The 61,409-nt window shown below is 34.9% G+C and overlaps 1 protein-coding gene and 5 non-coding genes across 7 annotated transcripts; 1 reads left to right on the top strand and 5 right to left on the bottom strand.

The window, feature by feature from the left end:
• The first annotated feature begins 9,913 nt into the window (after positions 1–9,913).
• LOC147532457 (growth-regulating factor 6-like) lies at positions 9,914–13,238 on the top strand. Of its 2 annotated transcripts, none has more exons than XM_086647908.1 (4): positions 9,914–10,581; positions 11,207–11,380; positions 11,677–12,037; positions 12,123–13,238. In XM_086647908.1, exons 1-4 carry the CDS (start codon positions 10,245–10,247, stop codon positions 12,943–12,945), a joined length of 1,695 nt encoding a protein of 564 aa, XP_086504034.1. In that variant the 5' UTR covers positions 9,914–10,244; the 3' UTR covers positions 12,946–13,238. The 2 variants fall into 2 exon arrangements, with proteins under 2 accessions (XP_086504034.1, XP_086504033.1); XM_086647907.1 differs by having other exon boundaries at positions 9,928–10,581; positions 11,674–12,037.
• Positions 13,239–31,415: 18,177 nt separating this feature from the next.
• Positions 31,416–31,511, bottom strand: LOC147532458 (small nucleolar RNA Z157/R69/R10). The gene has a single exon (XR_015228493.1). It is a non-coding gene; the product is annotated as a small nucleolar RNA Z157/R69/R10 (small nucleolar RNA).
• Positions 31,512–31,621: 110 nt separating this feature from the next.
• On the bottom strand, positions 31,622–31,705 carry LOC147532459 (small nucleolar RNA snoR8a). The gene has a single exon (XR_015228507.1). It is a non-coding gene; the product is annotated as a small nucleolar RNA snoR8a (small nucleolar RNA).
• Positions 31,706–32,222: 517 nt separating this feature from the next.
• Positions 32,223–32,320, bottom strand: LOC147532460 (small nucleolar RNA Z157/R69/R10). The gene has a single exon (XR_015228492.1). It is a non-coding gene; the product is annotated as a small nucleolar RNA Z157/R69/R10 (small nucleolar RNA).
• An 85-nt stretch (positions 32,321–32,405) lies between these two features.
• Positions 32,406–32,489, bottom strand: LOC147532461 (small nucleolar RNA snoR8a). Its single transcript, XR_015228506.1, has one exon. It is a non-coding gene; the product is annotated as a small nucleolar RNA snoR8a (small nucleolar RNA).
• A 77-nt stretch (positions 32,490–32,566) lies between these two features.
• Positions 32,567–32,673, bottom strand: LOC147532462 (small nucleolar RNA snoR126). The gene has a single exon (XR_015228504.1). It is a non-coding gene; the product is annotated as a small nucleolar RNA snoR126 (small nucleolar RNA).
• Positions 32,674–61,409: the final 28,736 nt, after the last annotated feature.

Consider the following 61,409-nt stretch of genomic DNA (forward strand, 5'->3'; position numbering starts at 1 on the left):
GATGGGATTCAACTCCAATTGGATTAGCCTCATTCACACCTGCATTTCTACCTCGACTATGGCAGTTCTTATCAATGGTCGTCCTGGCCCTACTTTTAATGTAAGTAGGGGAATAAGGCAAGGCGATCCTCTCTCTCTTTTCCTGTTTACTCTTGCCATGAAAGGTCTCAGTCGTCTTCTTGAAACCAATGGTAATGCCATACCTTTTCAAGGTTTTCCTATCCCCAAAACCAATATTACTATTAAGCATCTTCTTTTCGCTGATGACTGTATCATTTTTGGTCAGAACTCCCTTGTTAATATCACTTCACTTCAGCATATTTTGGATACCTTCTGTTTAGCTTCGGGACAGATGATCAACTTCACCAAGTCTACTATTTTCTTTTCGAAAAACACCCATCCTAAATTCAAACGTATGATCATTCGTAACTTTAAGGTCCACCAATCCTCCAATCTGGACAAATACCTCGGAACTCATCTCTTCATAGGAGCTAATAAAAGGAAGTTGTTTTCTTCCCTCACTACCCAGATTCAAAATAAACTTTTCAAATGGCAGACTTTTCTCCTCTCTCCAGCTGGCCGTGCTATTGTTATCAATACGATAGCTGCGGCTGTTCCCCGATACCAAATGCAATGCTTTGCCATTCCTAAGGGTATAAGTAATCGCATTGAGGTTCTTCAAAGAACTTTCTGGTGGGGAAAATCTAAATCGATTCATACTATTAACTGGTCTACAATTTGTCTTCCAAAAAGAGGCCTTGGATTTCGTTTTCCAGTTCTTGATAACCAAGCCTTTTTGAGAAAGTTAGTTTGGCGTCTTCTCAAAGATCATGGTTCTCCTTGGGCTAATATTCTTAAGGCTAAATACTTCACCAAAGATCATAAACCTATAAGGGCTAAGAACCACCACTCGTGGTTCTGGAAATCCATCTCCAAACAAGTTGACAAAGTTACCAAATTAACCTTTTGGGATATTAATAAAGTACCAACATTAACATATGGTATGATTATTGGATCCCTAATCATCCTCCTCCCATATGTAACATCACTAATAGTAACCTTACAAAGGTCTTCCAACTTATTATTAATAACCATTGGAATACGAATATAATTAACCAGTGCTTTGATAGTGATATATGTAATTCTATTTTGAGCATAAACCTACATGATCAGATGGAAGATATTGCACGATGGTCGCTTACCAAATCAGGTAAATTCACCATTAAATTCATGTATTATTATTTACGTACTGAACATTATGACTATGATATCAAGGAATGGAACTTCATTTGGAATTTGCCTATTCAACCAAAAATCAAACTATTCCTTTGGAAATGTTGTACGAACAGCTTACCAGTACGAGGTAAAATTGGGCAGTTTATTGGTCATAACTTTGACTGTGTTTTTTGTCGGGAACCAGAAACAATGATACATGTACTCTTACATTGTGATTTGGCTACTGTGGTATGGTTTCATTTTAATATTATTTCTGGCAACATTACTAATCTTCTTGACTGGATTACTTCATGGAAAGATATTGATGAGCAGATTTGCGGTCTTTTCGCAAATATACTATGGCAGATATGGAGAGCGAGGTGTGATAAATGCTTCTCTAATACGAAGGTTCTTCCCATGATGATTATAGATCAAGTCCATAGCACACCGAAACTTCTCAAGAACCCTTTACCATCTCAACCACATGAAAGGAATATCCTATGGTCTACTCCGAAAGCTCCGTACATCAAGATTAATGTAGATGCCACTTTTATGGACGGGAAGGAATTTGCTGGAATTGGTTGTGTTATGTACAATGACCAAGCCAATTTTCTCGCGGCCTCGGCATGTAATTATAGAGGCCAAAATGCAGAAGAATGTGAATGTTGGGCAATTGTCAAAGCTCTTCAATGGTCGACATCAAAGAATATTGCCTATCTTCATATTGAAAGTGATAATAGTAATATCGTTCAAACTCTCAACAGGGATCAGGCAGATATTGGTTGGCAAGCAGGCAAGCTCATTGACAAAGTTCGTCAGCTCGAAGGAAATTTCATCAAAGTTATATACTCTCACATCAACAGGGAAGGAAACGCTAAAGATGATCATTTAGCTAAATGGAGTCGCATGAATTTGGGAACATGGATTTGGCTGGCTCTATCAGATCTTCCAGAATCTTTACTTTCAACTTTTAATTAGGTTCTCTTGTCTGTTTCTTTGGTTGTTTTTCTTCTCAACAAAAAAAAAAAAAAATCAATCATCACGCCAAGGAACCACTATAGGACACTGCTAAAGATCTGGAATATAAAGTCCAAAATTAGTAATTTTAATTCATCAAACCTATAACACAAATCATATTTAGATCTAATATTGAACGATCAAATTAAGTTAGACGTTGCCATACTTGTTTAGCACCAAAATCAAGATAATTTTCTTGAAGTGAAGTGAGGGCAAGATCGATAGTAACTCGAAGTTCTCTCTTGAAAATACCCTCTAGTCTCGGACGGGTCTTTGGGACTGGTGTCAGATTGGTGTCTTTTATCTCTTGATGCCCATAGGTGTCAAAGAAGATTGACTAAGGTCAATCTCCTCGCTCGGTTGCGAATAGCATGTTGAATGCTTTTAGTCGGGCCCTTAATTGGAACATTCTTTCAGTTTCATAATAAACAATGGATACTGTGAGCCAAAAACTGCAACTGTGGACCATAAAGATTAAAGACATACACCTAATTTTTAGTTACTTATTTTTCTACTATATTTAGATGTTCCTTCCTACACCAAAGAAAGACTATCTTATCATTTCTCTTAGAGTCATTTAAATTGATTCTTATTATAAATGAATGATTGTCACCTCTTCTCTTTCTCAGCTGATAAAGTGTGCCACCATTACCAATCTTCATCCTCTTTACTTGTTGTTGGTGTTGATAAAGTGTGCCATTAGATATGGGTGTGTAACAAGAACTCTATAATTTTATGTGACACTCTAAATTTTAGAGTTTGAGTGTCTCATTAGAGATGCTCTTATTTTTTTATTTTTTTTATTTTTTTATTTTATTTTTTTGTTGAGACTGAGATAGAGATGCTCTTATTGGTTACACAATAAGCACAAAGGACCCCTTATTAACAAGTCGTTCCAACCAGGATTTCTAGGAAAATCCAAATAGATCATATACTTCATTTGTAGTTATCCTTCTAATGTTTATCACTTCTTGTAAATCTCTATAATAATGTACATAAATTTCTAATGAATAAACCAATTATTCTCCAACTATGTCATTATAGAACTCGGTTTTCTAGTTGTATAAGAGTCATCACTTTTTTTAGGTGATTCTAATGGCTCCTTCTCATGATCTGATTTCTCATGTCCCTATACAATCGAACTCTTTTGGTCTGTATGATTTACACCATTCAAATTCTCCCAACACAAAACTTATCACCCTATTCTTTTTGTCAGAGATAACTATGCCTCATGGTCAAGCAAAATGAAATTGACTCTGCGAGTCAAAGATAAATACGATTTCATAATCTTAGTTTATTGAAACTGTATTCTCTAAATGAGTTGCATTCATGGGAAATATGCAATGGCTTAGTCACTAGTTGGATTATCAGCTGTGTATTACCTGAATATGGTCGAGTATTTGTAGGTGGATAATACAATTGATGTTTAAGACCGATCTACATGATCGTTATTTTCAGATTAATGCTCCTAAGTTTTTCAATTTAAGCGAGTGATGGGTATGTTAGTATCTCGATTGTTTATCTCTAATTTACATCCTTAGTCATTTGTCTCGAGGGAGCTAATTGACTTTCTAAGTAAAACCTACAAACGTGAAGAAGTTAATAATTTTGATAAGTTAGACTAGAGATTGTGTAGAAATTGGATCTGCTTTTTGCCATTTTGGGCAACCAAACATTGTCCCAATCAGGATTAAGATGTATCATTGGATTCGTCTCGTCGAGCTCTTGAATTTAGACATAAAGTTTGTCAAAAACCGATTTCATATGAATGTTATCATTGATTTACTTAGGGAATATATAAGGATAACTACAATGTGTAGTTTGATTATTAGTATTGTATTGGATAAATAAAGAAAGTTTTACATCCTTATATAGACTTTGTCCACATACTAATAATAGATTTTTTTGGAACGATGGGCTGCTTTGCGTGGTTTGGGTGTGCAAACCACACAACGCACGTGGCGTGGGCATATAGGGCGCTTTGGAAGCGCCCACACGCATTTTGCACATGCGCATCGTCGCTATGAGCGATTGGAGCCATTCGTTTTTAAGAGTAGAGATTTGATCCGACGATGGAGATGTAATCAACGGATTTGATAGATCCGTTGGGGATCTAACGGCAGACGTTCCTGGCACTGGATCTAGATAGATCCGTTGAGATCTGATGGTCGAAACTAAACCTGAAACCCAACATTCAAGTGTGACTGTTGGAAACATCCATTCGTATATAGGCACCCATATGCAGTGTTGCAAATACCCCTATAAATACCATGAGAATTCAACAAACAAATACATCAATTTTGAACATTTCCTGAGCATTCATTTTCAAGCATTAGAGTTTAAGGACCATTGTTCAGATGTTCGTATTGCTTACAAAGTTCGCCAGACTATCATAACTAAGAGGTATCATCTTTAACTTGATAGGTGATCCGTTTTATCCTGAGAGACATACACCATTACTGTTGGTACTAATATACAGGGTGTATATTGTCTTAAGGAAAAAGATACCCTCGACTCGGATATTTGTTACATTTTCATTTTAATAATCATTGTTTTCACCATTTTTAGTTAGTTTAGAGAAGATAGCTATTTCTCTGATTTATCAGATCGAAAGAAAACTAAGTGGTTGTACTCTGTTTTGTTTAAATAGAAAGATATAAGAACTATTATCTTAAAAGAGACCCAGGAAAACAACACATTGTAGTTGGTACAGTCAAAGAGCCATGAGGACGAAATTAATTCAATTGCCCTCTGAAAATGTGGATCTAAACATAGGAAAAATTGATGATGTCCAAACATGAATTTTAGGCTATCACTCGGGTAATAGGGATTCAATAAAACAAATAGTGAATTTTTCTTCGTGATTCTGGGGACAGAACCTGCAAAAAATTCAGAAATTTCTCTGATGCTCAAGCCAGTAATTTGTTTTTGCAGTTAAAGAATTGAATTCAAAGTTTGAATTTAGAAGTTGAACCTTGCATGAAGGATTATGGCGATTGACGAAATTTTTTACCTCGGTTGACTAACTATGATGATTGACCGAGATGATGCGGTATCGAATCACCGACTTGGATGAAATCATGCTTTGACGATCGTAAAAATGATAAGTTTCCTTGTTTGCGCATGCTTCGTATTTGATAGATCTTTTTGCCGATTTTGTAGATCGCATATAAAAAGTTGGCGTTCTGACGTGATTCAACATTTCATGTTACTTTGATCCGTTGATTTCTCCACCCAAGGCCTTAAATCAGGTCAGGGCTTAGGTTGGGCAAACCTTGACTCGAATTCGTCTTCCTTGACTTGATGCAAGATAGGTTTAAGCGGCGAGCTGATTTGCATAGACCTCCTTTATTGTCCCAACACTTAAAGCATAGTTATGACCAGGGTTAACCTGATTTCTTTTAGAGTCAGAGCATGACTTGAGGCGCCTAAGAGATCTGTATCGACATCCTAGTTCTGAGCTTAGGTGACAAAGTTGTTTCGGATTCACCTCCCCGGTGAATTGGACACGGGTTGACCTGTTTGAGTTGTAGTCTTTCATTGACTTATTGACTTTGTCAATTAACGACCAATGTTTTGGTCTTCACGATTCCTCCCTCTCTTTAGTCGAGAGGAGATAGACTAAGGAGTAGTAAAACTTGTTATCTATTTCTTATTCAAAAATGAATAAACAATTGGCCATGGTTATTAAATATGAGTTTTTGATGCTTACCCGAGCTAGAGTTGTCGGTTGAGCCCAACTAAGTTATTTTTGTGTTGAGAACCGCTCGACATATTTTAACCAATAGTGTGATTTTCTGACTTCGTGGAAACTTATTCGAGAGTTGTCGAGCGGTTTCCTCCATAGGTGTTTTTCTATTGAGCCTATGATTTTATTAATTACCTCGCTCTGATTGTAGTCGTGCGTTTCATCACGTGACTTGTCTTTGAACGGTGGTTTAGCCTTTGAAGATCTTGCTCATCATCACCAGTGGCGGACCCAGTGATTTCTCTTTGTGGGGGCACATTTGATTATGTGTTAAAATAATAAAAAAAACAAATACCATCATTAATCTCAAAAACTGGCGAGCATCATTAAGAATCTCTACCGAAATTAGTTATAAGTAAATTACCAAAAGAAACTTTCAAATTAATGATCCATATATGTCATAAGATTGCTTTGAACTAATTAGGCTACGAAATCTAAATAAATAATAATTAGTGTAGTTAAATTATATAAAAATAAATATTTACGACCTTTTATCTTAATTTTTTTTTTCACAAACCCATATGCTGTAAAGAAATTAAGGAAGAAGTGGAAGAGAGATAAGAGTGAATGTAAAAAAACATATTGTAAGAAAATATATACAAAATTAAAGGATGAAGATGGCATATGAGTTATATGAGGATACAAATAACGTTACTCGAGGTTGGATGAATATTAGCAAAAGTAGAAGTCAAACTTGAATTTACAAAAGAATATTAAAGAAAGAGAATCTGATTAGAAAATTGGATTTAAAAAGAAAATTTAAAGTGTCATATGATAAACACACAAAAAGAAGTAAGGTAAAAAACAAATGAGTAATTTTAAAAAGGTTGCCCAAAGTGTTATTAGTGTCCCATTTCTTCATAATCGGCCCTCAAATCTTTTAGATGGGCGCCAATACCACTTGAAAGGGCGCGAGGATGGTGGGGCTCGAACCTAGGAACTTTTTCGTGGTAAACTTAGCACAACTTCAGTGAACTAACTATTCATTAGTGATTGATTGGTGCAATAGGATGTATATTAAGCAATAAAACTATGGGGTTATAGGGTTTTTTGACTCGGGGTCTTGGGGCACATGACCCCATAGGCCCCAACGTGAGTCCGCCCCTAATCATCACGGCAGAAATTTTTGTTTATTTATCTCGAAGTTCTTTCCCTCATTTGGCAGTATCACTTCCTTTCTTTGTCCAACTGTTCAACCTTCCAATTAATGCTTATGTAGCGGATTCTTCCTTTGTTTGAGTTAGCTATGCATACCTGAAATCCTCATTCAACCCCTCTAGCTAGTAGCTCCTCCTTTGTGACTCCTACCAGAAAAGATAAATGGAAAATGATTGTTTAAGTCAAACAATTATTAATAATAACCATAAAACCAGTATCTTATTCTATTAACTAAAAGTTACCATAATATTATAAGTAATGATACATTAGGTATAAAATAATATGAAGAATTATAAATCAGGTCATTTTTATTATTTGTATTCCCGAAATACCCTTTCCATTAGAATTCATTCTTTCTCAAAAACCCCCAAAAGAATTAGGATTTTTATCTGCTTCTTCTTCTCGACATTCAACCTTGGAATCTTCTTCTTCTTCTTGTTTTCATCTCGGATTCTTCGTACTTCACTCTTTGATTTCCAATCTTCGTTTAAACCTATCTCATTCATCTCATCTGTTGTTAGGAGAAGGTGCTCTCCGATTAACAGTAGATTCAATATCCTCTCTCTAAAACAGATTACGAAGAACTGGTAATGCTTGGATATGAAGGTTTTAAGAATATGTCTTGTTATAATGTGAAAATTGAAATTGAAGGAGAAAATTTGGTTCAGGATAAATTTGAGGTTTTGGGTATTTCTGTTATTTGGTTTTGATGATCTCTTAGTTTTAAGCATTTCTTTAATGGTTTGTTTGTTGTTTGAAATCAAACTAAGAGCAGAAAAATTGTTCGATTTGGTAATGGCTTTGATTATTTGATTATTTGATTCTTTTTTTTTTGTGGATTTGATGACATTTTTACTATGTTAAATTTGAGAAATAGTTCAAATTAGTGACTCCTTTTAATCTTTTATGATTAATATGTTTAAACTTTAAATGAATGTGTTAATGGTAATGAGCTTGATTCGCGAATGCCGTTGTCTTTGTGCTTAGGCTTCGAGATTATATTTTCTTAGTGTGAAAGAAAGAGAGAAAACTAGCTCAAACCAACAATAGTTTTTGTGATTCAATCGATTTTTATGGAAAGTTCTGACTATTTTTTTGTTGCAATCGCAAATGCAAACACATGTTTGCAGAACAGATTGTTGCAAACACGTGTTTGCAGAAAATCGTAAGGGAAAAAATGTCATTTTTTCTGGGTTTTTTTTTCAAAAAAATGTATTGAAAGTGGATCTTGTTTGAAAGCTAATGAAAAACCATTTCTAAATATATAATTTTTATTGAAATCCGACATCTCAAACAAAAGTTATATCAATTTAAAGTTTAAAGAAAAATAAAAAATGTAGTTACACAAAAAGACAAAAAAAGATAATTTAGTCTTTGTATACTTTTTGACCGGAATAATAATTTTCAAATGTTTTGTGCTTTTCTACTCATTTTTAATATTACTTTGGCCTTTCTAGTTATTACCTCGAAGATAAAAGATAAAAGAGTTAGGTTTGAAGGGGTGCAACGGTTGGGCAGTTTCAAGATTCTGAGAGGGTACATGTGTCGACTAGACTTTGTTTCATGCAAACCCCCCACTCGTTTTCCACCCTCATTTTAAGATGAGACGGAATATTAAAACCGCCAGCGGAGTTAGCAAGAAAAAACAATAATAAAAAATCCCTAATAAAGACAAATTAGAAGGATTATACCCAAATGACATAATACCCATCACATTTCCCTTATGTACTTTCTCTACTTTCCTATATTATGACATAAACACCCTTGGCATTTCCACTAATTAATACGCTTTTTAAAAAAAAAATTATATTTTTATAAGAATTAATAAACATTTTGTTTGCTATTGTGATAGTGTCTAAAACCGAAGCTAAAGGTAAATGCTCAAGTTTAGTAAGTGCCGAGACCTTTGGAGTGGGTTCGTGGAGCATTCGTCAAGAACAAAACCTTGTATTTGTGAGGTTGACGTCAGGTGTCTAAAACGGGAAAAATATCAATAATTGTTAAGGTTTGGGCTAATTACGGTTCTTCACTGAGGGCGAACGATTGTGATAGTCTCACATTGCTCAGGAAAGTGTCTAGCGCTTAGATTATAGGTGAACGCTCAATTTAGTAAGTGCCAAGGCCTTTTAGGTGGACTCGTCGAGCCTTTGTCAAGAACAAAATCTCGTACCATTGGACTTGGACCTGAGCTGTCTCAAATGAAGACAATATCGATAACCCCAAAAACTTGGGGTGTCACAGTTACCCAAAGCAATTAGGTTTTAGTTTAGGTTTTATGATAGAAGGTAAACAATTTTGATTTTCTTTTTTCATGTCACGTGATGTTACAGATAAATACTGTCACTGACACCAGTTAAGGATAAATAACTGAAGATAATCAGAATTTGATAGATTTGAGTGTCAGACTGTGACGTCTGTCAAAACCCATTGTCGTGATGTAATCAATGGAATAATTTCCTTTTAAAATGTTCCATAAGTTGAAATGATTTACTCGAATGTTATGACTTCTATCGTTATTTAGCGTCGTTATTTATTTTGCAGATTTTCAGTGATCTAACGACACGTTACCTCAACTATTTTCAATTTCCTTATTAAAAATGATTTGTAAACAAATAATTTTTTCACATAAATATTCAAACCTCTACTAATTAACAAATTTATGAGGTAGTTGTAAATAGAGGCTAAAAAAAATAAGAAATAAAAATAAAAATACAAAAACTAAATGGGTAATTTTGTAAGTATTTCCTAAACAGTGGAGTATTTAGTAACAACTTTGTCTACTCTCTCTCACTCCTCTCTCTCTCTCTCTCTCTCTCTCTCTCACTTTTCTCTCCCTCTCTCTCTCTCTCTTCCTTTCTCTCCCCCTTATTTTCCTATTCAAAAACCAATATCTCCTTAAACCCACAAGCAAAAAAAATCAGCAAGGTTTTCGTTTCAAACAGAGCTTAAACCCACAAAAAACCCCTCTAAATTGTTCCCTCAAATTCATTATTTTAGTACTCAATCTTCATTTCAAGAAAAACCCATGTTTCAATCTTTCACTTTTGATGTTCTATAGGTTGGTGGTATTACAGGACAGGAATTTGAAGTACTGAATTTCAATAGAATGGTGGATTCTGAAAATGGGTTTCTCAGCTTGGATCATGAGATTGAAACTGGAAATGGATCTTGTTCTAACAAGAAAGGAAGATCAGAGTCTAGTGACAAAGCTAATTGGACTAGCATTAAACTTGCTAAGAAGAAAAGGCAGATTGAAAAGAGAAACCAAAGAAGACAAAGATCTAATCCTCTCTCTTCTTCTAATCATCAACCACAGAAACAAATGCTTGGTTTCTCACCTCCCAATCCTTTAATTAATTCATTTGGTCATCTTCTTACTTGTTCATTGCAGAGAAGCTTAAGCTCAAAAATTCCTCCTCCTTACTCTTATTATCAAAATAGAGGTACAAAAATAGACAATTCTATTCATTTAATATGCAGGTTTGGTAAACCTTTTTATTAGTATTGAAGATAGGGAGATTATAAAAGTTTGAATCTTTTTAGTTAGTATTGAAAATTAAACTAATGGGTTTTTATTGATCTTTTTTTATTTGGGTTTGATTGATTCTTTTGTTTTGGGGATTGAATTAGTACTTAGAGGATATTTGGGTTGTGATATTGTTGGAACTTGCAAGGGAGAGGTCTTATAATGATCTTTAGTTTTTTTTGGGGAGTTTTGTTGAAAAAAAAAAATTTGTTTTTGTGATCTTTTTGGGAGATGGGTTATTGCATTTTTCATCCAATTTGATATGCTTGTGAGGAAAAACAGAGTAAAAAGTGGAAAGAGAGAGAGAGAGAAGGGCAAAAGGCAACCTATTTGATTGGTTAAACTTCTCTCTTTCTTTCTTTCTTTCTTTCTGCATGTTTCTCTTTTTTTTCTTCTTCTATGAAAACAAACTTATATCTTTCTTTTAGCTTCCTTAAAAGTTGCAGACAAAGTAAGTAACTTGGTTTCATGAAGAAGATCCATTTCTTACTTTCTTTTTCTTGTTGGGAATCTCATCTTTTCTATTTTATCTATGAGTTCAGGCATGGTTGGAGTTTATGCAGGACTTACATGGCCATTCACACCAAATCAATGGTTGGAGCTAGAACAACAAGTATTGATCTACAAGTACATGGAGGCTAAACTTCCTGTTCCTTCTAACTTACTCATCTCCATTAGAAAAGAACTCACTCCAACTATCAAAAGTTCCAATATTTGTAAGTTTTTCCTCTTATTTCAGATAGTTTAAGATGTTTTAAAATCAAAAAATTTGATCTTAGTCTATATATGTTTGATTGGTTTGATTGCATGTCCAAAAAGCTTATGGTAATTTCATCTTCTCCTAAGCTAAACAGTAATTTTCTTGTGTTAAACCATCATTTTTCCCTAGATTTGAATAAAATTGTTATTGATTATGTAAATTTAGAGTCGAAATTATGTGAGATTTTGATCTATCACCTTTCATGTTTCGTTTCTATTTTGTGTTTCTAATGAACTTTATGATTCTTAGTAGGGTGGAGGGTTAACACTATGGGCTTCTCGAGCGACACTGATCCTGACCCTATGAGGTGTCGTCGAACCGATGGGAAAAAATGGCGGTGCTCAAGAAATGCAGTTAGTACACAGAAATACTGTGCGCGACACTTAAACAGAGGCCGCCATCGTTCAAGAAAGCCTGTGGAAGGCCAAACAGGCCAAGCCGCTTCTGAACCCGACACCTCAACATTGGTTCCAAGGTCCAACAACAACATACCTTCATCATCTGTTGTCGCTGCTGGTGATGTATTCAACATCCGAAATGTTTTGGAAAATCAAGTCAAGAGCTTTCAACAAGGTCTTGTTGATCTTTCTGCAAACACCCAAACCTATAATAGGTAAGAAAGATTGACTTCTCTTGTAATAGTTTATATCGGGTTTTCTTCGATCCACTGGAATTTGATGGTTTATTTTGTTCTACAGGGATTTTCTGAACAAAGCTAACATGGGTATTCAAATTCAAGAGCCGCAGGTCCAATCCATCGTACTACCTACAGTACACCTTGGGCCTGTAGACCATTCATTCACCTTTCCTGGACAACACAACCCATTCGAAGAACCCTTCGCAGGAGAATTTGGAACCGTCCCACTGGATTCCCTTCCGAATCCTTCACAGAGAAACTCCTACATAAGCAGCCAGAACTTTGGTTCCGCCTCCGACCTTACATGGCCAGAACTTCAAGACCCGTTTTCACTGTTCGCCGATGAATTCTTGCAGAACCCTTCTGACTTTGGATCCATCAACTTGCCTGATTCAAGTGAAATCCAAACAAATCCCAACCAACTCCCAATGTCCATCCCTGTTGGTTCAGACTTCCCCTTAGTATCCTTTTCACCTATCCATGAGGGCCATGATCTCTCACCCATGCTATTAGGAGATGACTTTGATCCAAATCATACTGGGCCAGAGGCAGGTTACTTTCCAAATGAACTAACAAATTTGGAGGAGAACTGGAATGCATTCTCTTGCCCGACTTGCACTCACGGGCCTCTCGACATAATTCTGAACGCCACTAGAAACAGTAAAAATCCTGGCCCAAATTTGATGAATGCTTGGGGTGGAAGTTCAAGTGATGGATCATCCTCAACTGGGGTTCTTCCAAAAACTACTAGTGGATCACTATTCAACAGTAGCACTGATAACAGCCCAGAAGCAGAAACAAGCCAGACCCATGAAGAACTTACCTTTTATGATGATATCCTCGGATCAACTCTCTTCAATTCATCCTACATTCCTACCATATAAGCTTCCGACAGAAGAGACCGAAGAATATGTGTCAAAGAACTTGAATAAGTCTACTTCTTGGATATTTGGGTATGGTTTTAGTTTGTTTATGTCATAAAGTTTTCCTTTTTCTGCAGTTTATGTTCTGTAAACGGATATCTGGCTTGTTTTTCAAGTATTTGGGTATCTGTTTATGGGACCTATCATAAGTCTAAAACTATCTCTTATTTGCCTTTTCGTGTCGTATTGTTGTCTTAAAGTCCTGGTTTCGAGTTTTTAGTGTACTTGGTTAGTAATAAAATCTTAGGTGTGCATATTATTTTGCTTCATTTACCATTTGAATGCTTTCTTTTGTGATGTCTTGAGTTAGTCCACATTCAATTTGAGCATGCCCTCTATAGTAAAGAGTACAAAAAATACAGCATCCTCCATTATCAGTCTCTCATACAAGAGTTTGAAGCATAGCAATGGAGAAATAGTAAGGACTTGATACCACTGTTGCCCTTGTTAGAATTTAGAAATGTATGTCCTACATTAAAATTTTATACTAATTATTTAATGGAATGGTTTTCATTTGCACTTGGATGGTGTCTTGAGGAGTACGAGTGTACATGTGATGTACATGACAGATACATGTGGTCTTTCTTTTTTCTCTTGTGATGGAAGGGTAGTGTTGATGACCCTAATAAGAAAATATATAAACCTAAACAACTAGATGTGAAGAGTGAAAATTTTACTTCAAACACCTAACAACATGATGTGGAGAGTGAGAGCAACTCTAATCTTGGAGGGCTTGGGCCCAAATACTATGTAAGAAAAGCCCAAGATTTGGGGCCAAATACGAAAAAAAAAATTCACTCGGGAATAATAATGTAAAAAAAACACAATTTTTAAACTGTTAGAAACACTTTTGAAACTGTTGGCAACACTTTTGAAACTGTGACAACATATATAATTATGTGTGAACAAAAACAAATTTGTTCCTACATTTACAAAATTGTTGAAAGCAAACTGTGTTTTGTTCAGAAATTTTCAAAAATGTTTTGTAATTTCAACTTTTGGGTTTTTTTTACATTATTGTTCCGGGTTGGGCTTCATTTGATACTTTGACCCGAATTTTGGGCCTTATAATTTTTCTCTCTTTCTTTAATATAATTAAATAAAAGGGTTCAACCTCAAAAATCAACTCCAACCTTGAAGGGGCTTAGGTCTAAAAATTGTGAATGTGTCAAACATAAGTGTGGTATTTTGTAGGTGTGTGAAAAACGTGTGAGATACACATAAGTGTGCGAAACATGTATGTAAACTATTTTCGAAATTTTCTTTTTTCAAATTTTCACATTTTGGGTTTCCCAGTTTTTCTACCCAACCAAATTTTTGATATTACATCTACTAATTAATTAAATATGATTTCAACTACTTATTGATTAAAAATTTGAATTTACTTAAGTACGATTAAACAACAATGACTCCAACTGACTAAAGATCACTAGTAGGGGTTTCTTGGCTCTCGTGGAAGACCAGCCACATAAGCATCTCTAGCCGCCTTAAGCACCCGTGCACCATCTTCATCGAGAGTCCTGGAATCAAACATCATTAAGTGGTTCTTGTATTCTTATAGTACTCGTAAGTTTTCTTGTTGAATCCGTAGAAATTATTGTTGTACCCGTGCATTTTCCCGTTGTAATTTCACAACTTCATCTATTGCAATTGCTATTTGGCATGCTTCTTCATCTGTCGGTTCCCAATATCAATCACCTAAAGTTTTTGAAGAACCACTGACTTCTTTAACAACAGAGTTTGTAGAATTTTCTCCAGCTCTTGCATTTGCTTTGACTTGTTTACGGCCAAGTGGTATTCCCTCCAATGGATCTAAAGAGGGTATTCCTGAGTTCACATTGGAACTAAGATCTCTTTTGTCGGATGTTGCCTCACCTGGCATTTCAGACATCCACTTGTGTGTGTTTGTAGAATTTTTTAAACATGTTTGAATCTTAAAGGCTTTTTTGCATTTTTTAAAAGCCTTAAGTACTCTTTCTTACCGAAAGAAACAAATTTTATAAGTTTATATTATGAAGAAAAAAAATAGAAATGAAGGGATTAAAAATTTGAATAATTACCTGATTGTAATCGTTTTCCCCACTTTTATGTACTTTATATACTAGCATCAAAATAGAAATAAAGCTTTGACATTTAGAGTTTATCTCGTTGAAACGAGATTTACAATTCCTTAACGTACGTTCGAAGACCGCCTTTCCATTATATTCATCGAATATTTTTTTCAAAAAAAAACATTAAATGCTTTATTTCTTTCGGTCATCGCATCATATTTAAGTTTCAAATAATAATGAACAAGTAAAATATCTTCTTCTTTTGCATACGGCATCGGCGGAGTGTTTTTAGTTGTAGTCCGGTCATAAGCATCATCAAAAGTTTCGTTAAATGTTGAGGGAACGTGTGGTGATGTTTTCTCGGTATCATCATTCCCTAATTCAATAGACGAAAAATTAGGAGACATAAATTCCATAAACCTTTCATCAAATATTTGTTGCACATCTTGAGGTTCCATTATATGAAGAAATAGATAAAATGAGAGTTAATGAGAAAATTATATAATAGATAGAAAGAAAATGAGAAAAATTCAGAGAGAAAATGAGTGTGAGAAAAATTATACAGGGAACCAACCCAATTTGGACGGTTGGATGAGCCATAAAGATCCTAATCTAGAAAATTTGGTTGTTATGACTCATCCAACGACCAGGAGTCGTCCCCTACATGATTGTCGGGAGTCCAATGGTCATGTGGCGGAGGGCACTCAGTCGACTTTACGAGTAAAATCGAGTGAGCTCTTTTTTGGGGTTGAGCTGACCTTAGCTCTCAGAGGCCCAGATTGGTTTTGTCATCAAGATCCCGACAATATGATTCTTACTATTTTATTTTACTGGCTCTTGGAATGTAAATGGTTCCATTAAGTTCTTCTTCCTAGAAGAATCAAATCTTAAATGTGCAACCATCACTATAAACATGATTTTGCGATACTGAACGTATTTTTGAAAATGGTTAATTCTGTTTTGGTCTCCAATTTGTGACCAACCCGTCGTTACAGCTCCTTTAAGCGTCCTGCAGCTCGATTTGGCCCCACGTAATAAAAAGTTTTAACTTTTTCCGAAACTATCCTTAGGGGCCAAATGAAATTACTTCAACGAAAACTTAAAAATATTAAAACCACCTCATCTCCTCCACTTCACCACATTTCACCTCCATATCATTTCTCCTTCTCTCCACCTCACTTTCTTCTTGGCGAAGGTCGCAGGCCAACCAAAGTTTTCCGACAACCTTCAAACTAAAAAAAAAAAATTCCTTCTTTTTTTCTTCTTCTTCCTTCTTTTTCTTCTCTTTTTACACTCTCTTCTGGTTTGTAAGTGAAACCAGATCTCGCCTAGTTTCAATCCGACTTTTCCGGCGAAGGGAAGCGAAGGGGCCCTTCCCTTCGCCGGAGAAAGACAAGATAGAGAGGATAAGAGAAGGAAAAAATTTGAAGAATAAGAAATAGGAAGAAGAATTAAAAAAACAAAAAAAATTAATTTTGATGGTCGCCCGAAAACTATGGCCGGTGAAGATGGTGATGTGGAGAGGCGAATAGATGAGTTGGAGGTGAAAATGATGAAAATGAGGAAGTAAGAAGATATGAGGTGGTTTTAATGTTTTTAAAGTTTTGGGAATTAATTCCATTTGATGATATTATTTAGCTCACACAACCATTTAGTCACATTTGTCTGTTGATGTTTTGGGAAACAAAAAAAAATAAATGGGTACAAATTTTTGGGTGAAAAAAATTGTAATCTTTTGTTTCCTTTAAACGCCACCAGCCCTTAATGTTTTTTTTCAGTTTTTTTCCTCTTTCATCTCCGACAACCAGTTACGGGCACCACTACAACCATCATTTTCTTTGGTGGGTGATTTAGGGAAGTAAGAAAAGTATTCGAGATGTAAAGACTTTCTTAAAAATTGGCCAACTCTAGTTGACTCAATTCTTTTTTAATTGTTAGTGGTAAACCATTTTGAGTCAAGTATTTTTGCTTTACTTTATCCACTACGACAATGGTTGTCGGCAAACGACCATTGTTAGTGACCTTCGATACTTTTTGTAATTGTTCTTCTCCACATTCCAGCACCTTCAACCATCAGTACGTGTTTTCCTCTCTTCTTTCCTCTCATTCTCTCTCTTTTCCTCTTTTTCTTTCTCTTACTATCTAGTCGTTTTCCAATGAAAAATTTGTTTAGGATTCTCCTTCTTTCTTCAATATGATATACTACTGTAATTTTTCTCGACTATGATTCTCGATATGTTTAAGTTTCTTAAAAGAGCTTTTACTTCTGTTGTAGTCACTCAATAAAATTTACAACACTTCTCTCCCCTCTAGTTTTCTTAATATTTTTTGCAAGATTGTTCATTTCATCACACTTCCTATATTAATTTCTTTTAGCTACTCAAACTCCAATGAAGCACTTTAACAAAAAAAAAAAACTCCAATGAAGCAATAAAAAAGTCATCTTTCTGACTACAAATATCACCAAATCAATCATGTATCTGTGATTTCTAATCACAAGCTTCTTTGACTATTGTTCGACTGGAATAACAACTACAACTTCACTGATCAATTTCAACTAATACCCTCAAAATAGCATACGACACAAAAACCCTACCTACATAGATACTACTCTTTTTAATCAAAAGAATAATCTTTTAACTAAATCCTTATTGGTTTCAGAAATTCAAGTTAGAATTAATGAAGAGAGAAAAAGTTAGAGAGAGCGATAGACCGGTGAATTTGTTAAGCTTAATTTTGGCTTGAGCACAATCAGCAAAGAAATCTGCGTTAAAAGGATCGACGGCAATAGCCTGAGTATAAAGATCGATTGCTAGTTCAAAATTATCATCAACGAATACTTCCGGCACCGGGTCGGCTTTCTGGCCTTTGTCAGAATTAAATAAAGAGAGGGATGGGGGAAGGAGTAGAGAGAGAAATGGAAAGGGAAGAGAGAAGAAAGATAAATGGAGGTTGTAATTTTATTTTAAGGAAAGAAGAGGAAGAAAAGGAAAAAAAATGTTGGTGGCTATCAAATCTCCCTCTCTCCTTTTAAGTGTTGATCATCCGTTCCAAACGTAGTCCTCACCCCAATCGCACTCGCGCATATGAACCGTTGTTGAGTGATTTCATCTTTGGAGTGTGTGTCTCTAAGGCAAAGTATAGACGAAATGTATTAAACTAGGAAGCAAGGCTATGTGGCTTTGAAACATAAATGTTGCTCATTACAGTATAACTTGCATTGTAGAATAACACTATTAACTGAGAGGCCTTATTTATTTTGATTCCTTATGTGTTTGCATGTGCAAGCTGATCTATAATTTTGATGTTTGGTCCTTGTGTCATATGAGACCTGATGTTTGTGGCTTTCATATGTGAAAATTTTCACATTGATACACTAAGAGTATCACAGAGGTTTAATGACTTGTTGCATATGCTAAATAGATTCTTCTAAAAGTACGTTAAGTTTCTATTTTTTTGTTTGTTCAAGGACTATCAAAGTTTAACTTTAGATATGTTAATGTAGCGTGAAAATTTCACATTTCTATCACTTAACTTGGACAGTTGGGCTGATTTTATGTGGAATTTTAATAACTTGTCCATGTTTTCACAATAAGTGTGAGTTTCAGAATAAAATGGAGTGAAACAATCTTTCACGTGAGCATAAAGGGCAAGAAATGGAAGTCAACGGTATAAAAAAACGAAACCTTAGAAAAAAAACTTCGGACATTTTGGTCATCTCGAGAAAATGAAGAATATGAGGACATTAAAGGAAGGTATCTCATGATTTCTAAAGAAAAACTCAAGCCAAGACAAAAACAAAAGAACTTGCAAAAAAAAAAAAGACAAAGAAGAAGAAAAGAAAAATAAAGATTTATTTTGAGTAGATAAGGAAAAGAGTTATTTCCTTTTTGGCTCCTTACTTTGTGACCAGCTTCCTTTATGATCTCTTATTTTTCGTAAATTCAAATATGGCCCATTGTTCTTAACTCCGTCAATTAACTTTAATGTTTGACATATTTGTTACCAAAGTTACCCTTCTTATAAATAATTATAGAAATTCAAAATTCGCCCCCTTTTCGATATGGACTCATTCCCAAATAATTTCAACTAAGTTAGAATTAATTTAGGGGCCAAAATGAAAATATATCTTAAAATTTTTAAAAGCACCACCTCATTTCTCTCTTCCACTTCATTACCTCCATCTCACCACCTCATCACTCTCGCCACATCATCATCTTCTCCGGCAAAGGTCGCCGGCCGGCCAAATTTTCTGGCGACCTTCAAACAAAAAAAAATTTAATCTCTTCTTCACCTTCTTCTTCTTTATCTTGTTTTTCTCTCTCTTATCTTTTTTTCTTTCTTTTCTCCATCTCTTTTCTCTCCATTTCTTTACTCTCTTTCTCTCTCTCTCTCTCTAAATAACTCCGGCGAAAGCCCTTTCGCCGGAGCTATTAGAGAGTAGAGAAATGGATAAAGAGGGAAAAGAAGAAAAAAGAGAGAAAAGGGAGAAAAAAAAGATAAAAAGGAAAGATAAAGGAGACAGAGAAGAAGAAAAAAAATTAATGGTCGCCGAAAATTTTTGACCGGCTGGCGATAATCGCTGGAGAAGATGATGAGGTGGCAATATAGTGATGACATGGAACAGAGAGGCAATGAGACGGAAGTGAGAGAAGTGTCCTTAATGTTTTTTACTTTTTTAAACAAATTTCACTTTGGCCCCCTAGTTTTTTTTAAATAAGTTGAAATTTTTGGGAATCAACCCATATTTATAAGGGGGTGAAATTTGAATTTATAACAAGCGCAATTATGGAAACAAAAAATTAACCACTAAAATTAACTGACAGTATTAACAAAAAGGAACCAAATCTGAATTTACGAAAAATAAGGGTCAAAAAAATTAGTCACAAAATAGGAGCCAAAAAAGAAAATAACACTAAGGAAAAGGGGTTGCTGGCATAAAATTCATTAAGATAAGATTAATATCATGTGAGGAAACAACCCATTTCCATTCTCTTCACAAAATCCATCTTAGCAACATGACCTTAGGCTAAGGACCCAAGTGTCCACAATCTGTATATATTAAGCTGGAATGTTAGGGCACTTCATCTTTCCTTACATGCAAACACCTTCTACACCTTATCACCTACAATCATCCTGACATCATTTCCCTATCTGAAACTAAGAACAAATTGGACAATATTAACAAACACATCCCCACAGTCAAAGAATATTTCAGTCACTTTGTTGAGCCCGCTAACAAAGCAGGGGGCTTATCTTTATACTAGAAGCCCACTAACCAAGCCATTTAATGGCTGAAAAGAGACGCGGCACCTGGACTTGATGGTTACCCCCGTACTTCTTCCAATATAACTGGGATACAGTTAACCAGGACATTTACCAATTAGTCCAAAATTTCTTTGAAACGACAACCCTTCTTCTGTCCACCAATCATACTCACATCTACCTTATCCCAAAAACTGCAGTCCCTCAGACTCCTGCAGACTACCGACCAATCAGCCTTTTAAACACTACATAATATTATCACCAAAATACGAGTAGAGAGGCTAAAAATCCATCTCAATCGTATCATCTCCCCCTATCAAGCTGCTTACATCCCAAGAAGGCAAATCTCTGATAACATCATAATTGGACAGAAAATCATTCACTCCTTCCATAAAATGAAAGGTAGTACGGGTTTCTTCAGTCTAAAGCTTGACATGTCTGAAGCCTACGACAGGATCGAATGAAAATTCCTTCTTGACATAATGAGACAATTGGGCTTCTCTGGAGCACTGACTCAAAATGATAGAGGCATGTATCTCTACTCCTTCTATGGTTGTTCTCATTAACGGGCACCCAGGTCCCACTTTCTTCCCGACCAGAGGTATCCGACAGGGATACCCTTTATCCCCATTCCTCTTCACTCTAGCGATGGAAGATCTTAGTCGTCTCCTCCTTTCCGAGTCAATTAATGAGAAGTTTATGGGTTTCCTACAAACAATCCGGAGCTAACGATATTGCACCTATTGTTTGCTGATGACTGTATCATCTTCGGTAGAAACTTTATAGATAACATATACAACCTTAAGAACATTCTCGACCTCTTCTGCTATGCATCTGGTCAGATGATAAAATATGTTAAATCCAATATCTTTTTTTCGAAGAACTCACACCCCAAGTTCAAAGGTATAATCATGAAAACCCTAAAACTTAAGTATGCTTCCATATCTAAAAAATACCTTGGTGCGCAACTTTTTATTGGTGCTCACAAAACCAAAGTGTTCAATGACCTGTTTGAGCAAATCCAATCCAAACTCTCCAAGTGGCATAATTCTTTCCTATCCTAAGTTGGTCGCACAGTAGTCATCTCTATTGTAGCAGCGGTCGTTCTCCGATACCAGATGCAATATTTTGCCATCCCTAAATGCATAAGCAAACACATAGCGACTTGTCAAAAGTCCTTCTGGTGGGGAAAATCCAAAGGTATCTGCACTAAACCATGGTCAGACATCTGTCTCCCCAAGAGGTATGGTGGACTAGGAATCTATATTCCTCATCTAGACAATACTGCTCTTCTAAGTAAATTAGCTTGGAGACTCAAATCGCAACCAGATGCAATCTGGGTGAAATTCCTTCAAGCAAGTATTACCCCAGTCGAACACCCCTGGTACTGCAAAAAATCATCATTCGTGGAACTAGAAAGTCATCAGAAAGCATTACGAGCTAATCGACAACCTGATAACTTGGGAAGTTCACTCAGGGGAGAGAATTACCATTTGGAAAGTCAACGGGATACCGGAACATCAAGGTCCTCTCATTAATAATATGAACTCGAGTCTTACAAAGGTCTCCCAGCTCATAAAAAATAATCATTGGTGTAAGAAGACCCTTAATGCTAATTTCAACTATACCATTTGCAATCTGATCAAGACTATCCCCCTCCTACAAGAATGCAATGATCTAATGAAATGGACTCTTTCTAAGACTGGGAACTTCTCGATTAAATCTATGTATCAACATCTCAATACTCCTCAAACCCCTCTTCCGATCACCTCCATCAATTGGAATTTCATGTGGACGGTCCCTACTATCCCTCGCATCCACCTCTTCCTGTGGAAATGCTGCTCTGGAGCTCTACCGGTACGTAATCGTATAGGTAAATATATAAGTACTTGTTACACATGCCCGAATTGTTCCGACACGGAAACAATAGACATGCGCTTCTCCACTGTACCTTTGCAAAAAATATATGGTTTCACTTTAACATTGTATCCACAAATATACAATCTGTGTCCGAGTAGATTCTGTCATGGCAAGATTCAAATCGAACTAGCTATACCTCAAATGACGTTCATTTCGTCACCATATTGTGGCACATATGGAAGGCAAGATGTGCCCCTTCCTTTCAAAACACAATAAACACCACTACGACGGCATCAAAAACATTACGGATTTTCCCAAAAGTAGTACATTGGGGAAAAACATGCCCAACAAGATAGTCTCAAAATGGTAACCGTTGATGCTCCTGCTAATGAAAATTAATGTGGATGCTTCATTTTCAGATATTAACAACATTATTGGCACCAGTTTGATCATTCATGATTCTCAATCTAAATTAGAAGTGAAAGTTCACACGGCCAGAGCAAGAAACAGTGAAGAAAGTGGCAATAGCAATTATGGAAGGCATAACATGGGTGAGAGACCATAATCATAAAGACATCATCATCGTGAGTGACAATATCAACCTAATACAGCATCCAAACAAGTCGAGACATAAAATCATCTGGTAAAGAATTGAGAAGAAGTAAGGCCTGCAACTCATCATCCAAAACTAACTTCATTGTAGAAAGTTGATTTACTAGACTTTCCATCTCATTCAAGTGTTGAGCAATTGAGGTTCCTTCTTTATATTGTAATTTTCCTTGCTTTCTGACAAGTAAGTCTTTTTGGCAGCGGTCTTCCAATCATATAATTCTTCTAATTAATTCCTACATAGACAACAGGCGGAAGTCTCCGTCGATACATGATGAAAAACACTGGGTTCTACCCATTGTCGAATAAATTCAACAACCTTTCGGTCTAATACCTTCCCGCCTTCTTCATCCATCTTCATCGGTTTTGTATCGTGATTTTCAATGGGTGCAGCTAGGTCTTTGCAGTATAACAAATCTTCTATTTTTGCTTTCCACATCAAATAATTTTCTCCATCTAAACTAATCATACGATTAGTATTCACTTCCATATTTCTGAACAATAAATCCAACCTGGCTCTGATACCACTTGTTAGGAAAAAAATAACCTAATTAACTTGTTCAGGGATATAAAGATAAACGATGTGAAAGTAAAAGCAGAGACACCAAGATTATTTAACGTGACAAAAAACCCCTTCACTATAGAAGGTAAAAAACCACGGGACCTAGTCCAGAAATCTTCCACTAGAACGATAATAATGGGTTACACAATTCTTTCTTAAAGCAATAGGGGATTGACCAATTCTTCAAGATGTGTAGAAACACTCTTGGATAACAACTCTTCACCAAAACTATGGTGTATAAACTGAACAAAGAAACAAAAAAAAAATAGAAATCTCTTACTCCTAAGAATTTGAACAAATCCTAGATTACTAAAGGTTGAAGAAGATAACCACAAACTAAATTGCTTTACAGGATTAATAATCTTCTTTTCTTCAACCAATATTCTTCTCTTTCAATCTCTCTTGAAAGAACCATTTCAGAAATCTCTCTTTCTCTGACTTCTCTTTGTTCTGGAAGTTGTTGTGAATAATCTTTTCCCTTTCATTCCCTTTTATAATATTAAATAGGAAGGTTTACAAATAGAAATAGGAATTTCTTTTTAGGATTTTTTCTCCGAATAAGGAATAAGTGAAATCTTATTTCAATTATGAGTGTTTTTATTATAAGGAGGGACCCTGACGCCATCAAAGATTCCGGATTTCAACAAAAGATTCCGGATTTCAACAAAAAAGAAGAATCTAGATTCCAGACTGCCTCTCTGATTTAGCCCTATTTGGAAAACTCTTTACAGACAATAATATAAAGAGTCAAAATACATGGGAGATAAACATTTAAGCATCTTATATTCATCACAATTCCAGGTTCTTATCAACCAAATATTTGAAGCCATCATTTTCTTCAAAAATATATTTTATTATTAATTAAAAATGTGCACGTGTGAACAGAAAAGTCAAAACTAAATTACACAAAAAAATGATAAAATAAGTGTTATTGCATCCTTAACTCTAAGGACATAATCTTTAGTGGACGTCAATCACCACAAGAAAACATTACTACAAAAAGAATCATCAAATGGTAATTTTAATTTAAAACCTCTTATCCTTAGACTTTAATACATAGCAATCAAACAAAAAAACAGAACAGGGACTTACATAATTTTCTTTTTCTCTATGTCCTCAACCGATGTGAAACGATATTCCATAACGTAGGAAGCTTATATTGTTGTTGTTTCTGTTGCGCCACTGATCTTTCATTGTTAATTGATGATGAGACGATCTTCTTCTCTTCTTCCTCCAAGAAGACAAACTTCAAATCCGATGACTTGGGGACAATATCTTTATCGGAATACGATTTAGTTGAATCATTCATGGATGTCATAATAAATAACGAACATGGTTCTTGATTGTCATTAAAGATATTAAGATGCATCTTAAATTGAAATGATGAATCTTCAATGGTGTTTTTCCATAATTTGTTAACAGATTTGAATCTATGAAGAGATTTAGAAGGCAATCTCGGGAAGATGTTACTAAATATAATGTCACAGGGTAAGTAACATTCTCTTTTTTCTTCATTATTGATGTTTCTTGTTCTTGACATCGATGGGGTAGAGAGATCACAATGAAACCGTTGAGGATGAGAACTCAGGCGAATTCTTTTGTTGGTATGAGAACAACAAGACATGGTAATCAAAATTATTGGATAATGAATGAATAGGAAAAAGTTGGACTGGTAAATTTGTTGGTTCAGAGAGTGAGTGAGTGATGAGATTGGAATGAGTAATGAGATTGGAATGAGAGAGTCGTCTATATATATATATATATATATATATATATATATATGGGGGAATCAAGTGGGAACTGTTTAGGATTAGAAAGTACAAACTTACTAATAATTTTTAGAAATTTTATCTTACCAAGCTTTATCCGAGAAAGACTGCACTTAGGATTACAATAGACGTTATGCTTTGTCTTTAAAATCTTTATCTCATGGACAGGTGTTGCCTGTTGTGAGCCATGTGGCTTATTAGGGTTTTTCCGTGGACACCACATGCTTCAAGTTGCCACAATGGCATGAAATACCACTTTTCTGTTTTTTTTTTCTTTCAAAGGAGTGATTATGATAGGCCGCGGCTTTGGGAATAAAGAAAATTCTCCAGGGAATACAGACTTTTTTTAAAATTAGTCAAATAAGATTGATTTTTATGTTTCTTTTTATTGCTAAGGGGCTCCTAATTTTGGGAGTTCAAAATAAAACAGATTTTAGAAGGCTCCTCCATCTCATCACCTCTCTCTACCACCTCATCTTAACGCCATCTCATCATCTTCACCGGCGAAGGTCGCTGGCCGGAAAATTTTCCGGTCGGCGACCTTCAAACATAAAAAAAAAATTATTTTCTCTCTCTCTCTCGAATTTTTTTAAAAAAATTTCTCTCTCTTTCTAGAACAGATCTGGAGAGAGAGGATCTGTTCTCACGAACAGACCTTGAATGGTATGTTCATGAGAACAGACCCTCTTTAGATCTGTTCTAGAGAGAGAGAGAGAAAATTTTAAAAAAAAATTAGAGAGAGGAGAGAGAAAATAAATTTTTTTTTTATGTTTGAAGGTCGTCGGCTGGAAAAATTTTCGGCCGGCGACCTTCGCCGGAGAAGAAGATGAGGTGTAGAGAGAGGTGATGAGATGAGGAGAACTTTCAAAAAAATGTATTCTGTATTTTCCCATAAAAATTTTTCCCTCGGAGAACTTTCAAAAAAATCTCGATTCCCTCGAGAATTTATTCCCCGGAGAATTTTTTTTATTCCCCAAAGCCGCAGCCTTGTGATATTCATTACATTATTCTTAATTCATTGATTATTCGCCACAAGTATTGCCAAATTCAAATTGTTACGGAGATAAGTTTAAAGTCCAACCAAACGATAACCTAAAATAAATTGAAACGACAACCTAAGAAAAATTGAGTTACTCATCTAAAGGTAGAGGTGGGAAAAAAGATCCGGAAGACCGTTATCCGACCCGTTCGACCGAGATAAAAAGTGTCCATGAACACCCGATGGTCATAGAGGTCAGTGTCCGACCGGCCCGAAAGAATTGGCGGACGATCACGGTCAAAATTCTATGTCGAAGGACCGACCGCTAACCGACCGACCAATATAGACCGTCTAAATAACCGACCGGTACGAATGACCGAATAGGTTGACCGACTAAACTATCCTCATTTTTAGAAGTTGACCGTTGAATTTTATAGACATATGAATATATGATGGTCGTTGGCTATAGTCATATAGTCTTCTGGAAGACCAAACATTAGTACATGGCTTAATGCCTTAATTATATCTCATCAAATGATGATCAACTGTGTTTTTTTCTTTTTTATATTTACTTTTGATTTCTTGGTTAAACATCTTCATTTGTAAGTAATTTTGTTTGTGGTAATAAAAATAAAGTTCTGAATTTAAGTAAATTTTTTTGGAAAGTCCGGACCGAGACCTTCCGGTGTCCGACTGACCCAGTAAAATAAACGGTCTTGGACGATCAATGGATAAGATTCTTGAGAGTGACCGTCCGAGTCCGCCCGAGTAAATAGGTGGTCACCAACAATTTATGTCCGAGTCGACCGGTTCGATGAAGTTAGATTTCGGTACCGACCGGTTCGGACCGATTCCCACCCCTACCTAAAGGTCAACTAAACTATTTTATTTAGTAACGTGTTCCAATAATTTTATGTGCGTATTATAATCTGACGGTCCAGCTTAATCTTTCAAGTACCCTTTCCTAATCCTGATTGGTACTTTCCTCTTCTCTCAACTTCGTGAAAGTTAACATAGTTCCAACGTTGGACTAGTAATCTTTCATCGAGTAGAGCTCTAGAGTGAGAAGAAAATACCTCAAACCCAGTGGCCGTGGAGATAGTGTTCGACCTGTAATCTCTCTCTCTCTCTCTAAACTTGAAGATTTTAGTTCTTTCATGGATTGTCATTTAGTATTTAATAATACTAATAAAGAGATTTTATTTTCTTCTTCTTTGGGTTGATTAAATTCTATCTGTGACCACTAAAGATGGTTATCCTCAGCAGTGGCGAGGCCAGAAAATTTTATGAGTGGGGGCACTTTTTTTGTTATAGTTAGTGAAAGAATTCCATAGTATACGATCAGGCTAGAATCAAAAAACAAAATTTCAACAAAATTTTATTTATAGTTTAGATATTCCATAGTAATTTTGATGTACAACAAGAAATAATTTTCTCATCAATATGGTTTGGGATCTTTCCCCCAACTGCATTCCCAAAAAATATTAAAATAAAAAACAAAGGAAGGGATGAAGAGATAGTGGTGAAGATTACGAAAACGATGGTGGAGATGATGAAGAGCAAGTGATCGTAATGGAAAAAAAATAAAGATAAACTTTTCTTTCTAATAACATGTTTACTATAACAAACGTGTAAAAAAACGATCTTGAAGTCCAAAATACAAGTCACTAGAAAATCAGACAGAATCAAAATTAAGGGAGTTATTTAGAAAATTCATCATCTCTACGAAGTCGTGTTATTAAGTTGGTCTCTTTGAGGAGGTCAAAATGGAATTAGTTGAATTCATAAGAATCAATTTTAGACCAAACATGCACTTTATAAAGTATTTTCAATAAGCAGTCATTTTAAACCAAACAATACTTTCAACTAATGTAAATAGTAGACATTCTACGAAAAAAATGTAAGTAGTGGAAATTCAAGAAAAAAATGTGTTGTGTGTGGGTCGAACCCAAGACCTCCACAATGTAATCCAAGCATTTCACCACTTGAGCTAGAGAAGAATTCTGTTTAAAACGTGGAACTGTAGATACATAATATAATGACAAGTGTAACTTAAAACATACGAGTCACATTAGGGTCGTGGGGGCACGCGCCCCTATGTGGGCTCGCCCCTGATCCTCAGTTAGAAAATATTCCACTGTATCATTGTCTTTGACAATCTCGTGTTCGAGATTTTCGTGTTTGAGGATTTTAATAGGGTTTCGTCCCGTCTTTCCTGACATCTCGTCTTTCCCCAAATCATCTCTTTAAACTTCATTGCCAAATTCTGCTGGTAGTAGCCAAAATCACCAACTTTCAGCATCTAGGGCAACTTCCACTTATCCAGCATCTATTTTGATCTCGACTTTTTAATTGATGACCCGGAGTTACCATCATCTACTACCACAATCTGATTTCCCTTTCGATTTGGTGGAGAATCAATCACTCTCTCTTTAGAAATACACCACCGTCACGCCTTACATTGGCTCAAATCGACCAGATTTTTGAGATTTCAAGTACCTTTTTCTATTCAAGTACCTTTTCCTATTCCTGATTGGTACCTTTTCCTATTTCTCTTTTGTATCAAATTACATTTTGGATTTTTCCTTCTAAGAATCGGGTATTTCTATTTTGATTTTACTTCTTGAATTCAACTCGCGACTTTTATTTCCGACAGGGAATTCCTTGTAAACTAACAACTTCATTTGTGTTGTTCCCTTGTTAGTCTATTTTTGGTTCTTTCACCATTCTCTTAACAAAATAGATCTTTTGTCGACGATTCTCCCGACACCATCATTTTCAGTTGTTACTAATTCAATATTTTTTTGAAATTCCGATAATGATTTCTTGTCGATTTTAATCAAAACACCATTATTTTGTTGTTACCATTAGGTCATTGGTTTGCCATTTTCATCTGACAATGACTTTCTTGTCGACATTCAAGAAAGAAAGAAGAAAAGATGAAAAGAATGTTATTCAAGCATCAATCAAGATTACTTTGGTTGAAGAATTTCAAATTTCCAAGCCTATAAAACCACAAAGCTAAAGTTACTTGTACAGTGGAGTTGCAGACAAAGTATTCACCACCATTGCCAATTGTTCGACAGTAACCAAACAAAAGAAAATCAAATTCAAGTTCAAGATTTGAATCCGATCGTGTGGGAGCAACATTCACCTTTTCCAAGTTCAATCTTCAAGTTGGATATTTCACAAGTTCATCATTGCAATTTGAGGGGGAGTATTAGGATCGAGACGGGTCGAGATCCGAAGATATCAAATATCAACCATCAAGATATATGAAGATTTGAAAGATATATTTTATTTATTGAGTTGCATTGAGTCGAGTCTGTAACAAACCAATCAATCCCACGATTGTGGAGATAATATAATACAACTATTAATGGCTCTCCTAGGTCGTGATACTCCGACCGGAGCACGTAAACTGGACCACGTGAACTACTATGTTCTTTATTTTAGTTTATATCTTATAATCTATCATCACACAAAAACCTTTTACAATAGTGTTTCCTATAAAAAAAATATATTAATAGTGTTTAGAAAAATATTGATAAAACAGACCTTGTTTAAGATTTTTCTTTTGACTCATAATTTGATTTCTATGGTGAGTTGATTCACTCCAAGTTATTAATGCCATCTCTTGGATGATAATTGTAGAGCTGGACAGGTCCGGTTAAATGATCTATAATATGCTCTGACACGACATATGACACTATTAATTTTGTATGGTTTTCAGGCAAACTCACCTATAAAAACATTAGATGAACTAAATGTCACCGTATAGTACGGCTGAAGATATCAGTGTTATTTATGATCATGAAAGGGCAAAGGAGAAAGCAGCGAAGCAAAAAATACTTCACTCCAAATGGTTTCCTCTTTTGTTGAAGTCTTAGCACCCAAATATTTTTCTTATTTCTCCGAATCACCCACACGGCCACACCCTTCATTTCTCCACTCATTTACTCTTCGTGGGGCCTGGATTTTGGCTTTATTGTCTATGTTAAAGGCGCGGGGTTTAGTTGGGGATGCAACTTCAGTTTTGCTAAGGACAACTATTAAACAAAAATAACTAAATAAAACTAACTAAAATTGTGTCCTAAATTGCTAACCGACACCAACACCAAAAATCAAGTATAATCGAATCTCTCTTCCATTCTATACACAACTCTAAAAAAATTATTACACAAAATAACTAAATAACATTAATTGAATTTTGTCTTAAATTGCTAAACCCAACACTAAAAGAAAAAAAATCAAATATAATCAAATTTTTTCTCAAAATTCAAATTTCTATTACCATAATTAATTATTCATAAATAAAATTTATTCGAACATTAAACTAAAAAGTTAACCAAATATTAACAAATAACAAAAAAAAATTATATTCCAATCAGAGCATTCCAAGCTATAATTTGAGGTAAAATCCAAAGAAAAAAAATCAAATATAACCGAATTTTTTCTCAAAAAATATTGGGTTCAAAGACATAGAGATAGTATCTTTTATAATCCTAATAACTATGACTTAGTCAAGCTTAGTTTAAATTTTGGTTCCTCATCAACCGGTATATTTTCAACAAAAAAGAGTCCCAACGGATATTCATTCATAAAATCATACATAAAATCACCAAGTATCTTCTATAACCCTAACTACTATGACTTAGTCAAGCTTAGTTTATACCTTAATAGTGTATATTTCATTAAATCAAATCGTGTTTATAGATTAAAATTTTGGTTTATCAAGTCCACCGGGTATTTATAGATTAGAATTTTGGTTTATCAAGTCCAACGGATATTGTTCAACAAAAAAAAATCTAACGGATATATTTTCAACAAAAAAAATCACATGGGATATTCATAAAATCATAAAACATAAAATCACTATGTATATTTTTAAGCTTAGTTTAAACTTTAATAATGTAAATTTCATAAAATCATACTACATATAAATAATGTATATTTTTTTAAAACCTATAACACGTTTAAGTATTTTTTTTAAATATTAGATAACACTAATACAACCAATTTTATTTTTGTTTGATAATTTAATAAAAGGAAAAATTGTGTCTAGCAAATAATTTTGGGAAGTTAAAACATAATTACATTTACCAATCTAAGATTCTAAAAATTATTTGCTAGATAAAACCAATAAATCGATATTTAGAGTTGTTTAGCAATTTAATAAAAAATAAATAGTTGTGTCTAGCAAATAGCTTTATGAAGCAATTATGCAGCTTCGTTTAGCATTTGTCTTAGTTGGCTATGTAATATGCTTCTAATCTTAGAAGCCCAATTTTAGTTTTCGATTTCTTTTAAGTTTCAAATTTTGGCATAATTTTAATTGAATAGCTCAGACAGCCAAGGGTTTGTCTTCAATTTAAGAGATAAACCCATAAATCAGAAACTCTAGTCCACATAAGCATCATCACTGCTATATTCATATTCCCCATTACCTTAAACATAAGTACTACAAAATCAATTTCGAGAAAAAAAAAAAAACAATAAAAAATCGATACTTTTAACCGAAGGAAGTAAAACTAATAGAAGTGGTTGCTCATATTCTATGGGTAGATAGAGTCTGTCATGCTTTAAGCATTCAGTACGAGGAATTTTTTATAATCATCGCAACCCAAATACGCCAAATATAAATAAAAATAGATTTTATAACAAAAACCGAAAGGAAAAGAAAGCCAGAACTCAAGTTTACCACTTGAGTGAGATCTACCAATTCCATTTGTTCTTAGTAAGTACCACTACTAGTTAGAAGATGACACTCAAAGCCATTTTTATTTGCTTGTCAACCCCAACCCCAACCCCAACCCCAACCCCACATTGATTGGATTCACATGACATAGATTCTATGAAAAACGGTTTTGAGAAGCACCTCCCAACAAGTGATGGTCTTTACGTAGCGGAAACGAAATTGGTGAACCCAACCAAACCAATTTAAACAAACACTATAGAAACCTTTGAGCCAGTCTAGACTACACATAAGGAGTTATAAAAATGACTTCATGACTAAAGCATCAAGTCATTTCACTTTCACTCCAGTTGTTTAGTTTTTGCTCCCAAGCATAAATGGATATCAGTTAACTAGTTATGTAAAATGAAAATCTCCTTATATTTTCAAATTAGGGCAAGATTTCGATTGAATAGCTCAGACAGCCAAGGGTTTGTCTTCAATTTCTGAGAAAACCCCAGAAATCAGAAACTCTAGTCCACATAAGCATCATCACTGCCATATTCATCTTCCCCATTAACCAATTCAAAATCAATGAACATCAATGAAAAATAGATGATTTTTAACTGAAGAAAGTAAAATTCATAGAGGTGGTTGCTCATATTCTATGGGTAGATAGAGTCTGTCATGCTTTATGCATTCAGTACGAGGAATTTTTTATAATCATCGCAACCCAAATAACCACCAAATTCAAATCACACAAACACATTTTCAAACAAAAACCCTAAAAAAAATGACACTCAGAACTTGAAGTAGGCTCAGACACGCACAAATTAAAGTCATCAGAATATGATTTGGTCGCATATGAACATGAAAATTACATGTTTTCAGTATCGAGAAACGTTCAGTCATCACCGCCAACGAATCTCTTCAAACAAAAATAATATATATAAAAAAATTATTAAGATGTTGGGGCGAGCGTAACCCTAATCTCTGGATCTAATTTAGACAGATTAGGGCTTTAAACGCCTCAAGATTTGTATCAGGAGTATTCAATTACAAAACATCTGTGAATCGATACTCTGTATAAATCATTAAGAAAAATTTCTCCTTTTTTACTCGCTATAATGGAAATAGAACAAATTGAAACCTGTGATTGATTGAAATATGAAAAATGAAGACTGGGATCTGGGGAGATTGAATTAGAGATATAGCGGAAACCTAACTGATTTAGACGAAGAAGCGAAAAGCTGCGATGTTGAGAGAGAGTAGTTAGGGTTCCATTTATATAGAGGGAATGAGGTCAGTTTCAGAAAACCCTAAAATTTAGATCTACGTTTGTTGCTTCAAAAAGAGTAGAAGGGTTACTAACATAAGTGGGTAGATTTTTGGTAAAGACGGACCTGTCCTTTTTTCTCTTTAAGGTTCAATTGCTGTTCACATGAATGGCATTTACCCGGCCAACCAACCTAGACACACATGAATCGCATTTACCGGCCAATCAACCTAGACACGGTTCGTGACACCGTTCGTGGGAAAGACTCGCATTCATTATTGAGGAAGGAGCTGGTGTAGTCAGTCGTACATAAGCACGAAAGATAGTCTAACCTCTTAACATGGACAGAGTCAGGATTTCAAGTTAGACCTTTAACTTCACGATAACTAAACTTTTCAACCAAAAATCACTATAATTAAGTTTCTACCTAAGATTCATGTAATACAAGTAAAAGTGGTTTTAACGATTCATCTCACATTTATGTAAATTTTCGATAAGACTAAATGATTTGAATAGATTAACATAAGGTCAAACTTGATTAGCGTGCCAAATGGTATTTGTTTCCCTTTTGCATGTCCACTTGACGAGGACGACCTTAATTTACCAAGGAGGGTGAGTGGGTGACTTTCTCTCCCAACGACTAAAGAGTGCACCTACTTGACCACTTTATCTCTCCTGACTACCAAAGAGTTAAGCGAACATACTATACATCGTATCACCGTTTCTCTCTCGGTAGATTTAAACAAATTACCTTCATCATCGTATCCAAACACATCCATAGCTCATTCTTGGTTTTATATTTTACATTTGTGAGGCTTATTGACTTGACCATCAAAGTTTCTTTGGCTGACACTGTTGGGTTATGGTATCTCTCAGTGTTCTAAGCGGAATTTCATATGTTTAATACGTCTAACACTAGTATCCCCATGATTTCATGCATGAACAATTAATGAACTGAGGGGTTAGAGATATACCTGAATCTTTTTCCCCACAGACTAAATTGATCGTCTTAGCTCAAAGACCTCGAGCTTCAATTGTACCACCTCTACTTGAGACACCCGAGCAATCGACTTGATCTTCCCGCCTTTTTAGTTAGCTAGAACTATCTACGACAGTTCAATGAAGAACCCATCCTTCTTTAGAATAGACAGATAGTTTGGATCTTCTCTCTTTCTCTATTTGCTTAAGGATGAAAGAGATAAAAATTCTCTTGAGAGAAATCCACAAATGTTTATGTCCTAATCATGAAGTCCTCACATAGAACTCTCAAAGACAATATCTCGTTAGGACGAGGATTCAATATTAACCACAAACAGATTTCTAAGTCTCACTTAGCTTGCGATTCCCGTATGAGATAAACATCTAGGAAACCCTAATGGTGTGGTCGGCCAGATCTGCCCTTAATGGTTTGGGCCTGGCCAACCCATTAGTATGGTTAGCCATACCATGGCCACGACCATTCCCCTTTTGTTTGGCCTTGTGTTATCTTTGTCTTGGCTTCTTGCCAGACCTTTTTGGTCATATTTATAGATCTAATTCATGTGTTCATATGTTTTGTACCTCTGGTCATATCCTCCAATCGAGTCAACACTCTTTAGTCTAACCCGCGAAGTTAGATGTGAATCATCCGAGTGATTCACCGATCATAGTTGGTTTCTAGCTAAACATTATGATCCCTAAAAAGACCATACTTGATGATCTCATTCACAACTTGTCTTTTCAAACACATTGACCGCATTGCCTTATTAGGCGAAGGACATTTCCTTCAAGCACCACGGTGTTCCAAAGATCTTACGGTCACATGTGTTCTGTTTCTTGTCACATGTTAGACCCAAGAACGTTGTCGGTGCTCACAAAATAATCACGAGTAACGGTCCTATTGACATATTGACCCGCAATTTCAGCCCCTCACATAACATGAGATGCTTAAAAACATCAACTTCGTAATTTTGCAACTGACATCTCAAAAAAATAATCTCCAAAACACCAAAATCTTGAGGATAAATTTTCATGCCAAAGTGAAAGTAAAGTCAATCTTAATTCTTTATATTCATCTCTCAAGTCCAAAGTGAAAGAGATGTCCTTCGCCAAGATGACAATGCATTTGTCGGACAAGATAAATGATGAAGATCATCATGTTAGGCATTTTAGGGATTATTTTGAGAAAATTGAAATCCTCTATTTGTTCTCCGTCGGGAAAAAAAATTAAACATGTGAAATACCTAAATTGATCCCTGTCTTTTAAAAATTACAAAACCTAGCCCAGGTTATAACCAGCTAGGGTTGGGCTTCATATGGCTTCGCCATGGACTAGTTTATATTAAGAAAAGTTCAAGACCGCATTACAATAATATGGGAGCCCAATATAAAACTAACTCTTACTCAAATATGAGATTTATAAGTAGAGGAAAAATTCACATTTCGAATTATCTTTTGAGACGAGAGAGGCACAATACCATTCGACAATAGATATGACCTATTCGGGCCCTAACAGGACTGGCATATTAGAGACATATGAGCATGTGTCCCCGTTGCTTAGACGTGCCAAACGGATCCAATGCAGGGGCGGAGCTACAGGTGGGCTCAGCGGGGTTGCAACTCGGTCTCCCCACCTGTAACTTCTACCTTGCGTTGGTTTTTTACGATGCAACCCGAGTCTTCCCACCTGACTTATACTTTGCGTTGAGTCTTTTTTACCTAAGACTTCAATAGTCCAGTTGGTAAGACAAGAGGTTTATACTCATGAGGTCGTGTGTTCGAGTCCTCTTATCAGCAATACTAGGTTTCCGCCACGTCCCACGGACGCGACAGATCCCTCTTGACTTCGCCGGTAAATCACATTTATGTGAGGGAAGAACATATAAAAATATAAAAATCACTAACAGAAAAGATTTGATAAAAAAAAATTAGGAGATTTCTTTTGTTTTTTTTTTTGAATAAAATTTCTTTGTGGTCGAGAGAGAGAAAGCATTGTGTAGAAAGAATTTGGAGATGAAATGAGAAAATTTCAATTTTAAGTCAATAGTTGGGCGGTTAAGAGAGAAATTAGGAAGATATGGGAGAGTGGGTTAGTTATTTCTATCCCACGATTTTCTATTGTAAAGTTGGTAGTTTCTAAGATGTAATTCGTGGGAGAAAAAAAAAAGGAGAGAAGTATGTGGGTAGTAGTTATTCTAACCAATTACTGATTTACATTTACATAGATACCTTTCTTTTTTTTTTGTCTATTTACATAGATTGATTTTATATCATCCGTCGGATGTGTTCCCAACCAAATCTCTAAAATAAAATGGACGGTCTGACTTATCTCCTAGATAACCGACTGAGTTGTTTTAATATAATAGATTTGTTTTTTAAACTAGTTTTTATATTAACATCCATAACTATTAACATCAACAACTATAACATAAATAAAGTTCTTCACTATTTTAAGGTTTAATTCTTGTGTATAATTCTCCTCTCATACTAAAATATTTTAAGAAAAATTTCTGTTCGTACAAAGATTCCTATTTGTATTAAACTCAATAATGTCTATTTGTATATAAGATAGATATTGATCCAATGATTCTGTAGATTAGCTCAAATTCTAAATTTTTTCAAATATAAATGTGAACTAGCACTATGATTATAATCATTTACATAATTCGTTTTGACAAAATTTTTTTAAGATGCATGAATATTTATAGCTATTAAATTTAATAGGGGGTGTATAAAAATTGAAAATTTTCGTGAACCCTTAAAATAAGTTCAACCCGTCTATACCCGTCTATATTCAAATTCCTGGCTCCGCCTCTGATCCAATGTCTGTGGTTGATGTGTCATAGGGGCTTTGTCTGTTTGTGTAGTGGCTGCAAGATCCATCATGAACCACTTAACTTAAAGTGGAACGATCGCGACATACATTTTTTTTATAGGTTTTGACTCCTAAACCATATACTATAAGAATATGTTGATTCCGTCAAATGGGGTAATTAAGTTGGAAATATATATTTCAACAACAAAAGAAGTTGGACATTTATAGTTAATTGAAAAATCTAATGGCAGAATCTTTTGTTAAGAATTCAGCATAATGTTTGTTTTATACGAAGACCAACTTTAATAGCCCGGACGACTTGTTCTTTGAACGTGACTAATTCATTGTATCAAATATTCATTCATTCCATTAAAAATGAAGAATTCATAAATTTTGTAGTCCATCACTCCATCTCCATGACTCCATCCCTTATCTACCTTACTCACGCTTCTTTATGACGTAAACCAAAAAAAAAACTCATCCCTAATCTATCCTTTTAATATCTTTTCTCTCACACAAGTCATCATTCTCTTTTTCCCAAAAATAGATATTTTTATGCGTTTGATTGACAGTTTAGGAAAAGTGGAAGACACCCTCACGTGACCATCTTTTTCCCATATTTCCCCAAAAACAGAGAATTTCTTGACCCGCCTTTTATTCGAGAAAGATTTTCTCCTAAAGGATCTCTTCCCTCAACAACCAACTATTAAGCCGTTCCATCATTTTCAACAACAGAAGTTAATGGGAACAGAGTTGTAGACAGAGAAACAATCTCTCTAGGTAACCAATCTCTATTTAGAAACCCTTGTAAACAGGTGTTTATTCTCTTCTCTTATATCTCTAACAGATGATTCTTCCTCTTTGGGTGGCTCATTTAAAAAATCCTTGGTAAACAGGCTGGTCTCTTCTTCTCTCAAGCAACTAATAAGATTCAGCAAATCAATCGCCATGAAAGAACTTCTAGATAGACTTGTATTTCTTTTTCTTTCTCTTTATCTTGTCTCTTCTTCTTCTCTCTAACAATTGGTACTTTTCTCTATTCATCAAATCAATAGCCATGAAATAACCTACAGATAGACTGATGTTTCTATCTCTCTTTCTTTATATATATAATAGAGTAGGAGTTTATGTAGAAAGTTGTTTGATGAAGTTAAAGAAATAATGGGGTTAAAATTATGAAATGAAGGGGGAATACAGAAGATGGTGAGGTGAGCCCACTGAAACTTTCTTTATCCTATGCTATTGGTTTCACCAAAATAAGTTGAATGGGACGTTTCTTCTCCTCCCATTCTCCCTCTCTCTCTAAATATTTGTTTTGAGTTGAATCTACTGAATTCTAAGCTTCTGTATTACATTCAAGTACAATTGTAATAGCTTATAAAAATGGAAGCTTAGATGAACTAAATTGTGAATGCTTTTCAACAAAAGAAAATCCTTAACAGAAAAAAAAAAAAAAACAAAAGAAAAAACTATGAATGCCAAAGTTGGTTCAATTTGTCTACTAAATCTTGCCCTTTGATAAGAATTTCATATAGAGATCAGAGTGTTTGATCAATTTCGAGGTTTAGGCATTGTAAGTCAAGATTTGTGTTTCTCTCATTCAATATCAATGACTTTTCCATATGTATTTTGATATTAGTAACTTGAATGCAATTAACGAGAAGAATGAAAAAATTCTCTGCCAAAACAAACAGTGGAAAAATAAGAAAGGGTTTATTGAGAAAATAATTCTCGAGTAAATATTTCTCCGAGTAAAATTTTCTCTATTTTTTTTCTTTTCCCGAACTTGATATCAAACACAACCTTTGTTTAAAAGCAAACCCATCCTCCATCCTCTCTCTCTAACAAACATCCTAAACTGTTGCAAAACATGAATTGCATGAAGCTCAAGCCCTTATAAAGTCCTTCCCTCAATATAACTCTTACCTCCAATCAACTATTCCAAATCTAGCTTCATCTCCCTCTTTCTCTCTAGCTAGAATCATGAGTCAATATAATAAGGTTCATTCACAAGGGAAAGTGCCCTTCTCATGGGAAAACCAACCAGGGATTTCAAAAATATCATACAAAGAATGTTTTAGTGATCATGAAAATGATGAAATAGGGTTAAATCAAGATGGGTTCAAGCTACCACTTCCTCCTTGTCTATTAGATTCTCCTAAAATTATAGGTGGACATGTTGAACTTCAAAATATTCCACTTCCTCCATGCCCTTTTCAACCTCTACCAAGAAGTAATTCAAATTCAAGAAAGGGAATACTAATTAGAAGAGTATATGATCAAGATGACCCCTTTTTAGCTGCTTATAAAGAGTGTACCAAATCATCCAAAATTATTGTTAATAGAAAAAGTAATTTGTCCAAGAACAACAAAGGAGGACTACTTGGCAAGAGTTATTTTCCATTTTCTTGTAAGGTTTCATGTGGTGTTAAAGAGGATAGTTTGATCAAAAGTCACAAAGTTTCACCTCCTAAATAGTCTTATAGAAAATTGAAGTGATCATGAAAATGGAAAGTTAAGATACTTATATCTTCCATGGTGCTCTTAAATTCCTATACCAAGGTTTTCTTCTTCTGCTTTTAATTGTTAATTCTTGTTTATTATTGTGAGCACATAATTAAATGTGGGGAAATGTAAGTGTACATAGACGTCACTCCGTTTGTACAATTACACCCGTCGCATGAGATGGTGTTGGTGGTAGTGGTTGGATTTAGCTCAACTAGCATGTGAGGGGTGTATATGTACAGTGTATTGGGAGTTGTACATCTAGAAACATTCTTAACGTTGTTGAATGAAAACTCAAAGTTGATAGGATGTTTTAAATGTAGACAACATTATGAAAAAAAGTCTATATGAGAAAAGGGTGATATTCAGCTTCAAGTGTTAATATTTGTTCATCTAAGTTTTGTTTTACGATTTCCAATTCCTATAAGTGTAAAACCCATATGAGATAACGAGGAATAGGCGATTCTCTTTTTTAAATTGCGTTGCTTTAAATCCAATGACTACAAACAAGCTAGCGAAAATAATTGTTGCATAACTTGTAATCAATTCTAGGTTCATTCCCCATACAGTCCTAATCACTTGTTGGATTTTAAGTGTTTTGTAGTCGACTTGTTGAGTTCGACTCCACATTCCTTTAATATTATCAGCGCTACAGAAAACATCAACTTGACATATTCAAATATCAAAATTTTTGTTAATACTATTTAGATCGTAGATGAAAAACCTATGGTTAGTGCGATCTTTTTCTTCAAAAAGTCTTTGAAGTTCTATTTTTTTTTTGTTTTCGTTGGAATGGATCGGTTGCAATCCTAAATTCTTTGCTTGTTTTGATTATTTCGTTAAAGTAAAAAAATTGACCTTGACTCACACAAAAAATAATTACTTTATTTACTGAAATTCTAAGAACATTTATTAGTACAAAAATTGGTAGACCAACCACCTCTTACACCCCATACAACAATCTCACCATTTTTTCAAGATGCGAGTTTCAGATCTCCAGCAAGAGACACAATATCAAAATAAGTCAAAATTTGACACTAATTGTATGACTAGCTTCATGTTACCCCAATGTGGTTTGCATTGAGGGATCCCCAATTCAAATTTAGGAGTCCCAGTCTAGGCCCTTGGTTCTCCAATTCGGGAGTCCCACCGTCCCAGGCTTCCAACCTTTACAAAGAGGGTCCACCCAATCTCTTTTATTTTTCATTTTTTAATTTTTTTAATCTACTTTGTTTTTAATTTAATTTTAAATCTTTTCTTCTCTAATTTATTTTATGTTTTAAAATTCCATATCTCTCTAGAATAATATCAAATTTTATATTTAAAACTAATAATTTATAGTTGAAAATTAAACTCAAAAGCTTGTACACTTACATTACACATATATAATTTGGATTCAGAAGCTTTTGTCGAACCCGAAATTGAAGTTAGAAAAATTTAGAGGCTCCCACATTAAGGAGCACTTCTTAAATTTTGTTTTAAATTGACAGTGATAAACATTGTTATTTAGAAGGTAAAGACAAAATTTTTAGGTATTTGGCATGGAATATTTTGGGAAGAATATATAACAACATGCATACATCACCCTAATATGAAATTGTGTTTTATTTGGAAAAATTTAGTGGGTAGTTGCTTTCAGTTTCTAATATAATGATGCATCTTCCTATTCTTGACTTTATATGCATATAAACAAAAAAACCATCTTGGCTGCCAAGAATTTTCTTCTGCTTCTCTTATTTCACAAAGATGGAGACAAAATTTGCCCAATTTATATATCTAAAGAGTTATAATCTAAAGATAAGGAAAAAACACTAGATTTGGAGTTCATTATGTTGAAGTGGGTTCTCTACTTTAAAGGCATTTGTTTCGTCTGGGTTCGCGAGAATGGAGTCGGTATGACACAACTAACGGGGATGAAAATTGTGATCACGATGCCACTAAACCCCGCCGAAGAACCAAAGATAGTAAGAATAGATACAACAACCAAGTTTGACAGTTAGACACAACCTGTAAAAAGATCCAATAATTTTGGCCGTATTGGTAGAAGTAATTTGAAGCGTTTTCACATGATATTCTACCCTTCTCTACCACCTTATCCTAATTCACTTCAATCTCTGAAACACGATGTCTTTTATGTCACAAGAGTCAAGAATCATGGAAGCACTAATGTTGGAAATTGTGAATTTACTAGAGTCATCTCTTTTGCCCAAACAGAGACCCATAAGCTCCAAATACAGCTGCCAACACCTTCAAACAATGATTGAAACGGTGGATTCAATTGGACAACAATTCAAATCCAAATAACCTATTGCTACATTACATAATCGTCAATCCTTCTTTGGATTGTCTGGAAAGTTAGATGTGAAGCTATTTTCTAGAATAAAGATCCCAATATATGACTAACACTTGATAGAATTAACCAATTGAAGTTCTCTCTCCACAAGATATCACCACAACAACCTATTATCCCTGATCTACCACAACACACAACACAATTACATACCAATGAGGATCCTATTACTGAAGACATTATTACAACTTAATAGAGCATATCTAGCTGCGAAGTACAGGATCAAGAAGAGATGCACAGTATCATAACCTTTAGTTGTTATTTTCAGTTACTAACAAACCAACCACTTATAACAAAATTGCATCTAACTTTTACTTGACTCATTCTCTCTCTTAACTCTCTATAAAGAGCTGTAATAGTTTGTTATTAGGTTTCAAAGAAATACGAAATCAACTATGGTATCAGAGCTAGGTTCTCTCATTTTCCTTTCTCTCTCTAAAAGCCATTAACGACTTCTTCTTCATCTTCAACCTTTCTTCATCTTCAACCTTTCTTCATCTTCAACATTTATTCATCTTCATCTTCAATCTTTCAATCTTTCTTCATCTTCATCTTCAACCTTTACTCAGCTTCATAATTTCTTCTTTCCGAAAACTTGAATTCTCTGAAAATTCAAGATGGAAACACCTAAAATTACGTCTCTTTCTATTAATTCTATGGGAAATGCAATCCCAATTAAGCTACAAGCAGATAACTATCTGACTTGGAAAGCTATGTTTCTCCCAATTCTGCGTAAATACAAGGTACTAGATTTAGTAGATGGTACTAGGCCTTGTCCATTAAAATTTAGCAATGAAGATGACAGAATCAACAATGTCATCAACCAAGATTATATCAATTGGGTAGAAGAAGATCAGACACTTTTGATCTGGATTAATTCAACACTCTCAGACTCAGTAGTACCATATGTGGTTGGTAATACAACATCTGAAGAATTATGGAAAAGTCTTGAAGATTCCTTTTCCACCTCCTCAACTGCTCACATCATTCAACTCCAAGATCAACTCAGAGAATGTAAGAAGAACAACCTCACCATTCCTGAGTTTCTTGGTCAAATCAAACTGATCTGTGATAAATTAGCAGCCTCTGGTAGTCCTGCTAGTGTTAATGAGGTAATAGTCACAATTGTAAGGGGACTTCCTTCTGAATATGATTCTTTTGCATCTGCTATTCGAATTAGGAATCCTCCTGTCACAATAGCAGAACTTCATAATCTTCTTACTAGTGAAGGGATTATGATTAATGAAAGACTTAAGAGAAATCAGGTGATCAATAATCGTGCTATGTTAGTTCAATATCAAGGTTATTTAGGAAGAGGTCAAGGTTATGGTAAACCTTATTCTCCTAATCAATCAAATTATGGAAGAGGTCAGAATTATGGAAGAGGTCAGAATTATGGAAGAGGAAGACACAATGGCAGACACAATTCTCACCACAATTCTAACAAGTTTGGTCCTTCTTCATCAAATGATCGTCCAACTTGCCAAATATGTCACAAAGTTGGTCATACTGATATTGAGTGTTATCATCGAATCAACTTCTCCTATCAAGGAAGATCTCCTCCATCTAATCTAGCAGCAATGCTTGCAACTGCTGATGTGTTTGGCCACAATCCATAGTATGCTGATTCTGGAGCTACCAATCATATTACTCCTGACATTAATCAACTCAATAATCCTACTGAGTTTAATGGTCAAGAGAAGATAGCCACTGCTAATGGCCAAGGTATGTCTATTACTCACACTGGTCATACCTATTTTGTTAAAAATAATCATAAGTTTGAACTATCTAATGTCCTTAGAGTACCTAAAGCCTCTCACAACCTACTATCTATGCACAAATTCACAACAGATAATCAATGCTCTTTAACATTTGATCCTTTTGGGTTTTATGTGAAGGACTTGTTCTCAACCAAGACACTTTTCCAAGGGCCAACTGAAGCTGGTCTCTATCCTATAGACTTATCCTCTCAGTTTAACTCTCCTAATAAAGCTCTTAGTGCTCAGAAAGATGATGAGACTCTGTGGCATCAAAGGTTGGGTCATTTCTCATTTCAAGCACTTCAAAGATTGAAAGACACTTTATTTTCTGCTAATAAGTCTATTCAACCTATATTTTGTACCAATTGTTGTTTAGGCAGGGAGTAAGAAACTTCCTTTTACACCTTCTCTTAGTCATTCACATGCTCCATTAGAATTGTTGCATCTTGATCTTTGGGGCCCTGCTCCTGTACCTTCTGTTAGTGGATACAAATATTATGTTAATATCATAGATGATTGGTCGAAGTTTTATTGGGTGTTTCCCTTATTTGCTTAGTCTGATTTCAGACACACATTCATTACATTCAAAACTAATATTGAGAATAGTCTTGATTTGAAAATAAAAACCATTCGAACTGATGGTGGTGGAGAATTTCTTCATCATGCTTTTCAACTTTTTCTTCAAGAGGTTGGTATTACTCATCAAATGTCCTGCCCTTACACTCCTGAACAAAATGGGATGACTGAATCTAAACACAACCACTTGTTAGATGTCACTCGAACTCTTCTTATACAATCATCTCTTCCTGAATCTTTCTGGTTGGAAGCCCTTAAAAACAACCAATTATCTGATTAATAGACTCCCAACCAAGTCTATTAAGTTTAGTTCCCCATTTCAAAAACTATTTCATGTCCCTCCAGACTATCATTCTCTCAAAGTGTTTGGTTGTGCTTGTTTCCCTTGGCTAAGACCTTATTCTCCTAATAAATTAGCTCCCAGAAGTAAGGAGTGTGTGTTTCTTGGCTACTGTGATGCTCAAAAAGGATATAGATGTCTTGATCCTCATTCTGGCAGGGTCTTTGTGTCGAGACATGTAGTGTTTAATGAATTATCATTTTCGTATGCTCATCTTGCTCCTCCCAAGCCTACAGTACCAATTGTTCCTTCTACAACACTTATTTCTACAACTCCTATTACACCACTTATTCCCCATACTCCTATTGAACCAATTGAACCCCATACTCCTGTTGAACCTATCCCATTGAACCAACCTCTACCAAATGATACTAATATACCTATTGCTCCCATTGAGCCAGTCATTCCTACTGCTCCCATTGACCCACCTGTACCAAATGTTCCTAATATGTCTACTCACCCCATGCAGACAAGATCTAAATCAGGCATTTTTAAGCCTAAAACTTATACTATCTCTACTCTTTATCCTATCTCTCCTATACTGTTGGCCACCACTTTGCCTCCCACTCCCACTTGTTTCACACAAGCCAACAAAGACCCAAAATGGCGTGCAGCTATGTGTGATGAATTTGCTGCTCTTGAGAAATCAGGTACTTGGTCTTTAGTTCCTTCCTCACCTGAACAAAACTTAGTGGGTTGCAAATGGGTGTTTAAGATTAAACAACACTCTGATGGCAACATTGAGAGATACAAGGCTCGACTAGTTGCCAAGGGCTTTCATCAGAGAGAAGGGGTGGTGGATTTCACTGAGACTTTCAGTCCAGTGGCCAAACCAACCACCATTCGAGTACTTCTCTCCCTAGCAGTTCAAAATGATTGGGACATCAGATAACTTGATGTGAGTAATGCATTTCTTCATGGTCATTTAAAGGAGACTGTGTTTATGACTCAACCACCTGGGTTTTAAGATTCTACCAAACCCAATTATGTTTGTAAACTTCATAGGTCTCTCTATGGCCTCAAACAAGCCCCTCGAGCTTGGTATGAAGAATTAGTGGACTGTCTACTTGAAATTGGGTTCTCAAAGTCTTGTTCTGACTCTTCTTTGTTTGTATACTCTCATCAAGGTAATTTGGTGTATATCTTGGTCTATGTTGATGACATTCTTATCACTGGCAGCTCCACTTCTGTGTGTCAAGAGATAATTCAACAACTCCACACCAAATTCTCTATGAAAGATTTGGGTTCCCTACATTATTTTTTAGGTTTAGAAGTATCTCGTGATAAGTCTGGTCTTACTCTAACTCAATCAAAGTATATTATTGATCTTCTTCAAAAGACCAAGATGGATGGTGCTAAACCATGCTCCTCCCCACTTGTTGTTAGCTCCAAATTGACTCCAAATGATGATGATTTGCTTACTGATCCCTCTCCCTATCGAAGTTTAGTAGGTGCCTTACAATACCTTACATGGACTAGACCTGATATCAGCTTTGCTGTTAGTCAGGTTTGTCAATTTATGCACAAACCAACAAATGCTCATTATCAGGCAGCTAAGAGAATTTTAAGGTATCTTAAGGGTACTATTCAATTTGGTATTCACTTCTCTAAGTCTTCTACTTTCAATCTGGATGTGTTCACTGATGCTGATTGGGCTGGGAGTCCCTCTGACAGTAGGAGTACAGGTGGTTATGTAATTTATCTTGCTGGTAATCCAGTTAGTTGGTCGCCTAAGAAACAACCAACTGTTTCTCGCTCATCCACAGAGGCTGAATATAGAGCCTTAGCACAATCTGCTGCTGAAGCTATTTGGATTTGCTCTTTACTAAAGGATCTTCACATTTGTCTTCCCACTCCACCACATATATGGTGTGACAATGTCTCAACTCTATCTTTGGCATCCAATCCAGTTTTCCATTCGAAAATCAAACACTTAGCTTTGGATTTTCATTTCATAAGGGAGTTAGTATCCTCAAAACAACTATGTCTTCGTTATATCTCAACACATCTTCAAACTGCTGATGTTTTTACTAAAGCTTTACCTGGTCCAAGGTTTGGTTTCCTTCGCAACAAACTGCAAGTTCTCTCCAAGACAACTTTAGTTTGAGGGAGGTAATAGAGCATATCTAGCTGCGAAGTACAGGATCAAGAAGAGATGCACAATATCATAACCTTTAGTTGTTATTTTCAGTTACTAACAAACCAACCACTTATAACAAACTTGTAACTAACTTTTACTTGACTCATTCTCTCTCTTAACTCTCTATAAAGAGCTGTAATAGTTTGTTATTAGGTTTCAAGGAAATACGAAATCAATTACAACTCACTTTGATGTATCATATATATCACATTTTGAACAATCGGGAACCTCTTCATATATTATAATGTTAATTTAGTTTGTGTTGCAGGGAGGACAAGGACCATCTACTGCAGACTAGTAGACGAAGGCGAGGCCTTAGCAGCATTACAGACTCTATCTTTTGCTAAGGACAATAGATTTACACAACTTATTTTGAAGGGAGACTCAAAGAATGTAATTTTCAGCTTGATGGGGGAGAATCTCTCCAACACATTGGACTGCAGAAAACGGACCAGAGAAGCTATTTTCATGTGTAAATCTTTTATTTTTTGAAGTTTAACCATGTAAATAGATATGCCAATCTCATAGCTGATGATAAGGCCAAAACTACTAGACAATCTGGGTTAAGTCGAAAATGAAATCACCATCTCCACTAAATTTCTCCATGTAGCAATGCTCCAACTTGTTAATGAAATATTGTTACTTCGAAAAAATTTTGCATGTGAAGGCTCTGTCTACAATGCTATGGACTTAGTTTAGGGTATTTTCAGTGGATGTTAGTCAATTTACGTTTATTCTCTATCTCTTATTGTAAAAATAACAGGCGATCAAAAATGATATGAGGAAATAGATCGCCAATACCGAATAACAAGAGAAAAATAGTGATGTTGCTTTGTTACATTAAGGGTTATTTCCCAAATAGCCTCTAACTTTATGACCGTTTTCCTGCCTAGCCCCTACTTTATCAAAATATCCAGATGACCCCCTTTTTTAGATTTTGTTATAACACTGTTAACTAATCATCACTTCTCTCTCATCCAACTCATCGCCACTCTCTGCCACCAAATCATCTTCACCGGTGACCTTCAAACATTAAAAAGGAAAAAATCTCTCCTCTCTCTCTCTCTAATTTTTTTTTTTAATTTCCTTTCTCCTCTCTCTCTAAACTCCGACGAAGGGGGTTTCCCTTCGCCGGAGGTCGAGCAGGCCTTGAAGGTCTGCTTGAGCAGATCTGGAAGGTCTGCCCGACCTCCGGCGAAGGGAAACCCCCTTCGCCGGAGTTTAGAGAGAGAGAGAGGAGAGAGAAAATTAATTTTTTTAGAGAGAGAGAGAGGAAAGATAAATTTTTTTATTTTTTTTAATGTTTGAAGGTCGCCAAAACATTTTGTGATATAATTCCTCTTCTCTCTAAAGCATCTTTTAGTACTCTTGCATCCTTTGTTGATCTTTCCCATCCATTACTAATATATATAAATTAAAAATCAAATTTGCATCTCGCCAAAACATTTTGTGATTTCCTCTTCTATTACGATATGCAATCGAATTTTTAATTGTTACAAAATATATGTACCATCAATCGCTCCAACAGTCTTATGTTTCAATGTTTCAAACATAACATGATTTATAAATTAATTTTAAAGTAAAATATAAAATTAAATTATCTTTACTCCATAATAACTTTTTTGATTACCAGAAAGTAAAGATTGAAGCGGTCATCTTAGGATCTTCATGGAGGTGGTCGTTGGAGTTTTTGCCATTAATTCCGGAGCTAATAAAGTCAACGATTTCAACACTTTATTGAAATTTATGTTTGTACAAAAATTTAGATCTATCAAATCTTTCTCGAGTTACTAAATAACTATTATTTTGACCAACTGATAAAAGAAACATCACAAGCATATCTTCGACACTAACATACCAAGTACCCATAAAAAAGACTTCTCCTTTAAAATTCGGTATAACTTGAGAAATGGATCTAGATACAATCCTATTGATGGGGCTAGAAAGTTTCCTAAATAGGTCACCACCCGCAAGTATACGGGCGTCAAGTGATAGTTCCGGTAAGACCAGTTCGTTCCTCAGAGACTAAGTCAATCTATTCTGACTCCTACAACTAATTTGGATTTACTTCGGTGTAAGATGTTGTGGTGGGAAAAATAATAAATAATTCAAAATAACGAGAAAATAAAGTGTAAAGAGAAGTTTTATGTGGAGAAAGTCTAGGTTCTCGGAATCCACCTAAATATGCGTAAACTATTGCCTAATTAGTGACAACTCGATCTTCTATAACTCAAGGAGAGACAAACCTATCATCCTCGGAAAATACAACTTTCTTAGAACAAAATATAATGCTTTGATTTCAAAAATAAATATTCAAGTGATAATCTAACTATTAACTATCAAATCCTAAGCATGAGACATTAAAGACACTTAGTCTAAACATGAATCATCCAGATATAAGTATAGTTAATGAAAGAAATATCATGAATTTAAATGAGAGAAATCAATTTTTCTTTTAAAGGTACTTGGAAGATCTTTGGTATGAGTTGAAAAAGTCAGACATTTATGCGATACTAAGGTTTTATCCCTAGATCAGATAAATTAGCTACTCATAACTAAAGAGATCATACTCATGGTAGGAGAGATAAAAATCAATAAAATAAGTGAGGGAGAAAGAATTGGAGAAGAAACAACCTTTTTCTCGCAAATTTTCCTTCTGATTTGCAACCAAACAGACCCTATAGGATGTATTTTCCTGCTGTTTTTCCAGAATTCTGCCAAACACACCCTCAGGGAAAACGATTTTCTCGTCTTCCCGGAAATGGATTCCCTGTGGGAAAATTATTTTCCTCACCTGGTTTTTCTCTCTCTCTCTCTCTAATGTTTTCTCCTTCTTTCTCTCTCTAATGTTTTCTCCTTCTTTCTCTTTCTCTCTCTAATACAATAATATGACTCTCTCTAACCGAACATTAAAGAAAGGAGAAGAAGAAGATAAAAATAATGAAATTTTATAATTGATTCAATCTCTCTCTCTCTCTCTACAAATCAGTAGCCTTCTCTCTCAAGCTCTCTTTCAATCTGACCTCCTCTCTCTCACAAAGAGAAGGATTAGAAGAAGAAAAAGAAACAAAAACAGAAAAGATTTAAACTCTCTCTAGCTCTCGGTTTTGACTGTTAATGGCCAAGCTCCTGTTGTAAGCCGTGGAGAGATATCCCTGGTTTCTTCTCTAACCGTGCTCTTATACCCGAGACCCAAAACTTACTCTCTCCATCTCAGCTCTTACCTTCCTTTCTCGGTTTTTAGAAAGTTTCTATAATCATCTTTATTTCCTTCTTCTAGCCGAGAGCACAATCTCTCTTGTCTTGTTTTCTTCATCCAACCCAATCTTTCTAAATTTCAGCCGATCTCCTTCAATCTTCTCTCTCAACATCTCGCGGTTCCTCTCTCTCTCTCTCTCTCTACAATATATTAGGTTTCTTTTCTTTTTATTTTGAAGACAAAGTTAACCAAATAAAATCAGGTTTAGGAAAGGATAAACTCTTGTAACCAATCACGTGATGCTTGCTGGAGTAGTCAAGGATGATTCAGTGTAGCAGGAGCTAATGGAGTCACCATGCGTCCAAGAAGAGCAGCCGTCAGATTAGAACGGGACTTACCAAGTTCGTTTAGATATGCAAGGAGTACTAAAGCTTGCGTACTTGTGAGTACCGAATCAAGTTCGTGGGAAACTCCCAAGCGCCATCCTTTCACACCCGATACCATCCCGCGTGTAACAAGGCTCGTCCGATCCTCCCTGATAGCACTGCCCAACCGCGTACCGAAATTTCTTGTTAACGCTCGGGTGTGTGCCACGTGTCACTGGAGTTGATTTAATCAACGAATTTTTCTCCCAACTTCGACTTAATTACTCTATCTTTCTCTCAACAAAAAAAAAAAAATTACTCTATCTTTCTCGTCCGAACTTCGATTTGACTTTCGCTTTCGTTGTTGGGTTCGTCTTGGACTCTACTTTCACATGAGAACTAATATTGACCAGAATACCCTTGTCATTAAAATGACCAAAATGCCCCTCAAGTATGTCTTTATCACGATATTTTCGCCTCGAACTCCGTAAATGAGACCTGAGAAAGAAAATCAAACAAATCATCAGAGTAACCGCTCGAACTGGACCAACTAACCCGAGTTAAGAGATTCAGATGGGACATTTTCATGTCTCATCACCTATAAATCTCATAAAACTCATCAGGAAAATCACGTAATTTTTGTTGGATATAAATGATTTTTTTACTTATTACTGACTTTCTTTGAGCATTAGGTATACATTCATGTAAACAAAAATTACAAGTAAATGCAATTGCACGAATAATAATGTCATTATCACTATTAATTCTTTCTACATGTTCCTCACCTTCGCCTCATCTTGATAATCTATTTCAAAAATCATAATAAAATAAACAATAAAATAAAATATTTTAAAACATCATCTCTTTAAACAGTATTGTCGTTGCAACAACATAAATAAAGCATAATATGGAGTATTTGAAGCTTAAACAAAACAAACTAAGATAAATCTTAAAGCTTAAACTCTAAAGTATCATTTATCAAGCTCAGATAGTATCCAATTTTTTCGCTCTTCCAGATTCATCATGGCAAACATCATTTTCTGCTCCAGAAATTTTAAAAGCTTGCTCTTTTCCATTTCATTGAGTAGTGTCCAAATCAAGAATCTCATAAAGTGTTTTATACCAATTGTTTGCACTTTGTAGTCTGAACAAGTTTTTTAAGACTCAGAGTCCTTCTTTCACTAACTTCTTCATATTGTTTTCCTTGTTGGACAAGTATTTGCTGCTACTAGGTTGGTTTGATCTATAGATATTATCCTCAACGTTTGGAGGATCATAAGGTTGATCATAGTTAATCCCGTTAGGAAAAGGGCTCTAAGCAGACATTGAAGTCGTCGATATAAATCCTCTATAACCCGTTGATAGATGCTTTACAAGCATTGTCTCCAACAACTAAAAACCCTCCAAATATTGTGCACTAATATATCATCGTCTTCTAGATATTTGTCACTCTGGTGATACTTAGCATTAAGGTGTTTCTGCAATAAACTACTTGGATAAAATATTTTACTAAGAAAGTTATTATAATTCGTTAAACTAATTTTATGTTTAATTACATTTAAATATTCTTCCCAAACTTCTTGTGGAGCGGTGATCTTACTAGTAGTTGCATCTCAACCAAATCTAGATCATGAAGCCATTATCTCTAATTTTTTTATACTTATCTCTCCATTTTCTAATTTTACTACTTACATGGTCTAATGTTTTATTACCGTTACACTTTTGATTTAGAGTCGGAATAATTACTCGGTCATAGTACGTCTTTAAAAGTGCACCATTTGTTCCGTATTTACCGTTATTTATGGTTTCAACAATAAGTTGAAGTAACACTTCATTTTCAGTTAGAGTCCATTTCATATACTTTTATGTTGTCTATGAACTCATTTAACAAAAATAAATAATAATTTAAATTAAATTATCTTACTCAAAGAAATACTGGATAATACCACAATTTAAATAATGATTTACGTATTTTTTCACTTAACTAGTACATACTTATTATGGTCTATGCTAATTTGTAAAAAAATTTATATGTTAATAATAATTGGTTCCACAAAATGGATGGTTAAATTAAATAAATGAATAAATATTTCAACCCCTATACTGATAAAATAATTATAACCTAAAAGAAGAAAACATGTATATTTAAAAAAAAAATTATTACATGAAAGAAGAAAACTTTTATATATTTCTTACTAAGAGAAAAATCAATATGAGAGAGAACTATTATAAGATTGGTTATTATTTTTTTGATCAAGGGCAATAATCTCAAGATGACCTATACCTGAAGTGTTCCATGGGACCATGGTTCTTGGGTTCTTATTTTGTTTAACCATACTACTTGTCTAGCCTAGTAGTTTTTTCTTCTAAAGAACCAAGCGTATTAGTTACTAACTTTAAATCAATGTACTAGGTATGTAATGATGACCTATAAACTCTAATAGCTATATTAATGCACGTAAAAAGTACATGCAGTGAAGACTTACTACATTTACGACTACTACCATAATTTTCTAATAGTAAAGCATGATAACATTAAAGCTACCAAGTTACGTTAAATTAATGTTGACGCATCATTTACGCAACTTACAGAACCAGCAGGAATAGGTTGTATTATCCATGATGAAGAAGCAAATTTTATCATAGCGGCAACAAACACAGTCAGGGGACAAAATGCTGAAGAATGTGAAAGTCTAGCTATACATTACAGCATTTTATGGGCCATCCAACTACGAATACAACATGTTCACATCGAAAGCGACAATCAAAATATCATCAAGTACATTAATGGTCAAAGCGACGGTTTACATTGGCAGTCTAGACAAATCATCTCAAAGTCTCTAGATCTCAAGAATCAGTTCACAGATATAATCTTCACTTATGCTCCCAGGGAATGCAACTCCAAAGCCGACGCTCTAGCTAAATGGGGTAGAAATAATATTCAGGAAAAAATATGGAATGTAGTACCATCTTTTATTTCTTCTTTAAATTAAGGATCTCATGTAAGAATAGCTTGTTGTTTTATTCTAATATATTTCATCAAAAAAAAAAGTTACGTTAAATTAATGTATTACTAGTTGCTAAAATCATAGTTAGAAGTCGACGCCATCATTAAGTTCATTAAAGCTACCTACAACATTAAAGCTAGTAAATAATTTAAAACCCAATTTTTCTAGTGGTGTGACGTTCCGTCTTCCGAATACGGCCTGCTAGACAGTTTATAAAAGAAACTCGGTCTAATTCTCACTTAAACCAGTTTCAAATATAAATCCTAGTCAAAATTCTCACCACGGGGTACTAATCAAGAACATACGCAACGAAAAATCAAATATAGTTTAAACATTTTCAAAATATGCTCGGAAAATATATGTAACCCAAAAATAGTTTTCATAAAGATAAAAATAACTTGAATTCATGTACATGAGCAATTCACTAAAAAGATACTGAATTTTTGACAGAGTCTCCTCTATAAATTAAACCTATCAAACTCGTCAAACATTCATACATTTTCCATAAACTTTATAAAATGAAATTCGAACTTAAAAGATCTCATCAAAGTGAAAGTGACAAGGTGTATACTATTTACATGTGTACAATCACAAACAATTGAGAGAACGATCTTAACTATTCTAGATGATACATATGTAATATTAATGTTGTGATAACAAAGATAAGTCAAAAATAATACCCCGTCTCAAATTAAGAGACTTAGTTTCCCTTTTGGTTTGTCTCAAAATAAAAGACTCATTTCCCTTTTTATCATATAAAATTCACTAAATTTCCAACATTACCCTTTATCTCTATATTACACATTTGTGCTCAAATATTTATTGGCCAACAATCAAAAAGGTAATTAAATCAAAATTACTTAACTAAGAATATTTACTTTTTTTTTTTTACTACGAATATTTTGTTCTTTAATTTTATTCAATTAATACATACACGAATTAAAAAGAAACAAACAAATCAAATTAAAAGACAATGACATCAATTGTTTAAAAATTGACTAACAAATACGTGGAAGTAAGAACTTTGTCAGACCATTATTTTAAACTTGATTCTGCAGAAATTCTAAGACATTATCTAGTAAAACACGGTCACATTATCTAGTAAAACACGACATACTTTTTGATTGATTAAATCTAATTGTACTCTCAAGAACAAAATTTAAGTTTCAACCAAATTTTACCTCCAAAAAATTTAAATTTAAGTTTGATCTAAATTTACCTCCAAAAAAATTTCAAGTTTCAACAATTTTTTTGTGAAAATATTTGTGTCAATGGAGGAGTTCTATAGAAGTCTATTTGTATTTGCTTGATTATTGGTAACAATCTAATTTGGAAGAAAAAAATACCATCCAATTTAAAATAAAAATACCATCTAATATTAGGAACAATTTATATTGTTACCCAAAATAATTTGACCATCAAATTGAAATCAAATTTTCCTCCGTCTCAAATTAAGGAGTATGAAATATATTGAGGTTACATAATGTGAGCCATCGAAGTAAACTATGTCACTCCGGGTCACAAACACCTGTAACTGAACAAAAACAAATATGAATGAGATAACCCGGATGTCAGCTCAATAGGATATCTAGACATCCTACCCACACTACATACATCAAGAGTTTGATATATCAATAGTTATGAGTGATACATATATACAAAGATATCATTATGCACACGAAGCAAAACAATACAACAAGATAATTCTTTTAAATTACCAAGATCACGACTGGATACACCCTCAGTCGGGGTCACCTACTATCCAACTAGGAAAAAACGGTCAACCTTTGTTAGTATGTAGGCAGGCGGAGCCTTATCGAACAGTTGAACACTGCAGTGTAAACATGGATCCACGTAATGCTCGGTAAGAGTTTTCGTAACTCTCCCTTCATCATCATCGTCCATCGGGCTAGCTTGTGATCTCAATACGCATCCAATAATAAATCTCACGCAAATAATGATAAGCTTAAAATAGGCCACGACTTATCCAGACGACTATAAGAGTATCGTCGTGTAGCACCGTCATATACCCACAACGATACAACTATATCCTCTTGAGGATTGTCCTACCTCCGACCAGATCTGACGCTACCTCGCAAGATAATTCATTAACCATTTGAAGAATACCCAAACATATGCATGAACATATAATAATATTAAATGATTTGAGTGGCTCCCAAAGCTACAAGAACAGAGCCCTCCTAATATGTAACATCTACCAAAGGAGAATAACGTTCTTGCGTCTCAAGGTAGGGTAAACCCTGTTTAAAGCCAAGCTTTTATAATTTTCCACTTTCAGGGATTAAGTATTTTCATATTAAGAAAATTCGGGCAAACACCCTCTTTAATTTCGTTGAAAACATTATAATTATCAACCACAAGTCATACCGAATTGAAACCCCACACACCAGTGACTTAGCAGAATAAATAAACAAACATGGCATTGGGTCATTCACCTAATCACTCCAAGGGTCGGAATACCCCAACTCCCAATCTCTCTCAGATCCCATTGTGGGTAAACTATAATGATCGTTACCAAACGGTTGGCCACGCACTAACCCTTAACATGAATTCATGGCTAATCCATAACAGAAAAATAAACAAGGAGACCAACCAATGTCTTGCAGAAAACAATCATTAGACGTAACACAACTCAAGCATTCCGCCACCATGTTATATGCAGCTCAAGCGACTCCGCCACCACGTGTTTACAATTTACACAAAACGAACACGCAATTCAAGCGATTCCGCCACCACTTGATTATTTTTCAGAAAAAAATTAATTTATTTTTAAAAGAAAAACATCTATAACACAGAGCACAACACATACATTCATATCATATTATAATTTGAACTAGAGAACGATAAAAAGAAAATAATAACTATATATATCTATTATATAAAATGCAATGGTGTTTTTCTAGGTGGACCGCAGATTCATGTATGAGATATTCAGGTCCGTCGGATGATCATAACAAATTTTGTAATTAGATGTAATATCAAAGGTTATTTATGTCTTAAATAATAACAAGAATATTCCCCACATCTTCATCTCCCTAAAATCCCTTCAGTAATTCGGTTTTAACTACCCACACTTAAAATTATCTCTCTTCACCCATAAATCTCTCCCCCACCCGTAAGTATCTTCTATCCCGTTCAAATATAATAGAAATAACAATAATTATAGAAAATTCGTGCCCAAAGGGCACGGGCTATACCTTAGTATATATATACAAATTGGTGAAACAGGGAATACCTGTTCTCCACGTAAGATTCATTTGATCCTACCTCTTATTGCACCTCCAACGATGTTTCCTGACCAAGCTCCACTGCATTCGAACTCCCTGCTGCAGTACGACAATCCTACCGAAATATAAAAGGGGAAAACAGTCATTTTACAGTTTCATCACTGTCAAGAGGTCTCTTGAAAAAAAATGCATAATATGTATGAAACTAGACTAAGAATGTCCTATTGACACTCTAAAGTCCACTGAGACATTCCACCGAACAACTGATACACCTTACGAACTGACCCACAAATCATGAACTCTATTTACATTTCGGGGTCCCCATAAGCTGATAAATCATATATTGAACCAAATAAAATGAGTCTATAACTCAAATTGTTCATCTATATGAAATATGATAAAGTTTGGGTAACCCTTTATGTTCTAATTCATTCAACTAGTCCAAAGACAAAAATTGACCAAAAAAATAATTCGACATTATCTCATCTACATATGGATACTCCAAAATAGTCCATAATACCCTAAACATGATTCTGAACATAAATCATTTAAAGAAACTATAGAATAACCACTTCAAATTATGAAATCAAACGAAATTAGACCCAACTATACAGTTCTCGAGTAACTATCATATAGCCATCAAAGTTGGACGAAATAAAAAATCCGGAACCACTAAATATGTAGATTAACAGGATTACCTTGAAGAAGTTTCATTGAATTTGAACTACAAAAACGCTTTAAATCGATCGAAAACGAATAGGATTACTTGGAAGAAGTTTCATTGAATTCGGACACTAGAACGCTTTAAATCGATTGAAAAAAACTTATACTTTTTATAACTTAAAACCTATTCATTCGTTTTTCTTCTCTGCTTAAGAATGAACTTAATAGAAATAACCTTATATGAGGTGGCAATCATGGGGTATAACGTGTAAAGCCAAGGAAGTTTGATGAGTTCTATAAAGGATATTGCTATAGGCGCTCCCTTCCATACTGTTATTGCCCGATCTTTTCGTGGACCAATCAAAATTCATAATTTCTCGAGAACTATCCGATGAGCTGTCCGTATCAACCGAAATAAGTATTCAAAATCCATTCTCAAAATAAACACTAGCTCCGCTCGACGCTCTAACTCGTCTGAGTCTCTGACTTGAAGATCTGGATGCTACAAGTTGGTTGAGCAATTCTTACCTTGAGATAAGTTAGGAGAGAGATAGAAAGGAAAAAAGTGGAGATACAACCGTGGGAGAAGAAAAAGTAGGGTTTGACAAATTTTGGTCGTTATTTATATAAATTAGAGAGAGATTTTTTTTTTTCAATTATTTTAACCCAATAATTTTTATGTACAACCTTGATAGAAAAAAAATTCTAAGATCCACCTGAACAGGTGAAACTCTGGATTTGACAAATTTGTAGTAAATTTGTCTCTACAAGTGCATGGGTCGGATCTTATGTTAAAGTTCTTAACTTTTTTTTTTTTGTAAAAAATGAATAACGCGGAATTTTGAAGTTCTTGAAAAAAAGACGTATACCAATAATACTAAACTTCGAAGTTCTCAAAAAAAGGTCTGAACAAATAACGCTAAACTTCAAAGTTCTTAAAGAAAGATCTGAACCAATAACACGGATCTTCAAAGTTGTTAAAAAAGGTCCAAACCAATAACACTAAATTTCAAAGATCTTAAAATCTCACAAAAGTTCTGAACGAATAACCCCCACTAAAGCTATATTTCTAATTTTAAAGACAATGCCTTGTTTTAGTTTAAAAACTCAGAGCGACATAGTTCTAACATATATGTCAATACACAATTTTCTATTCGAAGTTTCATGCGATGATATATTGTGTCAACAGTTTAAAGATGATTCCGCGAAAGTGTTTGATAGTTCAAAGTCGATGCAAATTTAGAAGACTCTCCACTAAATATACCTCACATGTTTGGTTGGAATGAAAAACTTACATGGTTAATTTACGTGATGAAATTGCAAATAGACTCGTGTGATCTGCTGCTCAATCAATCGTCAGTGATAATAAATAAAATTCAGAGTGTGGCAACATGATACATATATTCACTTTATCTATATGTTATTTTGATTTATGGTCTAGTAACTTTTTATCTTTCGTTTATGGATTTAGGCAGGTTACATGGATCAAAAGTTAAGTAGCTTTTGATTAGTCTAGTATGATCTTCATCTCGATATTGAATTTGATCATATCTTGCAGTTTTTTCTTCTAGTAAACTCTGAAAAATTGTGAAAATGTGGATGGTTCAATTAGGCTTTCTTGGTAGAAGTTATAAGCATCCAACCATGATTTATTCTCTTGTCGATCATTCTTTACCAATATCTTGTCTTTTGAGTCCCGAATATGTTACAGATTATATGGAATTATGGATTGAGCATGTCAAATATGTTCCAATCCATTTCTTTAGGATGAATAGGTTGACCAGGTTATACCTTTCCCAACATTTTTTACGTCTTGTGTTTTCTTTCACAGTTGGTTATGGTTTATATGATTTTTTTTGTTTGTTAGTTCTCTTTATTAAGAATGTCCTAGCTATTGTTCTTCAAAGATTTTTGTTTATATTTTATGCTAAAATCTGTTCCTTGTGTTCAGCGTACATCGCAGTCGATCTGATTAAGCATAAATAGTTGTCTTAAAACAAAGTACGTATGTTTAGGTTTATACGATACTGTGGTACTTTCAGTTATACTATCAGAACACAGTTCGAGGTTGATGATTACGCTTGAAAAAGAGTTCGTGGTAAGAAATCAAGAGATGGAAAATATAAAAGCATTATTTATCAAGTACATGTTGAAAAAGGGGTTTGTATTTGACTCATATAAGAACAACAACAGATATTGGCTATTTGTTTTCATGGACAAATGACTCTAGTAAAAATGTGACTAGTTAATCGCATGTTTTGTCTCGTTGGCTGGCGGGAAAGTTCGGTTTATGTTTTGTTTTGTTTTGGGGTGCTTGATCAGTAGTGGCACGGGCTTACTAACAGTTCAGTTTTTGTCATATTGAGGTCCAGTTTAATGTGTTTGAAGAGTACAAAGAAAGTAGTTTCTTAGGTATTTCAAAAGTTTAATCAAGTTGTTTTGTTATCTTGCTCAAAACATAGAAAGTAGTTTGAGAAACAAATATAAAAAATTAATCAAGTCCAAACCTAATCAAGTTGATGAGTAATCGAGTAATTTATTATCTTGTTCTCATATAAAGGTATAAAAGTAAAAAAGTTAATTTCATACCTAATATTTCAGATTGAAAGACAAACATACTAACTTGTTAAACTATTCAACCAATTCACTTTCAAACAAAAAACACCTTATTTTCAATAAATTTTCTTTTTGGAACTTTATTTTTGATGTTATTATGACTTATTTGATTAAAACATCTTCTTTAAAACTCAGACACGAATATTTGACTAGGTGGGTGTTTTGGGAAACAAAAAATTTCTCGAAAAACAGTGAAAAACTCAAAAGCTATTTCCCAAACACACCCTTCAATCCGTCGGAAGAAGGTCACCAACTAGAGTTTGCCGGCAACGATCGACGACTTTTTTGCCTCTCTTCTCCTCTCGTCTCCCTCTCATCTTTTTCTCTCTCACTACTTCTCTCTCTAAGTCCCAAGAAGGGGAATACCCCCTTCGTTGGAACCTCGTTTGGTTTTCCAGACGAGATGTTTTCGTCTGGATCCAAATGAATCAGATTTAGAAGAAGACATCTCGTCTAGAAAAACAGACGAGGTTCCGCCCAAGTTGGTTCTCCACTCTCCCCTTCACCGAAACTTAGAGAGAGAGAAAAAAGGAGGAGAAAGAGAAGAGAGAAGAAAAAAGAGTTTGAAAGGGGGAGAATGAGAAGAAAAGAGAGAGAGAGAAAGTGGAGACGACCGGTTTTGTGGTGGAGTTCGTTGGCGTTAATGGTGGAGGTCGCTAGAGTACGGTAGAGGTCGCCGGAGTTGATGGTGGTGAAAAAGCAGATGGAGGTAGAAGAAAATAAAAGCATTAAAACTGGGTAGTGTTTGGAGGAAACAAAAAAAATTGTTTGCACTGAAACTTTCTTCCCCCGAATTTTTTTCCCCTAAAACATCGACCATTTGACTAACAACCGAGAGGAAATACTGAAGGATAGTATGGTAACCAGAGTCAACATTTGGTAGCCCAAGTGGTTCCAAGGTGTTGACATAAACTCCAGAAAGCCCTGGAGGTCCCAGGTTCGAATCACCAGATAAGGTAGAATCTTTGGTTGTTTGAATTAGGATTATTAGGGTATAAATAATGTAGTTGGGCTATAGGCCATAGTTTAGTTGGGCAATTGGCCCGGCCTTGTAAGAGTTTAAATGGGTGGTTATCGAGCTTATCACATCTTTGAAGTATCAATGCCAAATGTAATGACTATCGTTGATCATAGTTAATTTTCGAAAATAAAAAATAAGTATGGTAAGCAGATTTTTGACCCGACCAGTTCCACCATTTGTCAATCTATAAAACCGTACCAGTCAGTGACTCAGTGTAGTCTAGGGGTGGGATTTTGGTCCGGAAACTCGGGATCCGCCCCACGACCGCCCGAGTCCGAAGCGTCCGTGACCGTCCGTTGCCCGAATTGGTCTGTACCCGCCCGACCAAAAGAGCTTGAGCGGACGGACGCGGGCATAGGTCCTTACCGGTGGTCCGACCGAATCCGCCCACTTATATTGTCCGTCCGACCGAATCCATCCACTTATATTGTCCGCCCGACCGAATCCGTCCATACCCGTTCCTTTATCCTACCCGTTATACCCGCCCGCCTATATGATTGATTTTAAACCTCTAGATTTGTAGGATTAGCTACAGCCGTTAGATTTCAAGAGTAAAAATATATAACCCTAGAATTCACTTTTCTTAATCTTATCTTCACCTCTCTATTTCTCTAGTCTCTCTCTCCTCTAAAATCTCAATATCTCATCAGTAACCCTTGAACCCACAATACACCGTAGAACCCACAATGCACCGATCGTAAACCATGTGAAGAAGAATACAATCGATCGTAATCCATGAGAAATCTCAATGATTATCTTTTAATTTTGTATTCATATACTTTTTGGAATTGTAAAT

This window comes from Eschscholzia californica, unplaced genomic scaffold, assembly GCF_041429995.1.
Source record: "Eschscholzia californica isolate CP2 unplaced genomic scaffold, dmEscCali1.0.p SCAF_6, whole genome shotgun sequence".
Taxonomy (NCBI): Eukaryota; Viridiplantae; Streptophyta; class Magnoliopsida; order Ranunculales; family Papaveraceae; genus Eschscholzia; species Eschscholzia californica.

What these genes read in the sequence shown, in the direction of transcription:
- LOC147532457 (XM_086647907.1), top strand. Translation starts at nt 10,245, where the DNA reads ATGGTGGATTCTGAAAATGGGTTTCTCAGCTTGGATCATGAGATTGAA. An exon ending in CTCTTATTATCAAAATAGAG is followed by an intron (nt 10,582 to 11,206) that starts GTACAAAAATAG and finishes CTATGAGTTCAG; the next exon opens with GCATGGTTGGAGTTTATGCA. An exon ending in TATCAAAAGTTCCAATATTT is followed by an intron (nt 11,381 to 11,673) that starts GTAAGTTTTTCC and finishes TATGATTCTTAG; the next exon opens with TAGGGTGGAGGGTTAACACT.